General features: G+C 45.3%; 1 protein-coding gene across 1 annotated transcript; it reads right to left on the reverse strand.

Moving 5' to 3' along the window:
• Window positions 1–7,324: 7,324 nt before the first annotated feature.
• Window positions 7,325–50,430, reverse strand: LOC145351171 (endothelin-2). The gene is made up of 4 exons (XM_080200851.1): window positions 50,121–50,430; window positions 37,802–37,967; window positions 16,058–16,186; window positions 7,325–13,379 (listed from the first exon to the last, which is right to left on the reverse strand). The coding sequence occupies exons 1-4, from the start codon at window positions 50,179–50,181 to the stop codon at window positions 13,268–13,270; spliced, it is 468 nt and encodes a 155-aa protein (XP_080056977.1). The 5' UTR covers window positions 50,182–50,430; the 3' UTR covers window positions 7,325–13,267.
• Window positions 50,431–72,089: the final 21,659 nt, after the last annotated feature.

The raw sequence follows: 72,089 nt of genomic DNA on the forward strand, positions 1-72,089 counted from the left end.
AGCCAATTAGATGAAGAGTGTCCCTGGTCTGATTCTTGGGAACATGTTTGAGTTTAGAACCATAGAACCCTACAGTGCAGAAAGAGGCCCTTCGGCCCATCGAGTCTGCACTGAACATAATCCCACCCAGGCCCTATCCCCATATCCCTCCATATTATACCCACTAACCTACACATCCCTAGACACTAAGGGGAAATTTCTTAGCTTGGCCAATCAACCTAACCCGCACATCTTTGGACTGTGAGAGGAAACCAGAATACCCAGAGGAAACCCATGCAGACACGAGGAGAATGTGCAAACTCCACACAGACAGTGACCCGAGCTGGGAATCGAGCCCAGGACCCTGGAGCTGTGAAGCAGCAGTGCTAACCACTGTGCTACCGTGCCAATTTGTTGCGGTTGGTTACAGTGCTGGCAGTAAAAGTACAATTGGCTCTTGGATAAGGTGAGGGAAATCTGACCAGAATCGCTGCTTCTATTTGCCATCTAACGACTGTGTTTAATCTGTTGCTCAGAAACAGGCCAGCCAGTGCAACTTGTCTTTAACAGTGTTGACCCTTTCCATTGGTCTCCTCTTCACCTTGACCCAGGCACCCTCACCCCACTGCTACTTCCCATTCCCGCCTTACTCCAGGTCCTTGAGTTCCATTCCGGCTCGACGATGATTCAACTTTCCCATTGAGCGCAGCAATGTTAGCCAGCGTGTGCTGCTGCCGATTTTAGGGAAGGATTGGCTTGGATGTGGTGCTGGAACGATCTGCCAGCAGTGAATATTAAGGTTCATAATGCTTAATGGCAGTTCCCTGGAGTGGGTTGCAGGCTGGAATCCAATCGAGGATTTCAGCAAGCAATGAAGGGCATGACCAGTTTGGCAATTGGCTTGGAGTGCAGCTGAGCTGCACACCAATTGCACCCAGACACTGTGGTTTCAGAACCCTTGCTACCCTTATCCAACAAAAAATCTATTGACCCCAGTTTTGCGATTTCATTGCTTACAGTTCATAAGCTCTTTATTTTGAGTCTATAGTTTGTAAGGGCCAAACTCTGTCGTAACAACAGGATAGAGAGTGGCAGTTTGGTCAGAGTGAGAGTTAGGGGAAGGTAGGGAAGGAGGTGTCTTTCTCTTTTTTGGAACATAGAACATAGAACACTACAGCACAAACAGGCCCTTCGGCCCACGAGTTGCGCCGATCACATCAACACCTACCAATCCATAGACCTATCTGTAACCCCCAATCCCACTAAATCCCATATACTCATCCAGAAGTCTTTTAAAAGACCCCAGCGAGTTCGCCTCCACCACCACTGACGGCAGCCGATTCCATTCACTCACCACCCTCTGAGTGAAAAACTTACCCCTAACATCACTTCTGTACTTGCCTCCCCGCACCTTCAATCTGTGTCCTCTCGTAGCGACCATTTCAACCCGGGGAAATAGCCTCTGAGAATCCACCCTATCTATTCCTCTCAACATTTTATAAACTTCTATCAGGTCGCCTCTCAACCTTCGTCTCTCCAGGGAGAAGAGTCCCAGCTCCCTCAACCTATCTTCATAAGGCATGCCTCCCAATCCAGGCAACATCCTTGTAAATCTCCTTTGTACCCTTTCAATAGCTTCTACGTCTTTCCTATAGTGAGGCGACCAGAACTGCGCACAGTACTCCAAATGAGGCCTGACAAGGGTCTTATAAAGTTGCAGCATTACCTCCCGACTCCTAAACTCAATCCCTCGATTAATGAAGGCCAGTACACCATACGCCTTCTTGACCACATCCTCCACCTGCGAGGCCGATTTAAGAGTCTTGTGGACCCGGACCCCAAGATCCTTCTGCTCTTCAACACTACTAAGACTCCTGACCTTGATAGTGTACTCGTTCATCCCATTGGTCCTGCCAAAATGGACGACTACACATTTATCCGCATTGAAGTCCATCTGCCACTTCTCCGCCCAGTCCTGCATCCTATTTATGTCCTGCTGGAAGAAGGAAGAAGGGATTAACTGGAAAACGACACAAGTAAATGAAGTCAAGATCACTATAATAAAAATAATATCCATAAGCAAAGTCGGGCAAGAGAAATAAGTTAGTGTAAGGAAGGCAAGTTAGTAGTATTTTCATGTGAGCGTGTTTCTCTTGTTGAAAAAGAGGGTAAAGAAGGGGCTTAAGGGAAGTCAAGCCAGGAATGGTGGGGCAGCACGGTAGCACAGTGGTTAGCACTGCTGCCTCACAGTGCCAGGGGCCTGGGTTCGATTCCCGGCTTGGGTCACTGTCTGTGTGGAATCTGCACGTTCTCCCCGTGTCTGCATGGGTTTCCTCTGGGTGCTCAGGTTTCCTCCCACGGGCCAAAAGATGCGCTGATTAGGTGCATTGGCCATGCTAAATTCTCCCTCAGTGTATCCGAACAGGTGCCGGACTGTGGCGATAGGGGATTTTCACAGCAACTTCATTGCAGCGTTAATGTAAACCTACTTGTGACGCTAGTAAATAAATGTTAAACTTGAGAACTTGTACTCGGCATGTGCTCCTCCTGTGATATGTGGGAAATCATGGAAGCTTCAGTTATCCCTGGTACCACGTGTGGAGGAAGTGGTCCAGCTACTGGCTAACTGCATTTTGGAGCTGGAGCTGAGGGTGGGTTCACTGGGGAGCATCCGCAATGATGAGAAAGTCATGCATAGCACGTTCAGTGAGGGCGTCACACTGCAGGTGAAGGTTGAACGGGCAGAAAGGCCATGGGTGATGACCAGGCAATGTAGAGGAAGGCAGGTAGTGCAAGAGTCCCCTGTGGTTATTCCCCCTTTCTAACAGATATACCACTTTGGATACTGTTGGGGAGATGGCAGTAGAAGGGAAAGCAGTGGTACAGGAGGAGGAAGAACGTCAGGGCTATAGCAGTGGGAGATTCAGTTGTAATGGGAACAGACGATGCTGCAAATGAGACTCCAGGATGGTATGTTGCTCCCTAGTGCCAGTGTCAGGTATGTCACTGAACGGTTGCAGGAAAGCCTGAAATGGGAAGGCAAACGTACCGAGATCATGGTACATATCGGTGCCAACGATGTAGGTAGAAAAAGGGATGAGATCCTGCAAGCAGAATTTAGGGAGCTAGGAAATAGATTGAAATACCCAGAAGGTAGTAATTTTTGGATTACTTCCTGGGCAAGATACTAGTGAGTTTAGAAATAGGATATTAGCCCAGCTGTATGTGTGGCTGCAGAGAAGGTGCAGGAAGGAAGGCTCTCGATTTCTCGGACTTTGGGACCATTTTTGGAAACAGTGGGACCTGTAGGAGAGACTGAGTAGACTGGGCTTTCAACAAGGCCTTACATGGGAGACTGTTAGCAAAGGTAAGAGGACATGGGATCCAAGGAAATTTGGCAAATTAGATCTCAAATTCACTAAGTGGCAGGAAACAGAGAGTGATGGTCAAAGGATGTTTTTTCGGACTGGAAGGCTGTGTCCAGTGGGATCAGTGTAGGGGCCTTTGCTGTTTGTGGTTTATATAAATGATTTAGATTTGAATGTAGGAGCAGGTTGATCAGTAATTTCTTGGGTGTATAAAATCTGGTCAATAGTGAGGAGGATAGCCTTAGATTGCAGAATGATATAGATGGGCTGATCAGACCGGCTGATCAGTGGCAAATGGAATTCAATCCGGATAAGTGTGAGATGATGCACTTGAGCAGGACAAACAAGACAAGGAACGGCAGGACCCTTGGAAACGTCGAGGATCAGAGGGACCTTGATATGCATGTCCCTTAAGGTGGAAATGGATAAAGTGGTAAGAAGGCATATGATACATTTGCCTTTATATGAGCCGAGGCATAGAGTTTAAGAACAGTGAGGTTATGTTGGAACTGTATAAAATGTTGGTTACGCCACAACGAGAATATTGTGTGCAATTCTGGAATCCACATTTATAGGAGGAATGGAAAGTGTGCAGAGAAGAGTTACCAGGATGTTGCTGGAGGTTCATAGTAATAGGAATTGGATAGACTGGGGTTGTTTTCCTTGGAGCAGAGGAGACTGAGGGCAAACGTGGTTGAGATGTATAAAGTTATGATGGGCACAGATAGATAGAAAAAAACTTTTCCCCTTAGAGTAGGGGTTAATGATCAGTGCGCATAAGTTTAAGATAAGGGGTAGGGGGTTTAGAAGGGATGTGAGGAAAAACTTTTCATCCAGAGGGTGCTGGGAGTCTGGAACTCACTGGCTGGAAGTGTGGTGGAGGCAGAGACCCTCGTAACGTTTAAGAAATATTTAAATGTGCCCTTGTGATGCCAAGGCACACAAGGCTATGGACCAAGTGCTGGAAAATGGGATTAGAATAATTGGGTGGTTTCTCTTTACCAGCATGGGAAAAAGGGCCTTTCTCTGTGCTGTAGACCACAATGACTGTATAACTAATCCCGGGTCCCAAACCTTTTGGAGGGAGAAAGTTTAAGATTTCCTTTGTGTGAAGAAGTTCTCCATGACAGCCACCCCATCCTGTCCCCTCTACCCGCTCCCCCCCCCCCCCAACCAAGTTGAAGGAGTGGCAAGATGGCACAGTGGTTAGCCCTGCTACCTCACAGCGCCAAGGACCTGGATTTGATTCCGGCCTCAGGTCACTGCCTGTTTGGAGTTTGCACATTCTCCTCGTGTCTGCGTGGGTTTCCTCCGGGTGTTGCGGTTTCCTCCCCCAGTCCAAAGAGGTGCAAGTTAGGTTGACTGGCCATGCTAAATTCTCCCTTAATGTCAGGGGGATTAAATATGTGCGATTACAGGAATAGGATTAGGGTGGATTGGGGTCAGAGCAGGCTCGACGGGCCAAATGGCCTCCTTTTGCATTGTAGGTTTTCTATGATTCTGAATTCTAACACTGAAGTTCTTTCTCTTTTTTTCTGAGCTCTCGCAATGGAAAAGACAAAATAGTTTCTCATTCTCTACCTTTACAAATCCAAAATCATCTCTGCAACATCTCAATTAGATCACCTCTTAACCTTGTATGTACAAGAAAATATTGCCCTGCTCTGTGCCACACAGCCTTACGAGTTAACACTTCCAACTGGTCTATGCATAGGAGACACCGAAAGTGAGTTACAGACTGAAGTCTGATCGAGGGGTTCAGGTGGATTACAGAGAAAACACGAATATAGATGAAGTGTAAGGCTGGAATCCAGTCAACAGGCTCAGAAGGTTGATATATAGATTACTTGCAAATGAGATCATGAGCTTTGGCTCCCGTCCAAGCATAAACTCTGTGCAACCTATTGGTTAAAGTCAAATCTGAAGCGACATTTAAATGTAAACACATTCCTTGTACTCTTTCCATAAGAGTAATTGTGCAAATAGTGGATACCTGTGGATAAAAACAGGTCTCTCAGAGTGGAAGGCTCAGAATCTACACATGATAAGGTCCAAACAATTTACAAGTCTTATTACATTGTTAAAGTTTAATGATAATTACCTTGTTAAACAGGTGGTGGGTGTTTGTACACATATAAATGGGGATAGCTGGGACACTGGAGTTAGGGTAGAGGTAATGGCGCCAATTAAGGGAATGATAGTGTCTTAATTTTAACTTCACCAATAACCATAGAACCTGTCAACAGCAAAGACTGTGTAGTCAGTTTATCTGTCTCTGGCTGGCAATCCAGTTTGATCTTTGAACTGATAATGTGACCCAAAATAATGTATTTATTATGAGATCATCTTATGACCAAATCAAGGGCTGATTAGTGGAAGCTATCCGGTGCTGGAGCTAGCATACGTGCACTCCTGGGATGGGGGAGGTCAAACTCTGGGTACTAGTGAAGAGATGGGGGCCAAGGGTGAGTGTTCTGGCCCCAATCCCCCACACCACAGCAAGTGGTATCTTGGAAATGAGCTCCCAGACCAAGTAGTTCTTCCCATTACATCCTCACATGGCATTGTAGGAACGTGGGCCAGTTGAAGCATGATTCATAACTGCCAGGAGGTAGTGAGATCTTCACTGGAGTAACTGTTGATCCAGGGATCTGTTGTTGGAGAGCCCGATGGATTTTCAGCTCTTTTGGACTGTAGAAATGAAATTGAGATGGTTTCCCTTACAACAGGGCAATGCATTCTGCTCGAAACAATCCAACTATTCTGGACCCGTTTTCTAGCGCTTGGCCTTGTGTACCTTAGCATCACAAGCGCACATCTAAATACTTCTTAAATGCTATGAGGGTCTCTGCAGTGAGTTTCAGACTCCCAGCACCCCCTGGATGGAAAGATTTTCCTCACGTCCCCTCTAAGCCTCCTGCCCCTTATCTTAAATCTATGGCCCTACTCATTAATCCATCCATCAAGGGGAAAGTTTCCTTCTGGTTTACTCTATCCATTCTCCTCATAATTTTATACATCCAGAAAATGAGGTACCCAAGTCTCACACTTGTACTGAAGGCAGCTATTATTTTATCAGTCAAAGGACGTTGGCACTGTTGACAAGGCCAATGTTTAACTCCTTTGGGAAGGTAATGGGGAGCTGTCTCTTGACTAATGAGTGGTTTGCTAGGCCATTTCAGATAAGAGTCAACCATGTTGCTGTGGCTCTGGGAGCCCAGATACAGGCCAGGCCAGATTTGAAGAGTAGATTTCCTTCCCTGAAGATCATTAGTGAACCAGATGAATTTTTAAACAACAATTTGGTAGTTTCATGGTCACCTTTACTGAGATTGCTTGACTTTTTATTCCACATTGGTCTAAATAACTGAATTTAAATGTCCCAGCTATTGAGATGGGATTCGATCACTCATCAACAGATTATTGGTCCAAGTTTCTTGATTGGTAATCTAGGACCATAATCACCCATCATGTTTTGTATATTGCAAAGTCCCACAAACTGCAATGAGGTGAATAACCACATTGTCTACTTTGAATCATTAGCCACATGTAAAAGGTGCTGGAGGTAATAAGAAAGGAAGGTGTTGCATTTATATATCAACTTTCACATCCTCAACAAATAACCAAGTGATCAGAGCCAACAGCGCACTTTTGATGTGCAGAAGCCGTTGTTTTGTAGGTGGGTGCAGCGGCCAAATTATACTCAGCAGGATCCCAGCAAAATGTGATAAATGATCTGTTGACCACTATTGGTCCGGAGATAAATGTTGACAGGGAATCAAGGCTTCTGCTGCCCTTTCAGGAATAGTCACGGGATCTTGTACATCCAGCTGAGAACTTGTCCATAGCTTAATATCTGATCTGCAAACTGGCACCTCTGGCAATGTAGCACTCAGAATGAGTCACGCAAAATAAATGCCCAAAGATTTGAAAAAGGCCCTTTGCTTTGGTAGCTTTATCTGTATCAGAGAAATAAATCATCCCAAGGACAATTTATTTACGGACATAGATACTTTATTAACAACTTCAAATAGCAATTACAAATATCTATCTTAATAAAACAAGTACAACAGAAAAAAATAAGGATATGTACAAAAACGATAAGTTTGCACTATAAACAGTGGTTTCCATTGTGTTACTGACTTTCTCTTTAACCTGGGATATTGCTTCTGCTGGTGGCATTTAATTTGGAAAATTTGCATTGAGAAATGAAACTTGCCTCCTTGTGATTCTCTGACTGAGAATTCAGCCAGGCCCTTCCCACTGAGGAAGTCTTGAGAAACGGGAGGCCCTCGAGTGATCCATTCTCTGATCCTTGTCATTTCATGGGCAAAGCCCTCTTCCCCCCTCTCTCCCTCCCTCCCCTTCCCAGCTCAATGTCTCTCTGTCCAAGAAGGAGATCCAAGGGGCAGGTCAGCCAGCAGGAGTGGGCAGTGTGGGTGATGCAAGTCCTGTACTGATTGGCAAACATCTCCTCCACCAGACTCCAGCTCGTGGCCCTGACTACCTCACAGTATTCGGCTGCTTTGTTGAGTGATTGGGTTAGAATTGTCAATCAGAAGGTATGACAAGCACGCGAGATGTCATACTGGGTCAACCCCGCCATCATAAGGACCATACGTATTGGGGTTCTACCCAGTGTTAGCACATTTGAGCAGATGAGGATTTCATCAAGCAACATAACTAATGGAATTAGGGATTTAAAGAAAGGCTTAGACTTGTATAGTGCCTCTCACAACCCCAGGATATCCCAAAGTGTTTGAGAAAAAATGAAGTACTTTTCAAAACAGTAATTTAAGAAAACACTTTGCAGGTTTCCCCCATGTGGTTTCAGCTTCTGCTAAGTTCTCATTTATTTCCCGTCGGGGTATTATCAGTTTTCTTAGGGTGGCATGCACTTAACACTAAGGTTGTTTCCTTTCCACCATCTGAGTTTTTGGATTAATAGGCTGGTGATAATATCACCAGACCATCGCTTGCCCTGTTTCAATCGTTGCTTTCTTAATCTCAAAATGTCGCCCCCGTTACTTTAACTCCACTCCCGGAAATGGCTTCAAGTAATGCCGGGTTTCCAACTCTTTATGAATGAATGCCTGGAAATGCAGTCACATGATCCACCATCCGAGCTCCGCCCCCACACTCTTGCCATTGGCCACTGATTTAACTAACCTCATGGATCTCTACCCTCTCACAGCCAATCAGAAAAGGGTCAGACTCTTCATTATCCCATTGGATGAAACTTGTCTGTCCGTCAAACAGCCTTCAATATTTCAACAACTACCGAACTAAAATAGTCAAAGAAAATTTTGAACAACCGTCAGACAGCTCCACAAGCCAGAGAGAAAAGCGACCCACTCTAAATCTCCCATCAAAATATCTTGAGTCCCCCCCCAACATACTGTGCAGTTTTGGTTCCTTATCTGAGAAAGGATATCCTTGTTATAGAGGGAGTATAGTGAAAGTTTACCAGGCTGATTCCTGAGATGGCAGGTCTGTCACATGAGGAGAGATTAAGTCAGTTAGGATTGTACTCACTGAGTTTAGAAAAGTGAGAGGGGATCTCATAGAAACTTGTAAAGTTCTATCAGGGTTAGACAGGGTAGATTCAGAAAGAATGTTCCCGATGGTGGGGGAGTCCAGAACTAGGGGTCATAGTTTGGGGATAAGGGATAACTGAGGTGAGGAGAAATTTCTTCACCCAGAGGATGGTGAATGTGTGGAATTCACTACCACAGAATGTCGTTGAGGCCAAGACGTTGTCTGATTTCAAGAAGAAATTAGATGGAGCTCTCGGGGCTAAAGGGATCATGGGAGGAAAGGGGAGATCAGAATATTGAATTTGATGATCAGCCATGATCGAAATGAATGGTGGAGCAGTCTCGAAGGGCCAAATGGCCTCCTCCTGCTTCTGGTTTTTATGCTCCTTATAGAGGAGGCCCAACACACCACCCTCACCGTCCAACAGGTGTTGAGTGGAGACCAACAGACTTTTCAGTTGGGTAATTGCAAACTCAAAATCAAATGTCCTTGCCTGCCTTCCCATCGCCCAACAGCTAAATGTGGAAGTGTTCAACTGCCTCAATGATTCTTCTCCTGGGTGACATTCATCAGTGTCCGGAAGATTGTTCCTGGATGCTCCAAGATGGGGAACTTTGGTGAACACTAGTTCTGCAACAATTCATGTTTGAACCAGGTGGTCACTCACTCCTGGGATACAGGGCTGGTGGATAGATTCCTCAATTTGATGGATTTAATCTTTATGTATCTGGGATTCTGAATGTAAGCCGTTCTCTTCAGAGACACAGTCACCCATGCCCGGTAACACAACAGTGTTGGAGCCCTTGGCCAACACAACCGACCTTCATTTCTACTCAACAAGTCAGGCACTAACAGGGGAGGGGCAAAACAGTGGCAGAGATTTTCTTCAAGGATATAACATAGGAGGGAATTTTCCTGTGCGGGGTGGGAGGGGAGGCAAACAAAGCAAAGGTCCATTGACCTTGTGCAAGAGTTTCTGATTTTGGGATGAGAGTGGGTGGAAAATCCTGCCCGTAATCTTCCTTGCAAAAGCTTATGGCTTGTTACATTAGCATCATTCTACAGTGTGGCAATTTAGCCACAACATTTGTCAGAATATCTGCACCTATTTTACAAAACTGTGGCTCTGGAACTCCTCAATCTTTAGACTGAAAGATCTTGCAAGTTTCTGATGCAAGTGGAGTAACTGTGCACTTCTTCATGTGTGAAGCCTCACTATCACAGCCAGCCCAGGGTTCAGTGCTACCTTCCTGCAAAGTAGCTTCTTATAGAGCACATTACAGAGTGACAGGCAGATCTTAGTTACTCGCGGGTGAGCATTACCGTCAAGGTCAGCATTCATCCCTAATTATCCTTGAGAAGGTGGTCGCGAGCCACTATCTGCAGTCCATCTGGTGTAGGTATAACCACAATACTCTTACCAAGAGAGTTCCAGGTCATTGACTCAGTGTCAGTGAAGGACAGAGTCCTAAGTCAGGGTGGTGCGGGGCTCGAAGGGGAACTTGCTTGTTCTTCCGAGTGTGCTAGCAACAACTTCTAGATATGAAAATGCAAAGTAACATACATCGACGGTTTAAAGCGACATCGCTCCATCCTGCTATCAATTAATTGGACAAGCCGCGATAAAATGAGTTGACGCGATTATGGTGTTTTTGCGGGAACGCAGTGCGAAATATGACACGTGTGGACAAACATGGGTGAAGATGATCCTGTTTGGGATTCCTCACCATCATCACTGCTGTGTCATCAGTCTCAATCCGCCTTCTGTGGGAATACAACATTCGGAAAACAGGAACCTCCATGTGGGAAGGATGATGGGAAGTGAAAATCGGTGACACCAAAAATTACCGATCTGCACAACCGATTTGCCAAGGGGGGGATAATACCCAGTTAGAAATGAGCAGCAGAATTGAGACTCCAATTGTAAGGAAGGATAGATAATAATGACCACACCATTTTATGTAATGCCTTTAACTTAGTAAAATGGAGGTTTACAGGTGCGTGGTTGGACTAAATTTGACACCAGGACATGTCAAGTCATGAGAACAGGTAACTAAAAGGTTGGTGAAGAGGGAGGTTGATGGTTTACCAAAACAGGAGGGAGGGAAGGTGGGGAGTTTTAGAGAGGACTTCCAGAGATTAAGGCAGGTGAAGGCACGATCACCAAGGGGACAGCAGTGGGAGTCAGAGATGCACAAGGAGACAAAATGGAGAAGAGAGAGATACTTCAGAAGCTTGTAGGGCTGGAGGAAGATAGATGGAAGGGAGGCTGAGGTCATGGAGGGATTTGAAAACTTGAGTGGAAAGGTTCAGATGGATGCATTGTGGGACCAGGAGGCAATGTGGTTTGATTTGCCCAGGAGTGATGGATCAGAGTCTTGTGCAGCTGGATTTTATGCCCCCTCACCTGTAGAGTTTTGAAAGCAGTGTTCCTTCTGGTTAAATCCAGTAGCTGGCTTGCCCCATCCCCACCCCTAGCCCATCCCTCTGCCCCTGTTCCCACCAAAGAGGCATCAGGGAGAACTTAAGTAGGCAACGGATTCCTACTTGATGGTCCTATCTCTCTGCTGCCAATGTTTAACAGGGTCTGGGAGAGACCTTGGTCAGTAACCAGCCCAGCACATTTCCATGGACAGGCTGCTGGATGGTGGGGGAGGGAGGGAGGGAGAGGAGGAGGGGGGCATGCTTTAACAGAACTCCTGGACTCATAGGAGGGTCGCTCCTACGCCCAGGTTGCCATCCCTCACGGCCTCTCAAGCCTCAGACCCTCTCCCCACCCCACTTCCCGGGACCTGCCAGTTTGGCACCTGGCGAGAACACACCCACCCCTTCCCCACATCCTACCCCAACCGTACCCAAATGATCCAATGCCACATGCCCCCTGAGGCACTTGGAAATCCACCAGGCGCTGATGGGTTGGCAACTTTCCGAGAGGGGACATCCTGACCCAGAAGGGCAGAAATGCCCCTTTCAGCTAACTGTGGATTTGAGACAGTCCGCGTTCCCCTCAGTGCACCCTACCCCTGCACTCATTGCCCACCACTGATGTTTTTGGCAGCAGGGTGAGGGATTCAGTGCCTCATATAATTCAGCCCATGGGAAAGAGAAAACCGGTCATCATTTTCCATTGAAGATGGCTGGCACACTGGTTAACACTGCTACCTCACAGCGCCAGGGATCCCGGTTCGATTCCCGGCCTTGGGTCACCATCTCTGCGGAGTCTGCACATACTCCCCCGTGGCTGTGTGGGTTTCCTCTGGGTGCTCCAGTTTACACCCCGCAGTCCGAAAGATGTGCGGGTTAGGTGGATTGGCCATGCTAGACTGCCCCTTAGTTTGGGGGATTAGAAGGGTAAATAGGTGGGGTTGCGGGATAGGGCCCTGGTGGGATTGTTGTCAGTGCAGACTCGATGGGCCTAATGGCCTCCTGCACTGTAGGGATTCTATGAAAAAAAAGGTAATTGTGAAGATCTATAAATGATTCAATGGTGTGTGATCCCCTTTCCCTCCCATCCCATCTCTCAGTCCATTATGTGTGAGGTGGGTGTAGTTAGTAGACTGGCAGAGAAACCAGGGGTGGTGAATCTCTGGAATTCTCTGCCCGTTGAAGTGGTGGAGGCTACCTCGCTAAATATATTTAAGTCACAGGTAGATAGGTTTTTGATAGACAGGGGAATTAAAGGTTATGGGGAGAAAGCGGGAAAGTGGAACTGATCCACTTCAGATCAGCCATGATCTTATTGAATGGCGGGGCAGGCCCGAGGGGCTAGATGGCCTACTCCTGCTCCTATTTCTTATGTTCTTATTTTCCAATGGCCTTAAAGGGACACTGCGTTCATTGAAAGATCTGAGCAATTGTTTTTCCTTTGGTTTTTTTTCAATGGGGTGAGACGAGGAATGAGATTTGATGTGATTTACTTCAGTCACTGATTGCGTGCCTGTCCAAGATTCCAGCCTCACCGGGGGATGTTACACACCTGGAGTTTGTTAGCTTTAAACCACGCTGTGCAGATGGTGCTCATGTTGGGCTTTGAGGCCATCAGCTTGTCTGCGGAGTTCTACTGAGTTTGCTGCGTAGTCAGTTGGCAGAAGCCAAATCAAGCATCCAGTCATAACGCTCTGGTACTGAGTCACGAGTCTTTAATGCTTGGCCATTTTTTGTTTGGTAGTTCTTATTGCTGTGTCATCTCACCTTGCCAACCCTAAAATGCCACCCGCGTGGCAGTAAGAACGACGTGTCTGTCCAAAAGGGTGGGGCAGGAGGATGGGGGCGAGGGGTCTGCGATGCCTGAGGCCCATCCCTTGTTGCTGTTGGTGAAACGGCCCAGTCCCTCCCCAACCCCCGCTCCCCACTTCTTCCCACACGCCCACATTGCTTCCCCTCTAGCTTTCCGACTCCCACAAGGCACCTCTTTGGCCGTCCTCACTTGGCAATCTCTGCGTCCGCTTCCCTGCTCCTTTCCGGGACGTTCCGACGCTCGCATCTCCGACGCGTCTGCAACAACAACAACAACTTTGGCTGCTAAAGCGTTATATATAAATGCAATTTCTTAGCACTTTTTTTTTTTGGCTACGGTGCCATTGACGTAGAAAATGTCCCAAGGTGCAACACTGAGCTACATAAGGGGTCTTTAAAGAGGGGGACAGAGAGAGGGGGAGATGGAGAGGAGGGGAGGTATAGGGAGGGAATCCCTGTAGCTTTGGCTGTTTGAAGGCACGGCCACTAATGGCGAAGCAGTTAAAATTGGGAATGAGCACAAAGACCAGAACTGCCGGAGGGGGGGGGGGGGGGGGGTGCAAAGTTCTTGAAGGGTTGTAGGGCTGGGGACAGTTACAGAGATCGGGGATAATGAAACCCTGTAGGGATTGGGAAGCATGTCAATTTTCAGACTGAGGCTTTACCAGACCAGTGGCCAGTGCGGTGGGGCAGCACGGTGACACAGTGGTTAGCACTGCAGCCTCACAGCGCCAGGGACCCGGGCTCACTGTCTGTGCAGAGTCTGCACATTCTCCCCATGTCTGCGTGGGTTTCCTCCGGGTGCTCCAGTTCCCTCCGCAGTCCGAAAGACGTGCTGGTTAGGGTGCATTGGCCGTGCTAAATTCTCCCTCCGTGTACCCGAACAGGCGCCGGAGCGTGGCGACTAGGGGAATTTCCCAGTAACTTCATTGCAGCGTTAATGTAAGCCTACTTGTGACGCTAATAAATAAATAAAAACAGCACAGGTCAGCAGGCATTTGGGTGTTGGAGGACAGAACTTGGTGTGAGTTGTGATATGAACAGCACAGTTTTAGTGCCCTTATGTTAAAGTGGAATGAGAGAGAGATTGAGGAAAAGATTCAAGTGAGTGGATCTGGGAATGTGGAACTTCAATCCCAGATTGAAGGAATTCGCCTGGAGAACAGGAGGTCGAGAGGAGATTTGAAAGAGGTGTTCAAAGTTATGAGGGTTTTGGACAGAATAGATAGGGAGAAGCCGTTCCCATTGGTGGAAGGATCGAAAACCAATGGATACCGATTCAAGGTAATTGGCAAAAGGAGCGATGGCGACATGAGGGCAAAGTATTTTCACACAGCGAGGGGTTAGGATCCAGAATACGCTGCCTGAGGGGAGATGGGGTGGGGGGGTGGTGCATTTAAGTGGGAGTTGGATTATTATCTGAAAAGGAGTAAATTACAGGGATTCGAGGAGAAGGCAGGGGATTGCCACAAGCTGCTATCTCGTTCAGCACTGATGGGCAGAGTGGCCTCCTCTGTGCCGTGGCAGTGATTCTGTCAAGTTTACGAAACACGGACAGATGGAGGAATGCAGTGGAATATTCAAGTCGAGAGTTGACACTGGGTTCCTGGCTGATTATCCATGCGTGTCTCCAAAGACAGGACAAAGCATTGCCAGAATCCAGATGGCAAGGAGACTGGTACCACTGCATCTCCACATTTTTGTGGTAGAATGTGACTAATCTAGGATTCAAAGTAAAAGTTCTATCTTTTCCCCGGTGTCAGTAACAGGGAACTTATTTCTTGAATAACTTGCACCCGTTTGAGTAAATATTCCCACTGCTCCCCTCAGCGTGGTACCTTACCATCAGGGACCAGAGCACGGGGAATATTCCATTTGCCAAAAGTCAGAAGAGAAAGTGGCCTTCCAGAGTTTTGTAGCATTGCGAATGGGTTCGCTGAGGTAGATGTGGGGAATTGGGGGGGAGGGTGCGGAGAGGGGAGAGATGTTTCCACGCGTGAGACAGAAAACAGAACGAGGGTCCGTGAATATAAAGTCGCCAATAAATCGAATATAAAATGCAGGAGAAACGCCTACCCAAAGGGTGGCGCGAGTGAGTGGTTTGGAATATCCAGAGCAGGGTGGCACAATGGTTAGCACTGCTGCCTCACAGTGCCAGGGACCCAGGTTCGATTCCCGGTCTGGGTCACTGTCTGTGTGGAGATAGTACGTTCTCCCCGTGTCTGCGTGGGTTTCCTCCGGGTGCTCCAGTTTCCTCCCACACTCCAAAGATGTGTGGGTTAGGTGGATTGGCCCTGTTAAACTCCCCCTAGTGTCAGGGGGATTAGCTAGAGTAAATATGTGGGGTTTTGGGGGATAGGGCCTGATTGGGATTGTGGTCGATGCAGACCCGATGGGCTGAATGGTCTCCGTCTGTACTTAAGGATTCCGGAGGGCACAAACCTCAGGTTTGAGACACGGGGCGGGGTTTTTCCAGCCGTATTCATCCCAAAACCGGACAATCCCACCTGAGGTCAACTGACCTTTGTATGGTCATCGCCCCCCTCTCCCACCAACACACTATCCACCCCTCCCTTCTGTTACAATCCCTGTGCTGGGCAGGATGGAAAAATTCCACCCGAGGCATGCAACTAGGGAGCATTTATTCATTCAATAGTGGGGTGGAAATTTGGAACTCATTCCCCCCCACCCCCTGAACCCTCCCCCCGCTTCAACATTGAGAGTCAGCTGAATGGTGCAGGACATTAGAGGGGCTGAACGGCCTACTCTTGTTCTCAAGCTGCTGTCTGGACTTGCACGTCTATTACCAGCAAGTTCCCAGCAAACGTTGCCACGGTGAAGTGAGTGCATCAAGCTTGCGTAGTTTCAGGCAGTGTGCTCGGGGCAGAGCTGATCAGATCTGTACCAATCTGACTGGTCTGGCTTTTAAAACTTACCGGAGCGCTCTCGTCGGTGACTGGCAGAAGGTCCGGCAATGCCTGTCGCTGCTCCTGGTGCACGAACATCGAGCCAGCTCTCGTTTCCGGCGTTTCAGAGGGTTGCCCAGTCCATACGGGACCACCTGGCTGTGAGGGTGGAAGTTACAATGAAACATCTGTCCAGCAGCAGTCAATCACAGAGCATATCCAGACTCAAACTATTCCCTCTGGCAGGATTTCCCAAACGGGGTTCCAGGGAAGCCCCAGGAGTTCCGGGCTAAATCCAGACATTTTTGAAAAAGCTGCCCAATTCAAGGCAAGTTTTTCACCTTGTCGGCACACGTGGATAGCATGGTAGCACAGTGGTTAGCACTGCTGTCTCACTGTGCCAGGGACCCGGGTTCAATTCTGGCTTCGGCTCACTGTCTGTGCGGAGTCTGCATGTTCCCCCCATATCTGCCTGGGTTTCCTCCGGGTGCTCCAGTTTCCTCCCACACTCCAAAGGAGTGCAGATTGGGTTAATTGGTCATGCTAAATTGCCCTTAGTGTCAGGGTAAATATGTAAAGTTACGGGAATAGGGCCTAAGAGGGCTTGTTGGTCAGTGCAGACACGATGGGCTGAATGGCCTCTTTCTGCACTGTAGGGATTCTATGATTCTATGACCAGTCAGCCTATCAGCAGCCAGTGAACCAAGAAGCTGGCCTCTGATTGGACAAGCTGTAAAATGGCCTGTGTGTGTGTGTGTGTGTGTGTGTGTGTACGAGTGAGAGGTGAGTGTGTGAGACTGCGAGAGGTGAGTGTGTGAGACTGCGAGAGGTGAGTGTGTGAGACTGCGAGAGGTGAGTGTGTGAGACTGCGAGAGGTGAGTGTGTGAGACTGCGAGAGGTGAGTGTGTGAGACTGCGAGAGGTGAGTGTGTGAGACTGCGAGAGGTGAGTGTGTGAGACTGCGAGAGGTGAGTGTGTGAGACTGCGAGAGGTGAGTGTGTGAGACTGCGAGAGGTGAGTGTGTGAGACTGCGAGAGGTGAGTGTGTGAGACTGCGAGAGGTGAGTGTGTGAGACTGCGAGAGGTGAGTGTGTGAGACTGCGAGAGGTGAGTGTGTGAGACTGCGAGAGGTGAGTGTGTGAGACTGCGAGAGGTGAGTGTGTGAGACTGCGAGAGGTGAGTGTGTGAGACTGCGAGAGGTGAGTGTGTGAGACTGCGAGAGGTGAGTGTGTGAGACTGCGAGAGGTGAGTGTGTGAGACTGCGAGAGGTGAGTGTGTGAGACAGTGAGAGGTGAGTGTGTGAGACTGCGAGAGGTGAGTGTGTGAGACTGCGAGAGGTGAGTGTGTGAGACAGTGAGAGGTGAGTGTGTGAGACAGTGAGAGGTGAGTGTGTGAGACTGCGAGAGGTGAGTGTGTGAGACTGCGAGAGGTGAGTGTGTGAGACTGCGAGAGGTGAGTGTGTGAGACTGCGAGAGGTGAGTGTGTGAGACAGTGAGAGGTGAGTGTGTGAGACAGTGAGAGGTGAGTGTGTGAGACTGCGAGAGGTGAGTGTGTGAGACAGTGAGAGGTGAGTGTGTGAGACAGTGAGAGGTGAGTGTGTGAGACTGCGAGAGGTGAGTGTGTGAGACTGCGAGAGGTGAGTGTGTGAGACTGCGAGAGGTGAGTGTGTGAGACTGCGAGAGGTGAGTGTGTGAGACTGCGAGAGGTGAGTGTGTGAGACTGCGAGAGGTGAGTGTGTGAGACAGTGAGAGGTGAGTGTGTGAGACAGTGAGAGGTGAGTGTGTGAGACTGCGAGAGGTGAGTGTGTGAGACTGCGAGAGGTGAGTGTGTGAGACTGCGAGAGGTGAGTGTGTGAGACTGCGAGAGGTGAGTGTGTGAGACTGCGAGAGGTGAGTGTGTGAGACTGCGAGAGGTGAGTGTGTGAGACTGCGAGAGGTGAGTGAGACTGCGAGAGGTGAGTGTGTGAGACTGCGAGAGGTGAGTGTGTGAGACAGTGAGAGGTGAGTGTGTGAGACAGTGAGAGGTGAGTGTGTGAGACTGCAAGAGGTGAGTGTCTAGGTGTGTGAGTGTGAGGGATGTATGTATGTTTGTGAGAGAGAGAGAGAGATGAGTGTATGTGTGTACATGTGTGTTTGCGTGTGTGCGTTTGTGTGTACGTGTGTGTGTGTGAAATGAGAATCCAGCTCTTGAGCAGCATACAAATATTAAACGAATTTATCACTCTTTCCATCAAAAATGACAAAAATGTACACAAGGAACAGAAGCAGGACTGGCCACTAGGCCTCTCATGTCTTCCCTGTAATTAATACACTGATCTCTGTTGACCTCAGTTCCTTTTCTGGGCCATTTCCCCATAGCTCTCTATTCCTCGATCTGTCAAATATTTATCCAGCTCCACTTTAAATACTTCTAATGATCCAGCCTTCACCACGCTCCAGGGCAGAGAATTCCAGAGATTAACACCCTCTGAGTAGAAATTTCTACACATTTCAGTTTTAAATGACCGGTGCTTTATCTTGTAGCTGTGTCTCTGTGTTCAAGACTTTCCCACTCGTGAAAACATCTCACCATCTACCCTGTCAAGCCCCTTCAGGATCTTATATTTGAATAAGATCACCCCTCACTCTTGTATACTCCAAGTAATACACAGCCAGATTATTTTGTCTCTCTTGATATGACAACTGTCTCATCCCAGGAATTAGTCCAATGAATCTCCTTTGGACTGCCTCCAATGTCCTTTACACAATATCCTTTACACAACATTATCCAACATTACGCAACAATATCCGATATCCTTTACACAACATTCCACGTGAGACCTTGCCAACACCCTGTACAATTACAATAAAATCTTCCTATTTTTAAATGCCAACCTCTTTGCAATGAAGGCCAAAATGCCATTTGCCTTCTTAACCACTTGTTGGACCTGCCCATTAGTTTTGTGTAATTCATACACTAAAACACCCAGATCCCCCTGTACTCCACTCACCTGCAGTCTCTCTCCATTTAGATAATGATTTGCCTTTTGATTCCTATTATCAAGGTTCATGGCCTCACATTTCCCCACATCAAACTCCATTTGCCAGGTTTTCGCCCATCTATTTCTATCCCAATGTAGAATCATAGTATCCCCATCACACCCTGTCCTTCCACCTAGCTTTGGATCATCTGTAAATTAAATCTTGTACTGTTCTTTCTTCCAGGTCATTAATGTAAATAGTGAACAATTATGGACTAAGAACTAATCCACTTTCCACTCTGAAAAGAACCCATTTATTCCAACTCTCTGTTTTCTTTCTGACATGATGTGGGTATGCCGGCGTTGGACTGGGGTAAACACAGTAAAAAGTCTGACAACACCAGGTTTTAGTCCAACCGATTTATTTGATAATATACTCGCAAGCTTTCGGGTTAGCCCCTTCGTCAGGTGAAGACGAAGGGGCTAACCCGAAAGCTTGCGAGTATATTATCAAATAAATAGGTTGGACTAAAACCTGGTGTTGTCAGACTTTTTACTGTTCTTTCTGACAGCGAGATTTCAATCCGAACATACTTCCTCCAATTCTATGAGTTTTGTGGCACTTGTCAAATGCCTTTTGGAAATCTAAATTCATGACATTTATAGGTTTCTCTGTCTACATCAATGGGGACAAAATAGAAATGGTTCAGAGCTTCAAGTTTTTAGGTGTCCAAATCACCAACAACCTGGTCCCCCGTACCAACACTATAATTAAGAAAGTCCACCAACTATTTTCTCAGGAGATTAAGGAAATTTGGCATGTCCACTATGACTTCCATCAACTTTTACAGATGCACCGTAGAAAGCATTCTTTCTGCTTGTATCACAGCTTGGTATGGCTCCTGCTCTGCCCAAGACTTCAAAAAACTACAAAGGGTCATGAATGAAGCCCAGTCTATCACGCAAACCAGCCTCCCATCCATTGACTCTGTCTATACTTCCCGCTGCCTTGGAAAAGCAGCCAGCATAATCAAGGACCCCACGCACACGAGGATGCAATGGCCTAGTAGTATTATTGCTAGATTATTAATCCAGAAACTCAGCTAACATTCTGAGGATCCAGGTTTGAATCTCGCCACGGCAGATGGTGGAATTTAAATTCAAAAAAAAAATCTGGAATTAAGAATCTATTGATGACTATGAAACCATTATGGATTGTCAGACAAACCCATCTGGTTCACTAATATCCTTTAGGGAAGGAAATCTGCCATCCTTACCTGGTCTGGCCAACATGTGACCCCAGAGCCACAGCAATGTGGTTGACTCTCAACTGCCTTCCAAGGGCAACTAGGGATGGGCAATAAATGCCAGCCAGCCAGCGACACCCATGTCCCATGAATGAATAAAAAAAGAAATAATCTCTTCCACCTTCTTTCGTCGGGAAAATGGTACAAAAGTCTGAGATCATGTACTAACTGACTCAAAAACAGTTTCTTCCCTGCTGCCATTAGACTTTTGAATAGACCCACCTTGCATGAAGTTCTTTATACCCTAGTTACGACTGTAACACTGCATTCTGCACTCCTTTCCTTCTCTATGAATGGTACGCTTTGTATATAGCATGCAAGAAACAATACTTTTCACTGCATGCTAATATATGTGACAATAATAAATCGAATCCTCTCTGTCAACTCTCCCTGTTACATCCTCAAAGAATTTGAGCAAATCTATCAAACATGATTTACCTTTCATAAAACCTTAAATCTTGGAAATGCTTGTTTAACAGAAGAGAACTTTCTTGTTATGAGAAATCCATGCGCGTAAGAAATAGAAAACACTTTTATAAATTTATTTTTGTATCGATTACACAATAATGTTTTTCTGTGTGGTTTAACTCTTCAGTATAATAAGGATGTATTTTTGGGATTCCGTCAGTATTCTAGAAAGTCAACAGGGTTCCGTGGCTGAGAGTGTTCGGCAAGTCATTGCGTGACGTTCGATATATATTCTGTGATTGCGTCATTTTTCGTTATGCAACCCATTATACAACTAACCTTATGACTCACAAAATTGTGCAGTAATTTAACTTATTGAAATGACCCATGCCTTCAATCTTGAATGAAAACAAAATAAGAGTAATTTTAGGAGGGTGATTAGGTAAGTGGTTAGGTAAGGATGCTGAGCGATTGTCTGGAAATTAATTGAATCATTATTGGAGTATGTTGCATAAACAGATAAAATGGCTGCTGAGGGTATGTCCAAACAAAGAGGGGCCTTTATAAGTAAATGGTTGGATCGGGTGGCACAGCGGTTAGCACCACTGCCTCATAGCGCCAGGGTCCCAGGTTCAATCCTGGCCTCGGGGTCACTGTCTGTGTAGAGTTTGCACATTCTCCCCGTGTCTGCGTGGGTTTCCTCCGGGTGCTCCGGTTTCCTCCCACAGTCCAAAAACATGTGGGTTAGGTTGATTGGCCACGCTAAATTGACCCTAGTGTCAGGAGGATTAGTAGAGTAAATGGGGGGGGGCGGTTTACAGGAATAGGGTCTGGGTGGGATTGTGATGGTGCAGATTCAATGGGCTGAATGGCCTCTTTCTATACTGTAGGGTTTCTATGATTCTATGAACTGTGGTTCAGGATGGCAGCTGGCTACCACCTTAGTCCAAAGGGTCAGTGGGTTTGAGTCCCACTCCAGAGACTTGGGCACACTACCCAAGCTGACACTCCCAATGCAGGACTGAGGGAGTGCTGCACTGTTCAAGGAGCCGTCTTTCAGATGGGAACAAATCTGCCTGGGAGATACCATGACCATTATGTTGAAAAGCAGGAGAGTTCGGCCCAGTGACCTGGCCAATACATACTGGTCAACCCAACCAGATCACATTGGTGTTTGTGGGAGCTTGCTGTGCACAAAACTGGCTGCTGAATTTCCTACATTACAACCGTGACTACACTTCAGGGCTATGCTGTGTTGGCTTCACTGATTATAGAGACATTCTAAGGTCATTAAATACTCTCCGTAAATGCAAGCTTTTCAATTTTTTAGTAAGTATCTTTCATCAAGGTAATGCATGTTGCAACATGAAAGTATGTACGCCACGCATTGTGGTTTCGAAACTTCTGGGCTGGCAAAGCCTGTCGGTTGGGAAAGAAATTGGACCTCCACCAGTTTACTACCCAATGAGAAATATCCAATGAGATGGGGCGGTGCCTTGCATGCTCCTCCCCCCACATTAATGCCAGACAGAGAGGCAGAATTGGGCGGATCAGGTATCCGGAATTCTTTCACCTCCTCCTCAGTTAGCACTTGGCTGGGTTCAGAACACAATTGTTCAGATAATTCACAGGCTGAAGTGTCCAAGTTAGCAAGAGACAGAGTTGAAACTCATCCCCAATTGGAGGAGGCGAGGAAACGTGGGATTTCTAGATGTCAAAAAGATCTGAGGCAATTAGATTCACCATCCAGCAGATAGAACATAGAACACTACAGCACAAATAGGCCCTTCGGTCCACAAGTTGTGTCGATCATATCCATACCTACCAGGCCATAGAACTATCTGTAACTCCCAATCCCATTAAATCCCATGTACTCATCCAGAAGTCTTGAAAGACCCCAGCGAGTTTGTCTCTACCACCACCGACGGCAGCCGATTCCACTCACTCACCACCCTCTGAGTGAAAAACTTACCCTTGACATCTCCTCTGTACCTGCTCCCCAGCACCTTAAACCTGTGTCCTCTCGTAGCGACCATTTCAGCCCTGGGAAATAGCCTCCGAGAATCCACCCTATCTATACCTCTCAACATTTTATAAACCTCTATCAGGTCACCTCTCAACCTTTGTCTCTCCAGGGAGAAGAGACCGAGCTCCCTCAACCTATCTTCATAAGGCATGCCTCCCAATCTAGGCAACATCCTTGTAAATCTCCTCTGCACCCTTTCAATAGCTTCCACATCCTTCCTGTAGTGAGGGCAACCAGAACTGCGCACAGTACTCCAAGTGGGGTCTGACAAGGGTCTTATAAAGTTGCAGATATTCCAACAATAATGGAGTTGATCAATCTCTGTCAATGAGTTTGCAACACACTCGGACATGAGATGAGGAAAAATTTATTTATTAGTCACAAGAAAGGCTTATATTAACACAGCAATGAAGTTACCTTGAAATTCCCTTAGTCGCCACACTCCGGCACCTGTTTGGGTCAATGCACCTAACCAGCACATCTTACAGAATGTGGGAGGAAACCGCAGCACCCGGAGGAAACCCACGCAGACATGGGGAGAACGTGCAGACAGTGGAACTAAGCCAAGGAATCGAACCCGGGCCCCTGGTGCTGTGAGGCAGCAGTGCTAACCACTGTGCTGCCATGCCACCCCCCAGTGGGGGAGATATCTGAGTGGAATCTTACAGGAATTTGGCAGCATCAGTCCTGGAGCGAAAACTTGAATGGGACTCTCCAGCTCTGTGGCCAGTTTCACTCTAGATCATCTCCCTTTGACTGCCAAAAAGAGTGGGTGAGATTTTTGCCATCACTTTTGTGGGGCTGGGACTCTTAATGCCGGAACTTGGTTCCATTGAGATTGGGGGGTGGAGGGGGTGCATTTTAAATGAACGTCCCAATAACTGAGAGAAAAATCTCCCCCCCCCAATCCACCCTCTCACCTCAGAGGTATCTGTGGCTTTTCCCCCCGATTATCCGCAGAATCTGTCTCCCGCCCATCCCTCTCCCCCAGCCTAGGTCATCACTGTCTCCCCCCAACCCCCACATTAAACCCCTCCCCCAGCAACATCATCACTGGCAACTTCCCCACCCCACAACCCCACATCACTGCCAACATCCCCACCTGCCCCCTGTCATTGTCTCCTTCTCCCCCACGCCATCATTGCCAGCATTCCCACAGCACTGATCATCACCCAGGATCTCTCCCGTAATCATCAGTAGGAGTTCCCCATCCCGATCATTGCAATGCTCCCCCTCCCCCATTATTGTTGGCAACCCACCCTTCTCCCCTCTGATCAATGTTAGTATCCCCCACCCTCCCCCCTCCGCCTTTCTCTCCCCTGACCATCGTCAGCATCCATCGCCTCCTCAGTATTCATGAAGCAGAAGGGACTCTTCAGTTAGAGATAATAAAATAAAACAAAACTTATTCCAATAGATAAATCCAAAAAAAAAATTTAATAAAGAAACTTCATTACTCCAACACTTCAGGCCTCAACCTGGGCCATTCCAAGCTCCCCCACAATCCCAACAGGTGCTTTATACTGAGTCAGCTGGTCAGCTGATCATAATATCATTTTGTCATTGGTTGCATAGTTTGCTGGGTCAGCTGACCCTTACGTCTTGTTACCATTGGTCACACTGCAACAGATCCGATGTTATCATTGGTTACATTCTAACAGATTCCCTTTTCTTCCCAAAATAAGACAACCGTCCTCCAGTACTCTTAACAACTTTCCGGTTCCTGCACCCTTTTTTGGAAAACAGTTGAATAACTATCAATTTGCACCAAGCAAGTTAAATTTGGAAACTTCCTTGTTTTCCAGCGTTCGTTTAATGCTGACGATTCTCAGTTGCTTTTCTGTTACACTTTTTGTTGCCTGAAAATTGTCCCATAAAGACCGGTTGTCAACATAACACTCAACTGGTACTTTCCCACCCAATAAAACGTAACTCTGTTAATGTGTCGGACAAATATATCCCCATATCCACTGCCCCGGCTAACATTAGGGTTTTAGCTGCCAATGTACTTCTGACTACCCGTTTTATTTTCTCTGCTTCTCAGCCTAAGGGGCAACATTTTCCTTCCTTACCAACCAAGAATATTATGAATCCGGTGCCAGTCGAATCTATCTGGTAGACTGTAGCACCACTAAACACAGCTAACTTCATGTCTTCCGGTTCTCCTAAGGCTGGGAATTTAATGACACGTTCTTCTAAATTTAGCCTTTTTAAAGTTTTATTAGCCTGCAAGATCTCTCTGACTATGGCACAGTGGTTAGCACTGCTGCCTCACAGCGCCAGTTTCAATTCTCAACGTACAGCCTGATCCGCCAAAACTTTACGCAAGATGTCACCTATAACTGTGTGATTCCTTTCACAGAGGCCATTGCTGAATGGATTCTCTGCTGCAGTCTACATTATTATAATATTTAAATTTTCACGCATATCCTCAAACTCATCATTTGCGAATTCACTCCCATTGCCCGTCAATAATTTAGACAGCGCCTCCAACACTGTTCCAATCCAGTGAGTCATAATTTGACTTATAACGGTATTTTTGTCTTTGCCATAAATCACCGTGGATATGCTAAACTGGGTGGTCATGTCTACAAAGTGCAATAGATGGACACCTTTGCCCTCACCCCATCTATCACTGTATCGTTGAAATCTCATGCTAGTGGTAGACCCATGACTGGATGTGGGGATGTCCTTCTATATTTTATGCAAATTTCACACTTGGCTGATATCTGCTCTATGAGATTATTATATCCTCTGTCCAGCACACCTGCATCCTGCAGCAGTGCTCTCAGTCTCTGTGGTGCCGGACGACCAAATTCCTTTTCGAGTTTCAGAATAAACTTCTTGTTGTCTGTTAGCGATACTAATGCGTCATGAAGCCTTTGCTCTGATAATTTTGGTTTGCTTAAGGGAAGACAGTAATGGCCAGACCTTGTAAAGTGTAGATCCACAGTTTCCCAAATACCACGGCTTTATCTTGTTCTAAATCAACTGTCATCTGAGCTTTCTTCATCGCAGAGCTGCTTAATAACAAAGGTATATCACTGGAAACTAAGAATATAAGAAATAGGAGCAGGAGTAGGCCATCTAGCCCTTCGAGCCTGCCCCGCCATTCAATAAGATCATGGCTGATCTGTCGTGGCTCAGTTCTACTTTCCCACTTTCTCCCCATAACCCTTAATTCCCTTGTCTGTCAAAAACCTATCTACCCGTGAATTAAATATATTTAGCGAGGTAGCCTCCATCACTTCAACGGGCAGAGAATTCCAGAGATTCACCACCCTTTGAGTGGAGAAGCTCCTCCTCAACTCCGTACACCTGCATCCTACACCTGTACATCTACAACTACATCTGTACTTATGAGTAAACCGATTCCCACAAACCTATAGGAAGTATCACCCTTTTGGAGGATATTAGAGTATTGCCATCTCCAAATCTAAAGCAGGTGGAACTATCACGTTCTTTCACTTTCTTTATGATCAAGAGGCCCTAACTAACAATCTAGCCAATCTTGATCACAGACAGTGGATGTACATCCACTATCTAAAACAGCACAGTTGAAAGAGTCTATTATCAGGACGCTAATGGGACTCAACTTTTCTGCCACCAAAACAGTGCCTTCCTGGTCCTTATCCTCGCCACTGTTGGTTTCCACGTATTCTGTGTCACATATCATTTCAAGGACATGGATTTCTTCTTTTCAGGGAGTTTACTACACAGTGATATGGGGGATCACATTGGAAATGGTGATTCACAATCCTTTTAGCATTCCTTTGATGCAAAAGTATTTTATCAGTTTCCCATGTGCGTCTTCTTTCAAATCGGTTATATCGGTTTCAACACTAGGTCTGTTATTAATGTAACTGTCTCTGTTTCAGGCCCTTTGTGTACCATTTGGCACATGGCTGAGATACCAATGACTCCTCCATTCTGGGTGCTATGGTCTGCATTGAACAAAGTGGCAGGGAAGGGTTGTTTTCCGAAAAACTGCTTTAATGACACTGAGATCAAAGAGGGGCTCTGTTCCCTTTAATCGTGTTTAGTCATTCCTGAAAGAGTATCCATGTGCATCAGAAATGCACAGTCCAACAACCTAACAGCCCAATACTGCATCTGGAATCTCCAAACTAAATTTCATTAAACTGTTACAGCCCCTATCAAAATCCATAATGCACTCCTCCATGGACTGGTATCTTGATTTGATTTTGATTTATTATTGTCACATGTATTAGTATAGAGTGAAAAGTTTCTTGAGCGCTATACAGACAAAGCATCCTGTTCATAGAGGTGATATGGAGATGCCGGCGTTGGACTGGGGCGTGCATAGTAAGAAGTTACAGCTCAAAGTCCAACAAGTTTATTTGGAATCAGGAGCTTTTGGAGCATTGCTCCTTCATCAGCTGAGTGGCCAGCTGGGGCGGGTGGAGTGACCAGAACAGGGTGGGGTTGGGGTTGGGGTGTGGCAGGGGGTGATCAGTGTCTGTGGGGCTGGAAGATCCTGCTGGCGGGAACAGTCGGAGAATTCCAGCCAGTGATTTTAGTGACTCACTCACCGGAGTAACATTGCGCTGTAAAGAAGGTGGAACTGAGGACCTTGTGAACAGTGTAGACAATATCTATCCATCAATGCATTATTTCACCTAGATCGTAACTGCAGGACACCATTAACCAGCTTTAACTAACACTCAAGGTTGCACTAAATCTCTTCCAGGCCAGAGTGTTGTGGTTTCAGTTCCTCCTCTGTGAGTGTTTAGGTTCTACAATGTTCCGTGTGTCCAATGTTGGAACACTTAACTGGCATCAAACATTCTTATGATCTCTGCGAATCAAGATGGCGGGTATATTTTCTTCCATACATGTGGTGTTATTTTGACAGATTGGCCTGAATTTGCTTCCTGACTCTGTGCCCAGAGAACAAATCCATTTTCAAACACTCCCCGTTAACCCTGGGAAATTAAAGCCACATGTAACCACTGCACACAAGCTGATCAAGATTGCTTTGCTGCGATGCATATTCTGAGATGCTGAGTGTGGAACTGACACTTGGTTGTAGTCAGGAGGGGAAAAGTCAGAGCAATGTTTCTCTAACCTTACCCCATTGTGTGCTTGCTTTTTAAGAGTGACTATGTGGCATTATGTGTGTCCCCCAACCCCCACCCCACCCCTGCCATTCCCTAAAATTCCTACATTTCAACAGTGACCACAACTTCAGAAGTACTTCATTGGCTAGAAAGCACTTGGGATACCCTGAGGCTGGGGGAACACGATACAATTACAAGTCTTTACTTCATTCTCTCTTTAATAATCTTTTCCGCTCTCAAGTATGATGCACTGCACTTAAAGGCAACTGTGGGATTAGAACACCACTGCTGTTTTTGATAAAAAAAACCTCAACATTCTCACAACTCAATAAACAAAGTTCCTCCTCCCAACCTCTCCCTTCCTGGTTTTAATAATTTATAAATAGTTTACATTGATATCCCCTCGTTACTGATTCATTGATGACCTGGTGGCACAGTGAGTACCATCCTGGGATTCCAGACTAGAAATCTAGGATTCAAGTCCGACTCCAGGAGGTTTTGACCAAGGAAGGAATGTGGTGAAGCAGGTTGGGTTTCAAAGATCAATGGCAGGTGCTAAAAGTGGGAGAGAATTTGGGGCAGATTCCTGGGCAACCATGTGACGGACAGGATGTTGGAGCCTACACCATCAGTATCCAAAGCTCCAGACTGCAACATCCTGCGCATATTACCAAACAACTTGGACTCGCTGAGTGATCTATAACTCACCACCACCCGTTACTGATTCACCCACATTTTATCAGGCATCCTATGTACTGTTTTTGATTTCATTTTGATTTTATTTACCCTTGTCACATGTATTAACACAATGAAAAGTAATGTTTCTTAAGCGCTTTGCAGAAAGAGCACACCATTCATAGAGAAGGAAAGGAGAGAGTGCAGAATGTAGGTTTCAGTCATAGCTAAGGTGTAGAGGAAGATCAACTTAATGCGAGGTAGGTCCATTCAAAAGTCTGATGGCAGCAGGGAAGAAGCTGTTCTTGAGTTGGTTGGTACGTGACCTCAGACTTTTGTATCTTTTTCCCAATGGAAGAAGGTGGAAGAGAGAATGTCCGGGATGCGTGGGGTCTTTAATAATGTTGACTGCTTTGCCAAAGCAGCGGGAAGTGTGGACAGAGTCAGTGGATGGGAGGCTGGTTTGAGTGATGGACTGGGCTACATTCACGACCTTTTTGTAATTCCTTGTGGTCTTGGGCAGAGCAGGAACCATATCAAGCTGTGATACAACCAGAAAGAATGCTTTCTATGGAGAATCTGTAAAAGTTGGTGAGAGTTGTAGCTGACGTGCCAAATTGCCTTAGTTTTCTGAGAAAGTATAGGCATTGGTGGCCTTTCTTAATTATAGTGTTGGTATGGAGGGACCAGGACATCTTGTTGGTGATCTGAACATCTGAAAACGTGAAACTCTCGAACCTTTCCACTTCGTGATGTGTAGCAATAGCTGGCTTTAATTATTTAAAATGTTACATCAGCTTAACGAGTTCATAGAAACATCGAATCCCTGCACTGCAGAAGGAGGCCATTCGGCCCATCGAGCCTACACCAACAACAATCTCAAATAGGCACTATCCCCATAAGCCCACATAATTAACCCCACTAATCCATTGTACAGGGCAGTTGAGAGTCAACCACATTGCCGTGGGTCTGGAGTTACATGTAGGCAAGACCAGGTAAGGACAACAGATTTCCTTCCCGAAAGGACATTAGTGAACCAGATGGGTTTTTACAACAATCAGTCATGGTCACTATTAGCTCCAGATTTTTATTGGATTTAAATTTCACCGTCTGCCATGGTAGGATTTGAATCCAGGTCCCCAGATCTTGCTCTGGGTCTCTGGATTATTAGTCCAGTGACAGCACCACTACACCACTGCCTCCCCTAATTATTGGGCATTAGGCGGTGATCTAATTGAGGTCATTCAGTTGATGAAGTTTTTATTGCATCATTTGCTTATTTTGAACATAGGAACATGGAAAACAAGCCAGGAGTGGGCCAATCAACTTCTCGAACCTGCTCTGGCATTCAATTATATCATCGACTTCAATGCCATTTTCCGCAATATCCCATATTCCCTGATAACATTCCTAGTTAGAAACAGTTGAACTCTGTCTTGGACATACCCAATGACTGAGTGTCCACAGCCTCTCTGGGCTGGAGAATTCTAAAGCTTCACTTCCCCCTGAGTGAAGAATTTCCATCCCACCTCAGGACTAAATATCCTGCCATTTATCCTGAGAGTGTACCCCCTGGATCCAGACCCCAGCCAGAGGAAACATGGCTGGAGTCTGGATCCTGCATCTACCCGGTCGAGCCCGCCAAGAATTTTGTACATTTCAATGAGATTACTGCTCATTCTCCTTTACTCAAGACAAGACAGACCAAATCTCCTCAAACTCGTCATAGAGGACAATCCTGCCATCAGCCTGGTGAACTTTTGTCGCACTCCCTCTATGGCAAGACTCTCCTTCCTTAGGTAAGGAGTCCTAGAGTGTACACAATGCTCTAGGTGTAGTCTCGCCAAGGCTCTATACATTTGTAGCAAGACATCTTTAGTCCTGCATTCAAACCCACTTGGAATAAAGGCCAACAAATCATTTGTCTTCCTGATCACTTGTTGCTTGTTGGCTTTCAGTGACTCATGAGCAAGAACATCCAGCTCCCTCTGGATATCAAAACTTCCCTTTGTGTGTTTTTATCTACCAAAGTGGATAACTTCACGCCTTTCCACATTATATTCTGTCCACAATGTCCATGCCCACTCACTGAGTCTGTCTAAATCCCCTTGAAGTCTGGTTGCATCCTCCTCACAACTCACATTCTGACCTAGTTTTGTGTCAGTAACAAGCTTGAAAGGATTGCACATGTTCCCCACGTCTAGATCATTGACACAGATTGTGAATAGCTGGGGTCCAAGCTCTGATCCTTACTGCACCTCACCAATCACAGTCTGCTTGTCTGACAACAACTTGCTTATTTCTTCTTGAAATTCAATTTGTTTAGCCCTCAATCTTTCACACTTCAAGACGTACAAGATTCATCTATATTAAGGTTTATTTATTGGTGTCACAAGTAGGCTTACATTAACACTGCAATGAAGTTACTGTCAAAACCCCGTGGTTGCCACACTTTGATGTTTGTTCGGGTACCCTGAGGGAGAATTTAACGTGGCCCGTGCACCTAACCAGCACATCTTTCGGACTGTGGGAGGAAACTGGAGCAGCATGGGTGGCATGGTGACACAGTGGTTAGCCCCGCTGCCTCACAGCGTCAGAGAACCGGGTTTAATTCTGCGTGACTGTCTGTGTGGGGTTTTGCACGTTCTCCCTGTGTCTGTGCGCTCCGGTTTCCTCCCACACTCCAAAGGTGTGCGGGTTAGGTGGATTGGCCATGCTAAATTGCCCCTTAATGTCAGGGGAACAAGCTAGGGTAAATGCGTGAGATTATAGGGATGGGGCCTGGGTGGGGTTGTTGTCATGCAACTCGATGGGATGAATGGCCTCCTTCTGCACTGTAGGGTTTCTATGATTCTATGAGTCACCCAAAGGGGACCCACGCAGACATGGGAGAATGTGCAAACTCCGCACAGAAAGTGACCCAAGGCTGGAATCGAACCCAGGTCCCTGGCGCTGTGAGGCAGTAGTGCTAACCACTGTGCCACTGTGCCTCCATTCTCATAATCTGATGCTTTTATAAATAGGCAACTGACGAAATTTCTCCTGCGGTGCATCAAATTAATGATAAAATTTGGTTTCGGCGCTAATATATAATGGTATAAAAGTTCCTGGCGGGATATAATTATTTTTGTCAGGCAGCAGCCAATGTGGCTTTCAGCTCCTGCTCAAGGTACATAATTAACCTCAGATTTAATATCAGAAAATGTTGAAACAGTAACAGAAATGGAGGGATAAATTTCAGCTCCATTCGTGATTTGGCCATGGTCGCTGAGGCTTTGCGATTTTTCAACAACAGCCTGGAGACAATTGCGATTGAACTCTGCAGGAATGCACAAGGCCAGCAAGTTGTATGTCGAACTGTGGATTTCTGCAGCTGTGTAAACAGCTGTAGGGACACCACTGAATGGTGCAGCGATTGTTCTCTAGATGGACCTGGCCTGGCCTGCTGACACACTCCACACGCTAGCCCCACTTTAAGACTCTGTAGATTTTCACCACCATCGCCAAGGTCACCATCATTGCGATGGTCACCATTGTTGTGATGGTCACCATCGTTGCCAAGGCCACCAACATTGCTATGGTCACCATCGTTGCCATGGCCACCATCATTGTCATGGTCACCATCATTGTCATGGTCACCATCGTTGCCAAGGCCACCATACTTGCCATGGCCACCATCATTGTCATGGTCACCATCATTGCCAAGGCCACCATCATTACCATAGCCACCATCGTTGGCATGGCTACCATCATATAATACTGGGTCGCTCAGCAAATGTTGTCTTTTGATTAGCACTGGAAAATGATAGCAACAATGGTCTAAAGTATTGTAATTTGGGTCATAGAGGTTTACAGCATGGAAACAGGCCCTTTGGCCCAACTTGTCCATGCCGCCCTTTTTTTATTTAAACCCCTTAAGCTGGTCCCAATTGCGCACATTTGGCCCATACCCCTCCGTACCCGTCTTACCCATGTAACTGTCTAAATGCTTTTTAAAAGACGAAATTGTACCCGTCTCTAATATTCCCTCTGCGAGCTTGTTCCAGACACTCACCACCCTCTGTGTGAAAAAACTTCAAAGTTCATTTGTTTAAATGATTATTTATATCAATTAAGGAAATATCTTCCCTCTGTCAAAGACGTGTGCTCCTAAATCCATAAGTCTGTCTGCTTCTCTCAATATTCTACCTCCCAGTACACATTTGTTGTTCCTCTGTTACTTTCTTTAAATCCCATTGGTTATGGATCCAGTCAATCCAAGATCCCAGATGCTTCCTGGCTCCCATTATTAGCTTTCCCATTCAAGCAAAAATATTTGATTCTGAGCTAAAGTCTCTCCTTTTCCTTCCTGATAAAATCACCTCACTTTTCTTCACATTAAATGTTATCTGATAACTTAGTCGTTTCGGCATTTCCTTGTAGTTGCTTACAGTTCCCCTGATGGCCACCATCATTGTCTACTCCTGGGTCTTCTCCTAGTATTTCTCCCCCATTCCATTAGGAAGAGTGATGACCCCACAAATACTGAAAGTTTGGGTTGCTACAGTTCAGATTATCCTAGTCCCATCCATCCACAGCCAATCTCCATGTCATAATTCCAATAGATTTACGATGGATCTCCGATTGTTCCAAGGTCAGATATTGCTTTCAAACAGACGCTAAATCAAGGTTCCATCTACACTCACAGGTGGATATAAAAGATTCTCATGGCAAAGAAGAATGGGGAACATCTCTGCAGTATCCTGATCAATAATTATCCCTCAAACAACATCCCTGAAAAAAACTGATAATCTCATTAGTCACCCATCCTAACCCTGGGTGGGAGCTTGCAATGATCAATTTAGCACCTGCATTTACTGATGTAACAATGCTGATTGTACTTTTAAATGTATTCAATCAACTTTGGCATGTCCTGAGATTGTAAAATTCTCAATATAAATACAATCTCTTTGTTTTCAATCATTTCTATGGGAGGAAAATCTCTCCTGGCTTCACTCTCTCACTCAAACCAAATGACAATGATCAAAATTTTTCTCTGTGTAAGGCACTAACACTTGACAATGTGCTGGAACCTCGTGGATAGGCTAAATGAATGAATAATTTTGATTTGATTTATTATTGTCACGTGTATTAGTATAAATGAAAAGTATTGTTTCTTGCATGCTATGCACACAAAGCATACCATGCATAGATAAGGAAAGGAGAGGATACAGAAGGTAGTGTTATAGTGATGGTTAGAGTGTAGAGAAAGATCAACTTAATATGAGATAGGTCCATTCAAAAGTCTGACAGCAGCAGGGAAGAAGCTGTTCTTGAGTCGGTTGGTACGTGACCTCAGACTTTTGTATCTTTTTCCCAATGGAAAAAGATGGAAGAGAGGATGTCTGGGGTGCGTGGGGTTATGCTGGCAGCTTTTCCGAGGCAGTGGAAGTGTAGACATAGTCAACGAGTGAAGGAAGGAATAAGTGAATTTCTACCTACAGGATCCGTGCTCTCTCTTTCTCTGTCTCTTTACCAACCATACCGACACACTATACAACTTGTTTCTTGTGTCAATACTTGTGTGTTCATCCACAGATGCCTGACTGCTGAAAGGATATAATTATAGTACAGCAAAAAATACCTCAATATAATGAAAGCTGATCTATGATGTTAAATATAGTGCAGAGACAAAAAGACCCACCCTGCAAAATAGTTATTGTTGCAAGCAGCTCGGTCACGCTCTGGTATATGTGAGCGTCTGCATGTGTGTCTATTTGGATGTATTTTTGTAAATGTGTATCTGAGTCTAACCGCAAGAGGTAAGAAACTCAGCAGTGTTTATTAACCTATAAACCTTTATTGCCTCTCACTGAGCTTACTTGTAAAGAAAGATGGAATGTTCACTTCTGTCATACCTTTCACATAACTTGGAACATTCACAACCGGTGGAGTATTTCTGAAGTGCCCGTGGTAATGCAGAGAATGCAGCAAATAATTTGTGCACAGCCAGCCCCCACAAACAGCAACATGGTGATGAGATAATCTGTTCCGGTGATTTTGGTTGAGGGATAAGTATTAGCTAGGATGCTGGGGGGGTGGACTCGCCCTACCCCTCTTGCAAAGATCTCTTACAATGACTGACAGGGTCCTTGTTCCAGGATGAAGCTGAAGGCAAATGGCTCCGAGCAATACAAATGTTTCTCTGCAGCCGTTTAGATTTTATGCTGAAGCCTCTGGGGTAGGGAGTGAACCCTCAACATTCTGACGCAGAAGCAAAGTGTGTGTCACTCACTGGAAAAGCACGGCTGGCATGGAGAATGCCAGATTGCGAGGGAAGGAGTGAGAGGATGAAAGAGGAGGGGAGAAAGAGAGAGTGCGAAATGAAGAAGATCAGGTCAAGAGAGAGACTGGGCCAGTAGCACATCAAAAGAGAAAGAAAATTACAGCATAGGAACAGGCCCTTCAGCCCGCCAAGCCTGCACCGACCAGGATATCAGCTGCGATGGTGGTGTAGTAACACTACCAGTATTACAAAATGATGTTATCACGTTATGTATCAGCTCAACTGTCAATTATCTAATTTGGAGATTCGAGCTTCAGTTCCTGATATCATAGGTACTGGAATGAACTCCACTGGTTCTACACCTCCAGACTAAGCACAAAATATCGGGTTACCCCTAAGGAAAGGACTGTGCCCTACCGCACTGAATCACAGCATGCTTACAGTGCAGGAGAAGTCTATTCAGCCCATTGTGTCTGCACATAAGCAATTCACCGAATTCCATTCCCCTGCCTTCCCCTGTAAACCCTGCGCATTCTTCCTTTACTGATAACACTCTAATTTCCTTTTGAATACTTCAATTGAACCTGCCTTCACCACACACTCGAGTAGAACATTCCAGACCTTAACCACTCACTGCATGATAAAGATTATCCTTATTTTGCCTTGACTTCTTTTATTAATTACTTGAAATCTGTGCCCTCTCATTCCAGATTCCTCCATGACTCCTCAAGATTTTGAATATCTCTATCAGGTCTACCACTGTCAGTCCAAAGATGTGCAGGTTAGGTGGATTGGCCATGCTACATTGCCCCTTAGTGTTCAAAGATGTGCAGGTCATGGGGACTGGCCACCTTAAATTGCTCCTTAGAGTCCAAAGATGTGTGGGTTAGATGGATTGGCCATGCTAAATTGCCTCTTGTGTCCAAAGATGTGTAGGTTAGATGGATTGGCCATGCTAAATTGCCTCTTGTGTCCAAAGATGTGTGGGTTAGATGGATTGGCCATGCTAAATTGCCTCTTGTGTCCAAAGATGTGTAGGTTAGGTGGATTGGCCATGCTAAATTGCCTCTTGTGTCCAAAGATGTGTGGGTTAGATGGATTGGCCATGCTAAATTGCCTCTTGTGTCCAAAGATGTGTAGGTTAGGTGGATTGGCCATGCTAAATTGCCTCTTGTGTCCAAAGATGTGTGGGTTAGATGGATTGGCCATGCTAAATTGCCTCTTGTGTCCAAAGATATGTAGGTTAGGTGGATTAGTGAGATAAATACATGGGGTTATGTGGATTGTGCAGTGATGAGCCTGGGCGAAATGTCAAGTCGGTGCAGACTCAATGGACTGAATGGCCTCCTTCTTTACTGCAGCAATTCTATAATTTTACGATATGACCCCAACTTGGCCTTCTCTCCTCCAAGGAAAGCAGTCTCAACCATGCCGATCTATCTTTGCAACCCAAGTCCCTCGTCTCCAGAAACTTTCTCACGAATCCTTCCTGCACTTCACACCTTTTCTAAAGTTGGTGCCTCGAATGAGTGGGAGTAGCTCACTTCTACGCTAAAAGTGGGCTACCCACCATTCTGAGGTATTGGGCAGAATTTTCCCATCCCGCCTGCCGCAGCGGGCGTGACAAGGCCATGCAAAGGTCCCTTGGCCTCAGGCGGGAATTTTCCAGTCTTGGGGTTAGTGCGATCGGAAAGTCCCGTCCATTGAGTCTAATCCATTAGTAGACGGCAGCACTGTCCACAACTGCTCTGATGTGGTGAAAGGGATTGGTTAATGGACTGGGGGTGGTGGATTCACTCGACTCATCCTTGGCCAATGGCTATTTTTGGAATCCTGATGACATAGGTTCTGCTGGGTCCATTGGTTGCCTAATGGCTCGTTAGCTCACAAGGTAGCCACAAAGTTGTGCCAAGAGTCAATCGTGGTAAATCTGTTCAGGAATATCCTGAAGTTTTGAAAGGTGCTATACAAATGCAAGTTCTTCCTTTCCATCATTCTATCTTGATCCACTTTCTAAACAGGGGTCCATATCTATTCCATATCTGACCATTGTAAACTTTAATGCAACAATTTTTATACCACATTATTTAACAAAAATAAACTTCTTCACATTCAGCCCAAAGATTTATGAGATGATTTCAACATTGAAGCTGCAATCTTTCCTTTTTCAACACAGATTTTCTTCCCTAGTCTTCCTAACATGAACCAGGGCTGTGTGATACCCTGGAAATGCTACACCTAGAACTGTCACGCCTGGGAATATCATGCCCAGGAATGTCACGCCTGGGAATATTGCACTGAATATATCATTCTTGGAAATATCACGGCTGGAAATATCAACCATGCAAAGCCTGTGACTTGCAACTTTTAGATTCAAACATTTCATTCATAAAGTAGCACGATTCACAATCAAGCTGACATGGAGATGCCAATGAGGAAGTATCAACACTTTTTAAAATAGTTAAGATATAGGCAGAAGAGAAGGTGGCACGGTGGCACAGTGGTTAGCACTGCTGCTTCACAAGCCAGAGACCCGGGTTCAATTCCAGCCTTGGGTCACTGTCTGTGTGGAGTTTGCACATTCTCCCCATGTCTGCGTGGGTTTGCTCTGATTTCCTCCCAGAGTCCAAAGAGGTACAGGTTAGGTGGATTGGCCAGGCTAAATTGTCCTTTAATGTCCCGAGATGTGTAGGTTAGGGGGATTACTAGGGTAAATATTTGGATTATAGGGAGATGGTTGTGGGGGGGAGGGAGGGTGTCCTGGGTCAGTGCAGACTTGATGCACCAAATGGCCTCATTCTGCAGTATTGGGATCCTATGATTCGAAAAACTCTGGAAGATATCAAGCTTATGAAAGGTGGGAGATCAGAAGGGAAGGCATTGGGATATTCAAGTTAGCTGATCCCAAAACTTTCTGGGGTGGTTCAAACTTTTTGCAGTAGGTTAACTGCAGTGTTAATGTGAACCGAATTGTGATACCGATAAATAAACTAAAACTAACAACCTGACTAAAAAATAATTGTTGCTGAATGAATTGACTGCAGAGACCACTTACCCTGGTGTGTTGACCCAGACAATGCCCACATGGCAAAAGTAAACGCACTCTGTGTCTTGCATGTTACTGCAGGAGCAACGTTTCTCCCTGTGGTGGGGCGTGCGGACTTCCCCCACTCCCTGATGGCTGGCTGTCTCTGAATCTCCAGCAAGAGGCTTTGAAATCCCTGTGACAACGACAACAACAAGAATAAAGCACTGGGCAGTCAGGTTCAAACTCAGCTGGGTGCTTCCACTCCAATTCCTTTGCTATCCATCCACAGAACACCGACGCCAATGGCCAGGTAGCAGTTATGATTCATCCCAATGCAGCTAAATGGCCATTTCAGAGTCAACCACATTGCTGGGGGTCTGGAGTCACATACAGGCTAAAACAGGCAAGGCCAATGGACTTCCTTCCCTAACAAACATCAGTGAACCAGATGATTTTTTATGAACAACCCGATAGTTTTGTGGTCACCATTACTTAAGAAAGGAGAACATAGGAGCTAGGAACAGGAGTAGGCCATCCAGCCCCTCGAGCTTGCTCCGCCATTCAACAAGATCATGGCTGATCTTGTATGGGCCTCAACACCACTTTCCTGCCCCTTGTCCCTAACCCTTCAACCCATTACTGATTAAAACTATCACCTTCTTTAGATTTACTCAATGCTGTGGTATCCACCATATTTTGAGGTCATGAAGATTCACCACCCTTCGAGAGAAGTAGTTTCTCTTCACCTCTGTTTTAAATCCGTTACCCCCTGTGGGGTCTGCAACTATTGCCATCATAAAGTCTAGACCTTGTAAGGTGGCAGATATAACATTTGCTTTTTGTTCAGTCATGCAGTGTTGGCTGGCCAGCATTTATTGCCCATCCCTGAGTTGCCCTTGAAACTGAGTGGCTTGCTGAGCCATTTCAGAGGGCAGTTGAGAATCAACCACATTGGCTGTGACTCTGGAGTCACATGTAGGCCAGACCAGGTAAGGGCAGCAGATTTCCTTCCCTAAAGGACAGTAGTGAACCAAATGGGTTTTTCCAACAATCGACAATGGTTTCATGGCCATCAAGGAGATTCTTAATTCCAGATTGTTTTTATTGGATTCAAATTCCACTATCGGCCGTGGCGAGACTCGAACCCAGATCCCCCAAAGCATTAGCTGAGTTTCTGGATTATTCATCCAGTGATAATCCCACTAAACCATCCCCTTGAAATGGCTTTCAAACATTCAGAGGCATCATTGGATTGTGAAAGAACCCAAGTAAAAAGAACCCAAATTGAGCTTTGACCAAGGGTCATCTGGACCTGGAACATCAGTACGTTTCTCTCCTTGCAGCTGCTGCCAGACCTGCTGAGGTTTTCCAGCATTTTCTCTTTTGGTTTCAGATTCCAGCACCTGCGGTAATTTTGCTTTTATCCAAATAAAATCTTGTTTCCTTTTAACCAAAGAACGCCGCTTAATTTAAACATAGCACCCTTCTGAAGATTAGAAGCAAAGATTCCCAGCGTGACGCTCACAAAATTTCCCTCCAGTCTCAGGGCAACTTTATGAAAAGCCACGATGATCAGAGTGTCTTGTTGCCAAGATTGATGAGAGTGTGGACCTCAGTGCCACAGGAAGTGATTCAGACAGACTGGGGAAACCGGACAAATGTGTCAGTAAGAAGGAATAGAGAGTTACAATGGTAGATTTAGATGAGGGAAAGCAGGAGATTTGAATGGACTAGTTGGACTGATTAGTCAGTTTCAGTGGCATTTACTGTTTGTATGAGTCTCCCTGAGATCATTCTCTGAGTCATCGATCCTGCTGTTTTATGGAGTAAATTAATCTGTATCGGCCAGAAGCCAATTTAACCCTAATCCTGAAAGAACACTTGGGCATTGGGATGCCAAAGAATAAATGAAGCCTGAACGGTGGCACAGTGGTTAGCACTGCTGTTTCACAGCTCCAGGGTCCTGAGTTCGATTCTCGGCTCGGGTCACTGTCTGTGTGGAGTTTGCACATTCTCCCCATGTCTGCATGGGTTTCCTCTGGGTGCTCCAGTTTCCTCCCACAATCCAAAGGTGTGCGGGTTAGGTTGATTGGCCATGCTAAGAAATTGCCCCTTAGTGTCCAGAGATGCGTAGGTTAGAGGGATTAGTGGGTGTACTATGTAGGGATATGGGGGTAGGGCCTGGGTGGGATTGTGTTCGGTGCAGACTCGATGGGCCGAAGGGCCTCTTTCTGCACTGTAGTGTTCTATGATTCCTGCTAGGTAATCTGATGCAGGAACTTGTATTTAGCTGGACCTGGACAGGATTAAGTCCATTCTGGTGGGCTTAAAGGTATGGGTTGATAGTCAGAGACGTGTGACAACAATCCATCCCCTTCTATCATTGTGGACACTCAGGAATCTAATGGAAAATTCTTCGCCCACTCATTCAATTCCCAACCCACCTTCCCCAAAAACCACACAAAAATTGACTAGGTTTGTGTAAAGGTTGTGGTAACTCAGAAAACCCTCCCAGCAAATAGAAATAAACATTCTATTGGCTGGGTATAAAGATTACAAAACATTTTACAGTACACTAACAGGCCATTTGGCCCAACTGATCCCTGCCGGGGTTTGTACTCCTCACAAGCCACCTCCTGCCTTCAGCCTGATCAGTGTATCTTTCCATTTCTTTCTTCCCTCCAGCCCCCCTCACAAACCCCCCTCCCACCCCCAGATGCTGGATATAGCACTTGGGGTGAACGGGATCAAAGGTTGTGGGGAGAAATCAGGATAAAGCTATTAAAAGCAAATTGCTGCGAATCTGAAACCAAAAGGGAAAACGCTGGAAAATCTCGGCGGGTCTGGCAGCATCTGTAAGGGTCATCGAAACATCAGCTCTTTTCTCTTCTTAGGGATGCTGCCAGACCTGTTGAGATTTTCCAGCATTTCCTCTTTCAGTTCCTCCAAAATGCTGTTAAGTTGGACAATCAGCCATGATCGCGATGAGCAGTGGGGCAGGCTCAAAAGGGCCGAATGGCCTCCTCCCACTCCTACCTTCTACGTTTCTACGCCCTTGCCTCGCTCTCCCTTCAGTGGATTTGCTACTGTTCGTCTCTGGGTATGACCACGGGCTGTCTTTGCAAAAGAGGAATGTCCCAGAGCTGGAATGTCCAAGGCCTGGAGATTGTGGTTAGGTGGTTATGGCGGTGGAAGGAATGTTTGTGTTGCAGCCTCTCTGTCTGCGAATCTCCGGGGAAAGAGAGCAAAGGTACAGGAATAACAGTCGCCGTCTGGGGAGGGAGGTTAAACTGAAACTATTCTATCATCTTCTGAATTTGACCCTCCTTCCCCCCGCCCCGGTCCCTGTCTCTTTCTCTGGAAAAGCTGTAATTATGTCAAATCCTTGGCAGTTATTTGATCCAGTTAGAGAGTGAAACATGGCGTCTAAGCGCACACGTTGCCTGGGCTTTCTCCTGTTTCTGTCTGAGACACAGTCATGCTTCTATCATTCTGGAGCAACTAGCCCTGTCACTCTGCCACTCAACTACCCAGTAGTGACCTAACACAACAAAGAAAATACATCAAACTGTCCAGTGTGAAAACTGATACAACACACAGTGCTCTCAGTTGCCCTCAACAAATTCCTTACATTAAACTCCCTCAATAAAACTCCGCAGGATCCGTGTTGGTAAGGTTGCTTATGGCACTCCTGCAGACACACTGGGACAAGAAAGGGACTTGTATTTATATAGGCCCTTTTGTAACCTCAGGACGTCCCAGAGGGCTCTTATAGCCAGTGTGAAGTGCCATCCCGATCCTAAAGTCGTGGAAGCCAAGTCTTGCAAAGCAAGCGACCACAAACAGCAACGTGATAACCACAGTTTGTTTCAAGTGATGATGGCTGAGGGTTAAGTAGTGGGGAAGGCACCGTGGAGAACACTGCGGATGCTGGAAATCGGAAACAAAAATGGAATATGCCGGATGCACTCAGCAGATCCGGCAGCATCTGTGGAGAGAGAAACACAGCTAACGTTCTGAGTTGGCAAGTGCGAGGTGGTCCACTTTGGTAGGAATAATGGTAGGAAGGATTATTACTTACGTGGCGAAAAACTGCAGCAGGCGACGGTGCAGAGGGACCTCGGGGTCCTTGTGCATGAGTCGCAAAAACCCAGCTTGCAGGTGCAGCAGGTGGTCAGGAAGGCGAATGGGATGCTGGCCTTCATTGCGAGGATGATTGAATATAAAAGTAGGGAGGTCTTGCTGCAGCTGTATAGGGCATTGGTGAGGCCGCAGCTGGAGTACTGTGTGCAGTTTTGGGCGCCGTACTTACGCAAGGATATTTTGGCCTTGGAGGGAGTGCAGAGGAGGTTTACTAGGCTGATGCCGGAGTTGAGGGGGTTGAGCTATGAGGAGAGGCTGAATAAACTAGGCTTGTACTCGTTAGAGTTCAGAAGAATGAGGGGAGATCTCATTGAGACGTATAAGATGATGAATGGGATGGATAGGATAGAGGTGGAGAGACTCTTACCGCTCAGAAAGGACAGTAGGACTAGGGGGCACAGCCTCAAGATAAAGGGGGGGCGGTTTAGAACGGAGTTGAGGAAGAATTTCTTTACTCAAAGGGTGGTGAATCCCTGGAATTCTCTGCCCGTTGAAGTGGTGGAGGCTGCCTCGCTAAATATTTTTAAGACGCGGGTTGATGGGTTTTTGATAAGCGAGGGGATTAAGGGTTATGGGGAGAGGGCGGGAATGTGGAACTGAGCCACGACAGATCAGCCATGATCTTATTGAATGGCGGGGCAGGCTCGAAGGGCTAGATGGCCTACTCCTGCTCCTATTTCTTATGTTCTTATGAGTCTAAATGGGCCTTTCGCAAGCCCTTCTGTCGAAAGTTCATTTAGATCCAAAGTGTTAACTCTGTTTCTCTCTCCACAGACCTGCTGAGTTTATTCAGCATTTCCTGTCTTCATATCATGGAGAGCTCCCCTGATCTGCATCGCTGGGGCAGCACAGTGATTAGCGTTGCTGCCTCACAGCGCCAGGGACCCAGTTTCGACTCCCAGCTTGGTCACTGTCTGTGTGAAGACTGCACATTCTCCCCATGTCTGCGTGGGTTTCCTCTGGATTCTCCGGTTTCCTTCCACAGTCCGAAAGACACCTTGGTTAGGTGCATTGGCCATGCTAAATTCTCCCTCAGTATACACGAAGACTTGGGGATTTTGATAGTAACTTCATTGCAGTGTTAATGTAAGTCTGTTTGTGACACTACGAAATAAACGTTAGTGTCTTATGTTGGAATTTCACAGACCCTCCCACCGGCAGGATTTTCCAGTCCTGCTGAAATCAAATGAATTCTTGAACAGTTTGCTCTGACATATTGTAAAAATTAAGAGTTTTTTACATCCAGTTAAGGGATTTGGGGATCAGGTTGGAAGGCAGATTTGAGGATTATTTCACCAGGTCAGTCCTGATCCCAGTAAAGGAAGATTCAATGGGCTGAATGACCCAGTTCTGCTGCTATGATCTTATATTTTAGTATCTTTTTTTGCAAGATTGCATCTCCAACAATGCAGCGATCCCTTGGTGCTGCATCAAGTGTCAATGTGATTGCATGTTGAGTCTTGGGCCACTGAACCTCTGAGTCAGAGGTCAAACTATTGCCAACTGAGCCAACGCCTTAGAGGTTCTGCTGGAGTTTTTATGTCCTCCTGGCATTAATTTACACTGAAATCCCAGAGTAACAACATTAGACATCTTCTCTCCAGCACACCTCTCACTGTACACACTGCATTATTACCAATGCTTAATTCACGTTGATCTTAATTAATCTTGCCAGATATTTTATTTAAAACCGCTGGATATATTGACCAAAACAGGTGCAGAGATACCTGTGAAACGTAATCACTATTCCCAAGCTGCTGATGTTGCAGCGGATCACAGTGTCAGAATGACAGTGGGCTGTAAAGAATGTTGCAGATGGACACGTTCAAGGACTACGTGCTGAGGGACTAAAGCACAGAGCAGCCACTGCAGAGGCCCAATGGGGGAAAGTCTGCCTAAGACCTTTCAGCCATAGCACACAAAGGGGAGAGGAATTGTACACAATCGTGGAATTCCTACAGTGCAGAAGAAGGCCATTCGGCCCGTCAAGTCCACACCGACCACAATCCCACCCAGGCCCTACCCCTGTATCCCCATACATTTATCCTGCTAATCCCCCCGACTCTAGGGTCAATTTAGCACGGCCAATCCGCCTAACCTGCACACGTTTGGATTGTGGGAGGAAACTGGAGCACCCGGAGGAAGCCCACACAGACATGGGGGAGATTCCGCACAGAAAGTGACCCAAGGTCGAGGATTGAACCTGGGTCCCTGACGCTGTGAGGCAGCAGTGCTAACCATTGTGCCACAAAGAGCTTCTTCACCCTATGGATTGTGAAAATCTACAATCCTCTCCATCAAAAGCTGTGGGCGCTGGGGCCAATCGGAGCCTCAACAAGTGTTTGTTAGTTAAGGGTGTGGAGAATTATGGAGCTAAGGTGCGTAGAATGAAATTGAAAATCAGTCATAATGTAACCACAACAACCTGGAGTGAACAGAAAAGCCTCCTCCTGTCCCTGTGTCTTTTTGTCTCTGATATTCAATCTGATATTCAGAACTGTAGTGAAGAAACAATATCTAACATCCTCCGTGCAACATCGAACATACAAATATGGTTCACTAGAGTCCTCACCTGCTCTGGCCATTCCAGATCCACAGCTATGTGTTTGACTCTCAACTGCCCTCAGAAATGGCCTCGCAAGCCATTCAGTTCAAGGGCAACTAGGGAAGGGCAATAAATGCTGGCCAGCCAGTATTGTCCACGTCCCGCGAATGAATAAAAAGAAATACAGTCCCTTTTGTAAGAAAGAACAAGCATTTATAAAGTATCTGTCACAACCTCAGTGCACCCTAAATGTTTACAATGAAATGTAGTTATCATTACAAGGTAAGAACAGGTAAACATTAAAATATCCTGACTTGTACTCCAAAGCTGGACAAGTTGTTCCAATACAACTACATCACTGGCATCTATCAACAATGTGGAAAATTCTTGTCCATAAAAAAAAAACACAAGAAATCCAATCTAGTATATTACCACCCTATCAGTTCATACTCAATCACCATCAAAGTGATGGAAGCTGTCATCAGCAGTGTTACCAACTGGCAGTTACTCAGCAACAACCTGCTTAGTAATGCTCAGTTTGCTTCTGTCAGTTACAATCAGCTCCTGATCTCATTCCAGCCAGTGGAAACCAGGGGGAACTCTCCGCTGCTTGGAATCATACTTAATGTGCGACACGTTGGCACAGTGGTTAGCACTGCTACTTCACAGCGCCAGGGACCCTGATTCGATTCCCGGCTTGGATCTATGTGAAGTTTGCACATTTATAACATACTGGTTAGGTTGATTGGCCATGTTAAATTCTCCCTCGGTGTACCAAACAGGAACCGGAGTGTGGTAACTATGGGGTTTTTCTCACTAACTTCACTGCAGTGTTAACCTACTAGTAACTAATAAATAATCTTCACTTTACATAACATAAGAACATAAGAAATAGGAGCAGGAGTAGGCCATCTGGCCCTTCGAGCCTGCCCCGCCATTCAATAAGATCATGGCTGATCTGTCGTGGCTCAGTTCCACATTCCCGCTTTCTCCCCATAACCCTTAATCCCCTTGCTTATCAAAAACCCATCAACCCGCGTCTTAAAAATATTTAACAAGGCAGCCTCCACCACTTCAATGGGCAGAGAATTCCAGAGATTCACCACCCTTTGAGTGAAGAAGTTCCTCGTCAACTCCATTCTAAACCGCACCCCCCTTTATCCTGAGGCTGTGCCCCCTAGTCCTACTGTCCTTTCTGAGCGGGAAGAGTCTCTCCACCTCTATCCTATCCATCCCATTCAACATCTTATACATCTCAATGAGATCTCCCCTCGTTCTTCTAATTTACTTTAGCATAGGGGAAGGTTGTTGTGGTGGTTGGAGGTCAACTATCTCAGTCCCAGGACATCACTGCAGGTGTTCCTCATGCCTATCTGCCCCAACCATCTTTAGCTGCTTCATCAAATGTCCTTCCCTCTGTTATAAGCTCTGAAGTGAAGACATTCAGAGATAATTGCACAATGTACAACACCATTTGTGACTCCTCAGATTCTGAAGCAGTCCATGTTCAAATGCAACAAGATTTGGACAATATCCAGGCTTGGGTTAAGAAATGGTAAGTAACATTTGTGACACACAAGTGCCAGACAATGACCATCTCTGCGAGACAGAATTTAACCATTTGCCTTGGCATTGAATGACATTACTGTCACTGAATCCCGCACTACCAATATCTTGGGGTTATCATTGACCAGAAACTGAACTGGACTAGCCATATAAATACTGCAACTTCAAGAGCAGGACAGAAGCTAATGACTCTTTAAGTTCAAGCTTAAGTTAAAATTTATTGTCACAAGTAGGCTTACATTAACACTGCAATGAAGTTACTGTGAAAATCCCCTCATCACCACACTCTGACGCCTGTTCGGGTACACTGAGGGAGAATTTAGCATAGCCAATGCACCTAGCCAGCATGTCTTTCGGACTGTGGGAGGAAACCGGAACACCCAGAGGAAACCCCCTCAGACACTGGGAGAATGTGCGCACCCTGCAGACAATGACCTAAGCTGGGAATCGAACCCTCATTCCTGGCATTGTGAGGCAGCAGTGCTAACTACTCTGCCACTATGCAGAGAGTAACTCATCTCCTGTCTCCTCAAAGTCAGTCCATCGTCTACAAGGCGCAAGCCAGGAGTGTGACGGAATCCTCTCCACTTGCCTGAATGAGTGCGGCTCCAACAACGCTTAAGAAGATCGACAGCATTTTCCAAATCTGCAAACTCTACCTCATAAAGGTGCAAGGGTAGCAGACACATGGGAATGATACCAGCTGAAAGTTTCACTCCAAGCTACACGCAATCCTGACTTGGAAATATTCTTTCAACTGGGATGTGGCTGTCCATTTTGAATGGAGTGGCTGGCTAGGACATTTCAGTTATGAGTCAACCACGTAGCTGTGAGTTTGGAGTCACGAGTTGGCCAGACCTGGTAAGTACGGAAGATTTCCTTCCCTAGAGGGGCATTAGTGAATCAAATGGTGTTTTTTTACAGTAGCTGATAATGGTTGTCGTGGTCACCATTACTTGGATACAGTGAGAAGTCTCACAACACTGGGTTAAAGTCCAACAGGTTTATTTGGAATCACAAACTTTCGGAGCGCTGCTCCTTCACCAGCTGAGTGGCTCGCTCACCTGAGGAAGGAGCTGCACTCCGAAAGCTCGTGATTCCAAATAAACCTGCTGAACTTTAAGCTGGTGCTGTGAGACTCCTTACTGTACTCATCCCAGCCCAAAATCGGCATCTCCACATCATGGCTACCATTACTTAGGTTTATCACTGTTGCTTCAGTCGCTAGGACAAAATCCCACCACTCCCTCCTTAACAGACTTACACCACTAGGACGGCAATGATTCAAGAAGGCAGCTCACCACCACCTTCTCAAGGGCAATTAGGGATGGGCACTAATTTCTGGATCTTACCAGTGAAGCCCACATCCCATGAAGGGATGATATAGAGTTACCAGTGTTGGACTCAAGGAGGGATTTCTTCTCTCAGAGAGTCGTGAATTTCTTGAATTCTCTGCCCATTGAAGCAGTGAAGGCTACCTCGTTAAATATGTTTAAGTCACAGGTAGATAGATTTCTGATCAATAAGGGAATTAAGGGTTATGGGGAGCAGGCGGGTCAGTGGAACCGAACCACTATCAGCTCAGCCATGAACTTATTGAATGGCGGGGCAGGCTCGAGGGGCTAGATAGCCTACTCCTGCTCCTATTTCTTATATTCTTATGGACTAGGGTGGGCACAATAAGTAGTCTCACAACACCAGTTTAAGGTCCAATAGGTCTATTTGGTAGCACAAGCTTTCTCCTTCATCAAGACGCACATTCCAACCATCATCTTGTAATTGAGTTGGTGTCCATGTATGCCTTGTTTGTGAAACAAATCCTGCATTCAGTTATAAGAACATACGAAATTGGAGCAGGAGTAGACCATCTAGCCCTTCGAGCCTGCCCCGCCATTCAATAAGATCATGGCTGATCTGAAGTGGATCAGTTCCACTTTCCTGCTTTCTCCCCATAACCCTTAATTCCCTTGTCTATCAAAAACCTATCTACCCGTGACTTAAATATATTCAGCGAGGTAGCCTCCACCACTTCAACGGGCAGAGAATTCCAGAAATTCACCACCCTTTGAGTGGAGAAGTTCCTCCTCAACTCTGTTCTAAACCGCCCCCCCCTCCCACTCCCCCCACCTTATTTTGAGGCTGTGCCCTTTAGTCCCGCTATCCTTTCTAAGCGGGAAGAACCTTGATGAAGGAGCGGTGTTGCGAAAGCTCGTGCTACCAAACAAACCTGTTGGACTTTAACGTGGCGTTGTGACACTGTGCCCTCATCAGGTGAGTGAAGGGTTAGAAAGAGCTGTGTGGCCCACGGCAGTGCGCCCTCGATAGGGGCACAGCAGTCCAGCACTCCCCTCTCGAGCGCACAGAATGCTCCCAGCCCCTCTTTTGTGGCGAGCTATTTTTGTCCTCACTGGGACAGTCACAGAGAGTTGTGCGGGGGGTGGGGGGGGGGTACTGGGATGCCTGCGCTGACCCAGCCAGCCGCAGTGCATGACTAGGAGAAGTTTCTCCCAGCCACATTCCTGACGTGTTGTGGAATGGAAATGAAGGAGGTTCACCTGTCGCAGAAACACGATCATCTTTTCATCTGGGATGTGACGGCTTTGAAGGCTCCCCCCGCGGCTGCTGCAGGCTCAGATATATCTTGTTCCAGTGGGGGCGTGGGGAAGGGAGAAATCTTTATTCCTCCGTTGAAGGCAGCCACAGGGCAAAGCAAAACACACCAAGTAATCCAAAGTTACTGCGGAGTGCAGCCCCATCTGAAAGGGACTCGGAGAATCAGGTTTGAAAGGGGGTTGCTTTAAAAAGCTCCACCTGAACTCGGATCCGCACACACAGGGTTACGCTGCAAAATAAAGTGGATTCCAATCCAACTCCATCCAATCCAACTTGGATTGTTTTAGATATCGAAATAAGATTGTTTTAATGAAGATTGTGAAACCACACATTAGACAAAGGTGTGGAATTCATGGTGAGCAAAGCATTTGTATAACTCTGATTTGAGGCATTAAAAAAACTCTAAATTAATGGTGATCATGACCATTTCCCTCACCCTCACACACACGTTCACACTCAAAATCACACACAGACACACACATGCCCAGACACACATACACCCATACCCAAGCTCACCCCCCCCACACACACACACCCCCCCAAACACACACCCACACACAGACCTACATACACACCCACTGACACCGTCAAACACATCCCCCCACACACACCCCTACATACACACCCACTGACACCCCCAAACACACACCCACACACAGACCTACATACACACCCACTGACACCCCCAAACACACACCCACACACAGACCTACATACACACCCACTGACACCGTCAAACACATCCCCCCACACACAGACCTACATACACACCCACTGACACCCCCAAACACACACCCACACACAGACCTACATACACACCCACTGACACCGTCAAACACATCCCCCCACACACACCCCTACACACACACCCACTGACACCCCCAAACACACACCCACACACAGACCTACATACACACCCACTGACACCCTCAAACACCCCCCCCACACACCCAAACACACACCCACACACAGACCTACATACACACCCACTGACACCCTCAAACACACCTCCACACCCCCACACCCAAACACACACCACCCCCCCCCACACACACAGACCTACATACACACCCACTGACACCCTCAAACAGCCCCCCCCCACACAGACACACACACAGACCTAGATACACACCCACTGACACCCTCAAACAGCCCCCCCCCACACAGACCCCCACACACGCATACCCAAACACACACCCCCCCCCACACACACACATACCCACATACACACCCACACACACGTGGATACACATATCCACATACACACCTACACACACATACCCAAACATGCACACACAAACAGACACATCCACCCACACACACCCAAACACGCTCCCTCTCACATACGCACACATGCAGAAATACATACACACACACACACGTATCCACATACATGCACGCACACACAAACATACACTCTCACACATACACCCCACCACCTTTCTGGGATTGTAGAAAGCAAGACTGTGTAGTACTCACCTTCTGGAGTCAGATGTGAGGTGAGAGATAGAACCAGAATGCAGTGGATGAAGGAATTCATCTCCACAAGTTGACCGGTGTGTGTTCCCAGGACACAGGGGAAATGGTTGTCTTTGTAGAAGATTCCTTCACTTATCACATCTGCATCTTCTGCACGAATGTAGACTCCAGTGGACTCTCGATGCAGGCAAATTCACACAAACAGGAAACTCTCTCTCTCTCTCTCGCTCTCTCTCTCTCTCTCACTTGCAGTCCCTCCCTCTCTGTAGTAACCCTATCTGGAAATATCTCTCTCACCCTCCCACAGTGAAAGCTGCAATCCCTCACATTGTCAGTCACCTGCCAGTGTCAGGTTAAACCTCGTCAGGGGAGAGCTGGTGGTGGGGGTGGGGTGGGGTGGGGTGGGGGGGGTGTAGGTCCGTTGGGGGGGAATGTGAGGAAGCCTTACCCGTGTGTATGTGGAATGGGGGTTGGGGGGGGGGGGGGGGGGGGTTCTCTGGCTGATTAGAACATTGCTATCGCCGGCAGGGTCTCTGCTTTCAGTGATGTGGAACAAGTAGGGAAACTGCGGTCAACTTTTAATATCCTGCTTCACCAATCCCAGCTTTATTTATGGACCTTTCCAGTTCAATAACTGAACCTTCAATCCATCTGTGGTCAACAATACACCCCCTTCCCTTCTGATAGCCCAGAAATTATTTGTTACCAGTTTATTAAACGCTTTTACAGAATTCCCCCTTGGGGGAGTATTTGGAGAGCATTTGTGTGTGTGTGTGTGTGTGTGAGAGAGAGAGAGAGAGACAGATTCTGGTCTTATTTATTGTTTTTGAATAGAAACACAACCTGGAGGGAGAGGTGGGGAGGGAGAGAGAGGGAGAAAGGAAGAGGGAAAGAGAGAGCGAGATAGAAACAGCCAAGAAACGGAGAGGGAAGGAATAAAGGGAGAAACATAATTTTGCAAAGAGAATTATCAGTCACATTCCTGTTTAGAATATGCCTGGGGGTAGCACAGTGGCACCAGGGGTCAGCACTCTGTGTCACAGCACCAGGGACCCGGCTACAGTTGCCAGCCTCAGGGTCATTGGCTGAGCAGAGTCTGCACATTCTCTCCATGTCTGCGTGGGTTTCCTCTGGCTGCTCCGGTTTCCTCCCACAGTCCAAAAGACATGCCCTTTAGTTGATTGGCCGCGCTAAATTCTCCCTCAGCGTACCCGAACAGGCGCCGGAATGTGGCGACTCGGGGGTTATCGCAGTAACTTCATTGCAGTGTTAATGTAAGCCGACTTGTGACACGAATAAAAATAAAAGATAATAACCATCAGATCTTACAGGTGAGACTGTGGGGCTGTGGGAATATCAGTGGATTAGTAACCAAAAGGCACTCATGATGCTCTGGGGGTCACGGCTGGTGGAATTTAAATTCGATGAGTATTAAAATCTGGAAATCATTACACCGTCTGGTTCACTTTAAGGGAAAGAAATCTGCCATCCTTACCTGGTCTGGCCGATATGTCTTAACAGTCCTCTGAAACAACCCAGCAAAGGGCATTAGGGGTGAAAGAAATGCTGCCCTGGTCAATGATGCCCACATCCATATCAGAGAATTTAAAACGGAGGCCATTCAGCCCACCCACGCCAGCTCTTTGAAGTTAGTTCTATTAACTGCAATGTCCTGCAGATTTTCCATTTTTAAGAGATCGATATATCATTCAGCTCCTCGGACCTGCTCTGCCATTCAATAAGTTCATGGCTGTCATCCCCACATTACATGATGCACTGCAGCAATTCACCAAAGATCCTTAGACAGCACCTTCCAAACCCACAATCACTTCTGTCTAGAAGGACAGAGACAGCAGATAAATGGGAAGAAAAGAAACTGTGGAAGCTCGGGTGACAGGGATTTCAGTTTGGACCTACAGGTTTGCGTTTTTAGTTTCAGAAGGGACAGCAAGCTAAAGAGAAGTGTTTTCCCTCTCTCCCTGTTGTTTTGAAAATTCTATTTGTTAGCTGAAAACAAGATCTTGTCTTCCTGAAAGGTGAAAATCTGCTGTTGTTGGGGATTGGACTAGAGTCTCTCTGGTATTTTGAGAAGCTGTTTTGTCGTCAAACTGTTCTGACTCGCAAGAGTATTTGACTGAAGAATTCAGCTAACTGCCTCAATCCTAGTATCACGTGAGCATTTGTCCATGCTGTGTAAACTTGTGAGAACCTGGAAGTTCCTCTCCAAGCCACTCACCATCCTGACTTGGAAATATATCGCCGTTCCTTCGTAGTCGCTGGGTCAAAATCCTGGAATTCCCTCTCTAATGGCATTGTGGGTCAACCCACAGCACAGGGACTGCAGCGATTCAAGAGGGCAGCTTCTCAAGGACAACTAGGGATGGGCAATAAACACTGCCCAGCCACAGAAGCCCATGTCCCAGGAATGAAAACAAAACCATGGATTCCTTTGCTTAACAAAAATCTATCTACCTCCGCCTTAAAAATATGCAGCAACTCAGCTTCCACTGCGTTATAAGTCCATAAGATATAGGAGCAGAAGTAGGCCATTCGGCCCATTGAGTCTGCTTCACCATTCGATCATGGCTGATATGCTCCTCATCCCCATTTTCCTGCCTTCTCCCCATAACCCTTCAACCCATTCCCAATTAAAAATCTGTCTAACTCTTCCTTAAATTTACTCACTGTCCCAGCATCCACTGCACTTTGGGGGAATGAATTCCACAGATTCACAACCCTTTGGAAGAAATAGCTTCTCCTCAACTCTGTTTTAAATTTGTTGCCCCTTATCCTAAGATTATGACCTCTCGTCCTAGAATGCCCCACAAGAGGAAGCATCCGCTCCACGTCTACTTTATCCATACCTTTTATCGTCTTGAATACCTCAATTTGATCTCCCCTCATTCTTCTAAAGTCCAGAGAGTCTAGGCCTTCTTAGGCCGAGTTATAAAGGCAACTCCCAAATTTAAAACAATGCCCTCTAGTTCTGGACTCACCTACAAGCAGAAGCATTCTTCCCACTTCCACCTTGTCTAAGACCGTTCAGGATCTTGTACACTTCAATCGAATCACCCCTTACTCTTCTAAACTCCAGTGCAAACAAACCCAGTCTGTCCAAAGTTTTGTCATAAGACAACCCACTCATTCCAGGTATCAATCTAGTAAATCTCCTATAATATTTACATCTTTTCCTAAACAAGACCAAAATATTTGCGATGTGGCCTCATCAATACCCTGTATAACTGAAGCACGACATCATAATTTTATGTTCAATTCCTCCCATAATAAAGTTTAAAATTTATTTAGTAGAGTCACAAGTAGGCTTGCATTAACACTGCAATGAAGTTACTGTGTTTGATTGTGCACTGTATTTGCATACTAGCTCATGCGCCAAAACACCCAGATCCCTCTGTACTTTAGAATTCTACAGTTTTCCATTTAAGAAGATTCCTTTATTTTTATTTTGTTAAGAGCACGGCTGAGAGCAAATGTCAAGTTGTTCAAACCCCAGAAAGGGAACTTGAACCAACTGATTGGTGATGTGTATGTATAAGGGGAGATTTGAAAACCAGAGATTGATATCCATAATGATTTGTGATAATATTAATGAAGTGATGTATTAAGAAATGTAAGAGAAATCTGAAATACATGTATACCTAACTTCAACAATTGATGGGATTTTACGGCTTCCCTCGGGCGAGATTGGAAATTCCCACCCGCGATGATGGAGTGATATAGTCATAGAAGTGTACAGCATGGAAACAGGCCCTGTGGCCCAACTTGTCCCTTTTGTTTAAACCACTAAGCCAGCCCCAATTACCCGCATTGGGTCCATATCCCTCTATATCCATCTTACCCATGTAATGTCTAAATGCTTTTTAAAACACAAAATTGTATCTACCTCTACTGCTATTTCTGGCAATTTGCTCCAGACACTCACCACCCTCTGTGAGAAAAAATGCCCCTCTGGACACTTTTGTCTCTCCCTCACACATTACCCACTGGTTTTAGGCTCCTTTACCTTTGGGAAAAGATATTGATTATCTAACTGAACTATGTCCCTCATTATTTTGTAGACCTCTACAAGTTCATCCCTAAGCTTCCTACGCTCCAGAGAAAAAAGTCTCAGTCTATCCAACCTCTCCTTATAACTCAAACAATCAAGTTCCAGTAGCATCCTAGATCTTTCCTGCACTCATTCCAGTTTAATAATATCCTTTCTATAATAGGGTAATCAGAACTGTACGCAGTATTCCAAGTGTAACTTTACCAATGTCTTGTACAGCTTCAACAAGACGTCCCAACTCCTGTATTCAATGTTCTGACCAATGAAGCCAAGCATTGGCTATAACTCTCCCCAACACGCTACCGTTAACTGAGTAAGTCCTGCCCGGTTCGATCTACCAAAATGCATCACCTCGTATTTGTTAAATTAAACTCCTTCTGCCATTAGTCAGCCCATTGGCCCAATTAATCAAGATCCCATTGCATTCCTAGATAACCTTCTTCATTGTCCACCATTCCAAGACCAATGGAGGTTTCTATTGGCAGATCTTGCCAGCACCAATTTCCTGGGGGGCTAGGTGGTAAAGTTCCAACCAATGGTTTTATACAGTATTTCTGTTTTAAACAGTTCCAAATAATCTTAACTTATCTATCTTTGGAGCTAACTCTCCCCAATCTGTTCCATCACATCTTATGCTTTTTAAGAGACAGAAAAACCCGAGAAATGTTGTGATATTAGTGTAGCTTTCAGAGTTTATTTTTAATTTATGCTCACAGCCTTAGGTGACATCATTGTTGGGAAGAAAAGAAACTGTCGAATCTTAGGTGACAGGGATTTCAGTTTGGACCTATAGGTTGCATTTTTAGTTTCAGAAGGGACAGCAAGCTAAAAAGAAGTGTTTTCCCTCTCTCCCTGTTGTTTTGAAAATTCTATTGGTTAGCTGAAAACAAAATCTTGTCTTCCTGAAAGGTGAAAATCTGCTGTTGTTGGGGACTGGACTAGAGTCTCTCTGGTATTTTGAGAAGCTGTCTTGTCTTTAAACTGTTCTGATTCACAAGAGTATTTGACTGCAGAATTCAGCTAACTGCCTCAATCCTAGTATCACGTGAGCATTTGTCTGTGCTGTGTTAAACTTGTGAAAAGTATCTTTTGTCTATGGAGGTTTTGGTTTTGATTGAGACAGTTTATATATATTCACAAGGATTTTGCATTTTCATGGTTATTTGTTTCTTGTTTGTAATTAATAACAGTTCTTGTAATTTTCTTACTATACATGTTAACTATATTCCTAAATAAACTTTGTTTAATAAAAGCTCCCTAGTAGATCACTTGAATCATGCCTGAAGTGAAACATCTTATGCTTACCCTATCCAAATTCAAAAAGCAAAACTTATTCAATCACAAATGGATATGGCTAAGGTATTGAATAACTTTTTTGTTTCTGTCTTCACGGAGGAGGACGTGAATAATTTGCCGGGTGTTAGCGATAGAAAGGTGGTAGGACTGGAGGGTCTTAATGACATTACTGTTACTAGAAAGGCGGTGCTCGACAGACTGGAGGGGCTGATTGTGGACAAGTCCCCAGGACCGGATGGAATGCATCCGAGGGTTCTGAAAGAAATGGCAGAGGTGATAGTGGATGCCTTGGTGGTTATTTTCCAAACGTCGCTGGATTCCGGGGAAGTGCCGGATGATTGGAAAACGGCTAATGTTACGCCGTTGTTTAAGAAGGGTGCCAGGCAAAAGGCGGGGAATTATAGGCCGGTTAGTTTAACGTCTGTGGTAGGTAAAATGTTGGAATCTGTCATTAAGGAGGAAATTGCGAGGCATCTTGAAGGGAATTGCTTGATAGAGCAGACACAGCACGGTTTCATTAAAGGGAAGTCGTGTCTGACAAATTTACTGGAGTTCTATGAGGATGTGTCGAGGGCGGTGGATAGAGGTGAGCCGGTGGATGTGGTCTTTCTAGATTTTCAGAAGGCGTTTGACAAAGTGCCTCACAAGAGGTTATTGCAGAAGGTCGAGGGACATGGAGTTGGGGGTAGGGTGTTAGCGTGGATAGAGGATTGGTTGTCAAATAGGAGGCAGAGAGTGGGGGTCAACGGGTGCTATTTGGATTGGCGGATGGTGACTAGTGGAGTGCCCCAGGGGTCGGTGCTGGGGCCTCAGCTTTTTACCATTTATATAGATGATCTGGAGGAGGGAACCGAGTGTAGGGTGTCGAAATTTGCTGATGACACCAAGATTGGGGGAACGGCAAATTGTGCGGAGGGTGTGGAGAGTCTGCAGAAGGATCTAGATAGGTTGGGCAAATGGGCCAGGAAATGGCAAATGGAATTTAATGTTGGCAAGTGTGAGGTGGTCCACTTTGGTAGGAAAAATGGTAGGAAGGACTATTACTTACGGGGCGAAAAACTGCAGCAGGCGACGGTGCAGAGGGACCTCGGGGTCCTTGTGCATGAGTCGCAAAAACCCAGCTTGCAGGTGCAGCAGGTGGTCAGGAAGGCGAATGGGATGCTGGCCTTCATAGCGAAGGGGATTGAATATAAAAGTAGGGAGGTCTTGCTGCAGCTGTATAGGGCATTGGTGAGGCCGCAACTGGAGTACTGTGTGCAGTTTTGGGCGCCGCACCTGCGCAAAGATATTTTGGCCTTGGAGGGAGTGCAGAGGAGGTTTACTAGGCTGATACAGGAGTTGAGGGGGTTGAGCTATGAGGAGAGGCTGAATAAACTAGGCTTGTACTCGTTAGAGTTTAGAAGAATGAGAGGAGATCTCATTGAGACGTATAAGATGATGAATGGGATGGATAGGATAGAGGTGGAAAGACTCTTCCCGCTCAAAAAAGACAATAGGACTAGGGGGCACAGCCTCAAGATAAAAGGGGGGCGGTTTAGAACGGAGTTGAGGAGGAACTTCTTCACTCAAAGGGTGGTGAATCTCTGGAATTCTCTGCCCGTTGAAGTGGTGGAGGCTGCCTCGCTAAATATTTTTAAGACGCGGGTTGATGGGTTTTTGATAGGAGAGGGGATTAAGGGTTATGGGGAGAGGGCGGGAAAGTGGAACTGAGCAGCGACAGATCAGCCATGATCTTATTGAATGGCGGGGCAGGCTCGAAGGGCTGGATGGCCTACTCCTGCTCCTATTTCTTATGTTCTTATGTTCTTGAGGGGGTTGAGCTATGAGGAGAGGCTGAATAAACTAGGCTTGTACTCATTAGAGTTTAGAAGAATGAGGGGAGATCTCATTGAGACGTATAAGATGATGAATGGGATGGATAGGATAGAGGTGGAGAGACTCTTCCCGCTCAAAAAAGACAGTAGGACTAGGGGGCACAGCCTCAAGATAAAGGGGGGGCGTTTTAGAACGGAGTTGAGGAGGAACTTCTTCACTCAAAGTGTGGTGAATCTCTGGAATTCTCTACCCGTTGAAGTGGTGGAGGCTGCCTCGCTAAATATTTTCAAGAAGCGTGTTGATGGGTTTTTGATAAGAGAGGAGATTAAGGGTTATGGGGAGAGGGCCGGAAAGTGGAACTGAGCCACGACAGATCAGCCATGATCTTATTGAATGGCGGGGCAGGCTCGAAGGGCCAGATGGCCTACTCCTGCTCCTATTTCTTATGTTCTTATGTTCTTATGAAAGAGCTTGAACATGAAAAAGAATTAAAGCAGCTTGCAATCAAAATATAGGAGAGAGAGAGAGAAGGTAGCAGGACAAAAAAAAACAAAGAAAGGAAGGCAATTGCAGCAGGAAGAAAAAAACGGAAGGGAGGAACAAAAAGGAAAAATAAACAAAACAGCTTGATTTACAAATCAGGGAAAAATAAATGAAAGGTTAGCCCTAGCCAGAAAAAAAAAGGAACGAATTAGAAATTCAGGAACTGGAAAGACAATTTGAACTTGAAATCTTAGAAGTGCAAATGTATAAAACTGTGAGATTAGCAGCAGAAATGGCAGATGATTATGAATCAGTTCATCAATCAAAGTTTGATTTTTGACATCAGTTCCAGCCTGTAAGGGATAGAAAGAGGGGAAAAGAGAAGTACTCAGGTGGTAAAAGTAAAGAAGATCTTGTGGGAGATAATCAAGACAGGACACCTCCGGTTAAAAAGGAAATGCAGGAGGGTGGATGAAAAGCTTCAGATGTTTTCACTGTAATAAATTAGGCCATACAAAGTCACAGTGTTGGCGGTTTACGAAAAGCACTGGGAAGATTAATGTGCTAAAACAGGATAAGCCAGTGGGGTTTGTTCAAGTGATAAAGAAAAGCCCAGTTGAAGCAAAAGAGGTGCAAAAGAATGCACAACCTAGTCAGGAGTTGATTGTTAAGGTGCCAGATCTCTTTAAAGAATGTTCTTCTGTGGATAAAGTTTACTTATGTGTACCAGGAGGAGTAGGTAAAGAAGTTAAATTTTTAAGAGATAGAGGAGCAAATCAATCTTTGATTGTAAGAAATGAGGAGTTATGTAGTCTGGAATGAGTATTGCCAGAAAAGGTGTGGAACTTAGGGCAAGAAGAGTAGTGATCCATTATATAGTGGATTTTCACAGTAATTTCACTGCAGTGTTAATGTAAGCCTATTTGTGACTAATAGATAAACTTTAGCTTTAAGGTGAGATTGGAGAATCCGGTGAAGAGTGGCGAAATAATAGAGAAATTGTCATACCCAGGGATATCATTCCTCTTGTGTAACGATACAGCTGGATCAGAGGTGGGAGTGACGCCTACTGTGGTTGAAAAGCCAATGGAGAATCAAAAAACTGAGTTGTTGAAGGACGCATGTCCTGGGATTTTTCCTGATTGTGTCCTAACAAAGTCACAGGTTAAGACAAGAAGAGAAATCAAAAAAGGGGAATATGAAAGTCGAAGTCCAGTTATCAGAAATTATTTTTGGACAAGGTGGATATTTTTAGTTCAGGAAAATTGGCAGAGTTACAACAAAAAAATATAGAAATAAAACAGTTAGGTTGATTGGCCGTGCTAAGAAATTGCCCCTTGTTGTCCAGGGATGCGTAGGTTAGAGGGATTAGTGGGTATAATATGTAGGGGATATGGGGGTAGGGCCTCATTTACAAAGATATTAATTCATTGCGTAGGATCCCTCCTTAAAACAAAAAGTGGGAATCAATATCTATTGACTATAATGGATGTGTCTATTAGGCTTCCAGAGGTCATTCCATTACACAATATTACAGCTAAAAGGATTGCAGGGGAATTACATCAATTTTTGACTGGATATGGACTACCCACAGAAATAAAATCAGACCAAGGATCAAATCTTACTTCAAGGTTATTCAAGGAATTATGGATAATTTAGGAATAGAACAATTTTAATCAGCTGCGCACCATCCAGGATCCAGGGAGCGTTAGAACAGTGGCATTAAACTTGAAAGACAATGTTGAGGGCTTATTGTCAAGATTATCCAGAGGATTGTGATAAAGGAATTCCATTTGTATTCTTTGTAATTAGGGATGCACCTAATGGGTCAACCAAATTCAATCCTTTTGAAATGATTTTTGGCCATATAGTACGTGGACCATTGAAATTGACTAAGCAGAAATTGGTGAGTGAGCGTTTGGTGATTACATTATTAGACTACGTGTCAAAGTTTAGAGAAAGGTTGAATAGAGCAGGTGAATTGGCTAGGCAATATTTAAAAGTGGCACCGTATGTGATGAAACTGGAAGCAGAGAAGAAATGAAAAATTTGTAGTTTTGCTACTGGGGATAAAGTTTTGGTATTGCTGAACCTTTAAAAGCAAGGTTTAGTGGGTCTCGTCAAATTGAAAGGAAATTGAGTGAGGTGAACTATATGATGAGAACACCAGATAGAAGGAAAACTCAGCGTATGTCATGTCAATATGCTTAAAAGTTATTTTGACAGGGAAGGAAAGCAGAAGGAGGATGCTTTGGTAGTTATAACTCGGAGTGGAGAACCAAATCTAGGTGACCCTGAATTTGATATTTCTCCTATTAAATTGGATAACGAGGACATTATTAAACATTGGGATAAATTAGTGAGTTACCTTCCAGAGGAAAATCAAAGTGACCTGAAAGAGTTATTATTATCACATGGACAAGTATGTGGGAATAAGTTGGGAATTACTAGAATGGTTATACATGATATAGTTGTAGAAAGTGTTAAACACCTTCCTTGCAAACATGACCTTTTCAAGTTGGCACAGGTTCAGGTGGAAAAGTTCAGGTCTGAGTTGCAGCAACCAAAGTCTCAGGCAAAACTGGTGGAGGTGGAGAAGGAGAACCAGTTAATGGACGATAATGTGAATAAAGAAAATGAGACGGATACAAGTCAAACTGACTGTTTTGGAATTTGTTCCTGAGTTGTCCAAATTGCCTGAACATAAACTGCAGAACCATCAAAAACAACTCATGATGTATGCAAAGGAAAGTGAAGATGAATCAACAGTCACATGTCATCTCAAAAAGAAGATTGAAGAGTGGGACTATTGTAATGTGGATCAAAGGACAGGGTAACAACGTGGAATCAGACTGCTTGCCAAAATTGTACTAACATCTAATACGAATTGCTGGCATAATGATTCTGTACAGTGTGCAGAGTTGTGGATGCCTTATGAAATCATACTGTACATAATTGGTGTTCAAGTGAATTCCAGTGGTTTTTGCGGCAGTATAACTGCCAAAATTATTTTTGGAACCATGGTCAAAATAGATTCTGACACCAAGAAAGACAATCTGCCATGGTTCTTTGCCAAGAGTGTGCAGGACGTGATGGTGCAGATCGAGAGCAAACAAAGGAGTTAAATTGCTTGGCCGAGGAGGAGCTAAGGCCAATGAACAAGGAAAGGGACAGAGATGTAACGACCTTTCTGAATGGCCCTGACCACACACATGTAGTGTGTTATCTTGCTGATCCCGCCTAGTTCCGTGGGGACATTACCGGAGCTAATTTACCAACACAAACACAAACTGAGTTTGAACTTGGAATCAATGAAGGATTAAAGGAGAATTTTGGAGAAATTTAAGACTAAAAAATGCCAGACTGTTTTGATGGAGTCTTTTAATGCAGCCATTTAATTTAAAAATTACACATGTGGCAGGAGAAGAAAATGTAATTGTCCATGCTTTGTCAGGAATGTGATAAACAGGAAGGAGTGTTTAAAGGGGGAAGACAAAGACTGAAATGAATATTACTGTTACATTTGCATATTTTGATTTTGTTAAATGTATGTGCATTTATTGTAGAGTACTACGAGTGTGAAACTGAAAGGGTTTGAAAAACGAAACCACCTTCAAATGTTGATGGTTCATTTTTGTTTCTTAAGGGGGGAGGTGTGATGTTAGTGTACCTTTAAGAGTTGTCTTCAATTCATGCTCACAGTCTTGGGTGATGTCATTGTTGGGAGGAGGAAAAAACTGCGGGCAGCTGAGGTGACAGGGATTTCATTTTCAGTTTCAGTTTGGAGCTGCAGGGTTGAGTTTTTAGTTTTAGAAGGGACAGCAAGCTAAAAAGAAATGTTTTCCTTCTCTCTCTGTTGTTTCAAAAGGTTTTGTTTATTTATTTATTAGTCACAAGTAGGCTTACATTAACAATGCAATGAAATTACGGTGAAAATCCCCTAGTCGCCACATTCTGGTGCCTGTCCGGGGACACTGAGGGCAAATTTAGCATGGCCATTTCACCTAACCTCTGCATGTTTGGACTGTGAGAGGAAACCAGAGTGTCCAGAGGAAACCCACTCAGACACAGGGAATTTGTGCCAACTCCACACAGACAGTGACCCAAGCCAGGAATCAAACATGGATCCCTGGCATTGTGAGGCAACAGTGCTAACCGCTGTGCCACCGTGTCCATTGGTTAGCTAAAAACAAGACCTTGTTTCCCTGAAGGGTGAAAATCTGCTGTTCTTGGGGGCTGGACCAGAGTCTTTCTGATGTTTTGGGAAGCTGTCTTGTCTTTAGACTATTCTGAGTTGCAAGAGCATTGACTGTAGAATTCAACCAACTGCCTCAATCCCAGTATCACGTGAGTATTAGTCTGTGCTGTGTTAAACCTGTGAAAACACTTCTTTGGAAGTTGGTTTTGATTGGGACAGTTTATATATATTCATTAAGAGTTGTACATCACCATGATTGCTAACTCGCTCTATCCGTCTTTCTTCACACTTTCCTTTGAATCCTTCGCAACCTATCCTTGTTCTGTATCCATTGGTTCTACATTGCCTGAGGTAAACATCTGTATACAGTGTAATAGAGTCATAGAGGCTTACAGCATGAAAACAGGCCCTGTGGCCCGACTTGTCGATGCCACACTTTCTTTTTACCGCTAAGCTAGTCCCAACTGCCTGTGTTTGGCCCATATCCCTCTATACCCATCCTACCCATGTAACTGTCTAAACGCTTCTTAAAAGATAAAATTATACCTGCCTCTACTACTACCTCTGGCAGCTTGTTCCAGATACTCAACACCCTCTGTGTGAAAAAATTGCCCTTCTGAACCCTATTGTTTCTCTTCCCTCTCACCTTAAACCTGTGCCCTCTAGTTTTAGACTCCCCTCCCTTTGGGTAAAGATTGACTATCCAGCTGATCTATGTCTCTCATTATTTTATAGACCTCTATAAGGTCACCTCAGTTGCTAGGCTAATTGACATAACAAATGCACTCATTCTTTTCACACAGCCACACTGTACCTGCCTTAATTATTCACAGATATTCACAGTTAAAAATATCTAACCAGAATATAACCCATGGGTCATATTCCAATTTCTTGGTTTTCTCCAATATTTTCATCACATCTTCCCCTTTTTTTGAAAAAATGAATCATCATAATTACATTTTTTCAACCATTTCCTGCTACAACCTTCTGATTTTTACCATATTTATCATTATATATTATTATTCAGGACATAAGCATTAACATAGAAATATCCCCCAAAGCTTCATGAAAAATAAAGTCCATGTCAGTCATATTCCATAGGTTTCAACTATCCAATCTTCTTCACAACTCAAATCATAGAAACCCTACAGTGCAAGAGGAGGTCATTCAGCCCATCGAGCCTGCACCGACAACACTCCCATCCCACATATTTATAAGAACATAAGAAATAGGAGCAGGAGTAGGCCATCTGGCCCTTCGAGCCTGCCCCGCCATTCAATAAGATCATGGCTGATCTGTCGTGGCTCAGTTCCACTTTCCCGCCCTCTCCCCATAACCCTTAATCCCCTCTCTTATCAAAAACCCATCAACCCGTGTCTTAAAAATATTTAGCAAGGCAGCCTCCACCACTTCAACGGGCAGAGAATTCCAGAGATTCACCACCCTTTGAGTGAAGAAGTTCCTCCTCAACGCCGTTCTAAACCGCCCCCCCTTTATCTTGAGGCTGTGCCCCCTAGTCCTACTGTCTTTTTTGAGCGGGAAGAGTCTCTCCACCTCTATCCTATCCATCCCATTCATCATCTTATACATCTCAATGAGATCTCCCCTCATTCTTCTAAACTCTAACGAGTACAAGCCTAGTTTATTCAGCCTCTCCTCATAGCTCAACCCCCTCAACTCCGGTATCAGCCTAGTAAACCTCCTCTGCACTCCCTCCAAGGCCAAAATATCCTTGCAGCCACATGTATCTTTTTACAGTTAAGTTGTTGTAAGACTAGACTCCATTGAAGAAATCTAACATTCCAATCTCAGAACTTTTCCCAACAGTTGCACAGTATTGCGGCTCATCTTGATAATTGGCCCCGATCGCTCGTTGGCAACACAAAGTTCAAAATATTGCAGTGCCAGAATTCCTTCCCAATGGCAGAATATTTCTACATTTGAATATTTAGCTCTCTCGAAAAATATTCCACGGGATTTTCGAAACCTGTGTCATTTTAGAGTCATAGAGGTTTACAGCTTGGAAACAGGCCCTTCGGACTAACTTGTCAATACCACACTTTCTTTTTACTGCTAAGCCAGTTCCAATTGCCTGTGTTTGACCCATATCCCTCTATACCCATCCTACCCATGTAACTGTCTAAACGCTATTTAAAAGACAAAATTGTACCCGCCTCTACTACTACCTCTGGCAGCTTGTTCCAGACACTCACCACCCTCTGAGTGAAAAAATTGCCCCTCTGAACCCTTTTGTATCTCTCCGCCTCTCACCTTAAACCTATATTTCCAGTTTTAGACTCCCCTACCTCTGAGAAAAGATGTTGACTATCTAGCTGATCCCTCATAATTTTGTAGACCTCTATAAGATCACCCCTCAGCCTCCTATGCTCCAGGGAGAAAAGTCCCAGTCTATCCAGCCTCTCCTTATAACTCAAACCATTAAGCTCCCGTGGCATCCTGGTAAATCTTTTCTGCACTCTTTCTAGTTTAATAATATCTTTTTGGAGTAACACAGCACCAATGCCAAACCACTTACATCAATCGCCAGCTTAAGCTGTTTGGCCTAATTCAGTGTCACCTAAACTGGTGCTGTTGTCACAATGTTTAGACCTTTCTGGAGGCATGTTGACACTCTGCTGTCCAGTTAACCTGGCCATTCTTTTTTAAGGGTTCAGTTAATGGACCGACCATAAATTTGCTGATGACACCAAGATTGGGGGAAAGGCAAATTGTGCGGAGGGTGTGGAGAGTCTGCAGAAGGATCCAGATAGGCTGGGCGAATGGGCCAGGAAATGGCAAATGGAATTTAATGTTGGCAAGTGTGAGGTGGTCCACTTTGGTAGGAAGAATGGTAGGAAGGACTATTACTTACGTGGCGAAAAACTGCAGCAGGCGACGGTGCAGAGGGACCTCGGGGTCCTTGTGCATGAGTCGCAAAAACCCAGCTTGCAGGTGCAGCAGGTGGTCAGGAAGGCGAATGGGATGCTGGCCTTCATAGCGAGGGGGATTGAATATAAAAGTAGGGAGGTCTTGCTGCAGCTGTATAGGGCATTGGTGAGGCCGCAGCTGGAGTACTGTGTGCAGTTTTGGGCGCCGCACCTGCGCAAGGATATTTTGGCCTTGGAGGGAGTGCAGAGGAGGTTTACTAGGCTGATACCGGAGTTGAGGGGGTTGAGCTATGAGGAGAGGCTGAATAAACTAGGCTTGTACTCGTTAGAGTTTAGAAGAATGAGGGGAGATCTCATTGAGACGTATAAGATGATGAATGGGATGGATAGGATAGAGGTGGAAAGACTCTTCCCGCTCAAAAAAGACAGTAGGACTAGGGGGCATAGCCTCAAGATAAAGGGGGGGCGGTTCAGAACGGAGTTGAGGAGGAACTTCTTCACTCAAAGGGTGGTGAATCTCTGGAATTCTCTGCCCGTTGAAGTGGTGGAGGCTGCCTCGCTAAATATTTTTAAGAAGCGGGTTGATGGGTTTTTGATAAGAGAAGGGATTAAGGGTTATGGGGAGAGGGCGGGAAAGTGGAACTGAGCCACGACAGATCAGCCATGATCTTATTGAATGGCGGGGCAGGCTCGAAGGGCCAGATGGCCTACTTCTGCTCCTATTTCTTATGTTCTTATGTTCTTATTCTGCTAATGTTGGGCACAAACTTCCTGTGAAATCTATTCATGCCCGAAATTGGGGAACTTTCCTCTTTGTTGAAAGCTCCAGGAACTCTGTTATTTTCACATCTCATGGGGTCATCTGACCATTTCCAACAGCATGGCCTTAATTTGTGACTTGTGCTTTTGCAACCTCACTTTTAGCCAAGTTCCAGACCAAATTAGCTTCTTGTAAGCGATGGAGTAGTTCTTTCAGATGCTGTAAAAGTTCCTCCCAACTCTGACCGCAAAGCATCAATATATCCAGCACAGTGACTTAGCCCATTAATAATCCTATTGATCAGTATCCAGAAAGTTGCTGGTGCATTTTTCATTCCAAAGAGTGTGACTTTGAACAGATAAAGTCTATTTAGTGTTACAAAAGCTAAAACCGCCTTTATCCATTTTAAGAGAAGTGCTCTTTGATTTGATTTGATTGATTATTATCACATGTATTAGTATACAGGTTTTGCAAGTCAAGAACAAAGAACAACACAGCACGGGAAACAGGCCCTTCGGCCCAACGAGCCAGCGCCGCCATTTTAACTTTATGAGTGCCCTCTTCTACCTATGGCCTTTGTCTACGCCTATTGGGGAAGATTGAGGGAAGACTAATTTAGGGACAAAAGTCAGGTCGGACACTTCAAGGTGTTCTATGAAGCTCGCCTGACCTTGAATGTTTTTCGTTGAATTTGGCTAGGATGAGCATGGGAGGCTTCACTCCTGGAGTGAAACTGACCCACGAGAAGCTTTTACCAAAAGCAAATGAGCAATATTGTTGACATCTATACTAAGACAATTAGCAAGAACTTTTAACAATTACAAGCCAGAAACACAAGTCACAATAATATGTAACCCTTAAGGAAGTATCTCTAATGTGTTCCAACCCAAGCCAACATCCAATACACAAAACCCTCTAAATAAGCACAGTACAGCATAGGTTAATGTGCACTTGTTACAAGAATCTAGACTCCTGGGCTGAATGCTGAAAATCCCTTGTGAATAAACTCAGAAGAGGTTGTAGTTGAATCTGTTTCCCAAAACACAGCTTCTTAAAGAGAACGAGGGGTCGGGGAGAGAGAGAGAGAGACACTGCTTCTTAGCTTGCTGCTAAACTGGTTCCAACACACTCCCCAAAGTGAAACTGAAAGCCCAAAGGAAAAAACCTGACAGCCACAAATAAAACTGAAACCCCTATCACCTGCATGCCACTCCCAATGACATCGCTCAAGCTGTAAGCTTGATTTTTATTAAAAACCTTTCTTTAAGGTACATTCACATGACACTAGTGAAAAGTATTGTTTCTTGCGCGCTACACAAACAAAGCACGTTGTTCATAGAGAAGGAAATGAGAGAGTGCAGAATGTAGTGTTAAAGTCATAGCCAAGGTGTAGAGAAAGGTCAACTTAATGTGAAGTAGGTCCATTCAAAAATCTGATGGCAGCTTTTGTAGCTTTGTCCCAACAGAAGATGGAAGAGAGAATGTCTGGGTTGCATGGGGTTCTTGATTATTCTGGCTGCTTTGCCAAGACAGTGGGAAGTGTAGACAGAGTTAATGAATGGGAGGTTGGTTTGTGTGATGGATTGGACAGCATTCATGACCTTTTGTAGTTCCTTGTGGTCTTGGGCAGAGCAGGACCCATTTGAAGCTGTAATACAACCCTGTCAATATTGATTTAGCGAGTTAGTTTTTGTAATGAACTTTGACTGTTCCATTCTCTCAGTGCAATCTTTAAGCCAGAGAATTGGTACCGGGTCAGTTTTAGTCACTGTATTCATCTTCCACTTATCCATACACAAGGGCAAATTTTCCTGTCCTGTCCGCCATGGGAATCATAGCAGGCGAAAGGCTGACCGTGGAAAGGTCTACTGACCCTGGTTGGGATTTTCCGGTTGTGGGGCAAACGCGGCTAGAAAATCTCACCCTCAGTCTTTAAATTCCATCAGGCTTCAATACCATCACAATCACTTAACTCCAGTCACTCCAACACAATTTAATAATGTCATTTTTGAGCACTACTTCAAATTTATTTTTGCACCTGTGATAATCTTACTGGATTCAACGTGCAAAGATGTTGCTTTATTGAAACAGAATTTCCCACATCTACATCATAAATTGTTTTTTTTTCCCAATTCATCCCCACAGATTTTCCTACAAGACTCTCTAAACTCACTTTGATTCTCAGCTGGAAGGGAACGCAGACATTCATTCAAATTTTTAAGGACTCCCTCATTATCCAATTGAATTTGGTGAAAATAACTTTTAGAATCTTTTATCTTTTCTTCCTTTTCCTGATTCACCATTATCGATATCTCTTGGGGTTTTTTGGGTTTCCTCAAGAATTCCACTTACTTAAACATCTTCCTGCAACACCCCCTCCGGATAACAAATATCCTCACCCCACAACTTCTCAGGATCGATCACTCCACTAACACTAAAGATGCGAACATCCTTGCCACTTCCACCTTGTACATATCAAAAGAGTTTCACTTACAGATAAAGGTCGGAAATTTACCATCCCGGCTGCCACGGGAGCAGGCAAGGGATGGACCACAGAAATTTCCATTGACCTTGACAGGATTTTACAGTTTCGGGGTGAGCGCAGCTGTAAAATCAGGTCCAAAATCTTTGAACATATTTGCGACCTGTCGCTCAACACAACTTTGAATAGGCTGCCCACAGATTTTCATAGCTTCGCTTGCTTCTCTCTTTGAATTAAATCCTGTCGGCTAATAAAAACATGGAAAATAGAAGCAGGAGAAGGCCACTTGGCTCTTCAAGCCTGCTCAGCCATTTATTGTGATCGTCCAACTCAATAGCCTGATCCTGCCTCCCCCCATCTCCTTTGATCCTCTCCACCCCAAGAGCTATACCTAAGTCCTTCTTGAAAACATGCAATGTTTTGGTCTCAACTCTTTTCTGTGGTGGTGAATTCTGGGTGAAGAAATTTCTCCTCATCTCTATCCTAATCTACAGGCCAGCTCGTAATCATCCGCCAGCTCTGCTGCCTGCCTCGCAGTTTTAACCCTTTGTTCCTTTGCATGAGTTCTTGTCACTGAAGGCAGTGAAACTTTATTTTTTTCCAAAATAATTACTTTTCAATGGCTCCCCAATATTTTAATGTCCTTTTACATCTGTCAAAATTACTTTGCATTTAAGCCTTACAATATTCAATATAAGTTTGTCCAGGCTGTTTCCTTTTGCCTCCACATCGCTGATATTAAATCAAATGTACTGAGGATAGCTTTCTTTGCTGCTTCATATTCCCCAGAAATTTCTTCTGAAAGAGGTATCCAGGGAATATTCATTCGTGGGATTTGGCTGTCAGCATTCTTTGCCCATCCCTGAGTTGCCCTTGAACTGCGTTGCTTGCTGGGCCATTTCAGAGGGCAGTTAAGATTCAAGCACATTGCTGTGGACCTGGAGTCACATGTAGGCCAGACCAGGTGAGGATGGTGGATTTCCTTCCCTAAAGGACATTAGTGAACCAGATGGGTTTTTCTGACAATCGACAATAGTTTCATTAGATGCTTTATTCCAGATTTTTAAAAATTGAATTCAAACTCCACCATCTGCTGTGCTGGAATTCAAACCCGGGTCCCCAGAACATTAGCTGAGTTTCTGCATTAATAGTTTATCGATGATACCACGAGGTCATCACCTCCCCTTTTACCCCACTAGCCCTACCTACTAATCTACTCTGTCGAAGTAGTGCGTCTAGATTTCTTTTTGCCTTTTTACCTGTTTAGCTACTTTCTCGAATGAATTAAGAATGGTTCAGTATCTTTTTGTTCAAACTTTGGAAAAGGCTGCATAAAATTAAGCATCTCCTCACTGGGTTCTATTTTCCGAGTAAGTTCTTCCTCTCCAGCCTGGGGTTTCTCCTTGAATTGTCAATATTTATAAGGTAACATCCTCTACCTTTCTCTCTCCCCTTTTCTCTTTCCTTTTTCTAACCTAGCCATTTCTAATTCCCTTTCCTGTAATCTTTCTTCTTATCCTCTGACCCTCCCTCTCTCTCTTGTGCCATTCTGCCCGCGCTCCCTGAAATTCCTGTTCTCTTTCCTATTTCCTCCAGCACAAGGATTTTCCTCCGCGATTGGATTTGAACCCCTTTCCCTGGTGGGGACTTGGTAGGAAGTATCCCTTCCAATTGCAACTGCTTACTATGCCATCAATTATGTCTGCTTTCATTGCACTTGAATATAATGAAATTGTAATTTATTAATCAATTCCATTAATTTAGCTTTAGTTACCTTTTTCAGATCCTCCAAGGCTGTGTATTCTCCTCTTTCATAGTAAAAGCCACTAGCTTTCAGAGCACTGCCCCTTCGTCAGATAAGTGGAAGTTCTGTTCACAAACAGGGCATATAAAGCCACAAACCCAATTTACAAAATAATGGTTGGAATGTGAGTCTTTGCAGGTAATCAAGTCTTAAAGGTACAGACATCAAGTTTCTACACTGTACCTTTAAGAATTTATTATCTGTAAAGACTCGCGTTCCAACCATTATTTTGTAAATTGGGTTTGTGTCTTTATGTGCCCTGTTTGTGAACAGAACTCCCACTTATCTGACGAAGGGGCAGCGCTCCGAAGGCTAATGGCTTTTGCTACCAAATAAACCTGTTGGACTTTAACCTGGTGTGGTGAGACTTCTTACTGTGTTTACCCCAGTCCAATGCTGGCATCTCCTGTTGGACAAGCCTGAGCGATTGCCAAAGCCATTTAGAATCTCACACTACCACCCCCGATTCAATCCTTTCTCCACTTTCATTGCCTTGGATTCACCAATTCCAAGCTACCCAAGGAATTCTTTTAATGTGCTACAAAGAGATACTAGCTTTGTTATGGGCACAGATAATGGAAAATGCCGGGTTGTGACCCTTCACCAGATTTCCCTCTGTTCTCTCTTCACTAATGCTGTCAGACCTGTTAAGGGTTTTTTATTTAGCGTTTTCTGTTTTTGTTTCAGACTCCTGCATCTGCAGTAATTTGCTGTATATTTTAGCTTGCTTTTCAAATCAGGCTTCCTCCACCCGCACTGTTTGCCTGAAGGTAAACAATTATCCCTGCTGTTAGCTGGTATCGAAAAGCAGCTCGCCTGTAGGGACTTCAGTATCCCCTTAAATACATTCTTTCTTTTGATTCCTCCTCATCTGACCTAGGTTCTTTAGAGCCCACTCTCTCCCAGAAGTAATTGTCCCTTACTCTCTAAGTGAGCACACTATCCATCTTGCCTATCGCTGCTTTCCTTCACATCGTGTATCTCTTCCTTTGACTCCTGGATCCCTGATTAAACATCTCTGCCTCTATACGCCTCTGCCCTCTTTGGAAGACATTCCATGAAACCTCCTGTTGTGAAATACCTTTAAAGGGATATCAACACAACAGCATCAGAAAGGAAATGTATCAGGTGAATCATAGAATCCCTACTGTGTACAAGGAGGCTGTTCAGCCCATCAGAACTGTACTGACCACATTCCCACCCAGGCCCTGTTCCCATAACCCTACACATTTACCCTCTAATCCCCCTGACACTAGGGTCAATTTAGCAGACCAATCAACCTAACCCACACATCTTTGGAACATAAGAACATAAGAAATAGGAGCAGGAGTAGGCCATCTAGCCCTTCTAGCCTGCCCCGCCATTCAATAAGATCATGGCTGATCTGAAGTGGATCAGTTCCACTTTCCCACTTTCTCCCCATAACCCTTAATTCCCTTGTCTATCAGAAACCTATCTACCCGTGACTTAAATATATTTAGCAAGGCAGCCTCCACCACTTCAACGGGCAGAGAATTCCAGAGACTCACCACCCTTTGAGTGAAGAAGTTCCTCCTCAACTCCGATCTAAACTGCTCCCCCCTTATTTTGAGGCTGTGCCCTCTAGTCCTGCTATCCTTTCTAAGCGAGAAGAATCTCTCTACCTCTACCCTATGCGTCCCTTTCATTATTTTATACATCTCTATAAGATCCCCTCTAAGCCTTCTAAACTCCAACGAGCACAGGCCCAGTCTATTCAGTCTCTCTTCATAGGCCAAACCCCCTCATCTCCGATATCAGCCCAGTGAACCTTCTCTGCACTCCCTCTAAGGCCAATATATCCTTCCGCAAGTGCGGTGACCAAAACTGCACACAGTACTCCAGCTGCAGCCTCACCAGTGCCCTGTACAGTTGCAGCAAGACCTCCCTGCTTTTATATTCTATCCCCCTCGCTATAAAGGCCAACATTCCATTCGCCTTCTTGGAGTGTGGGAGGAAACCGGAACACCTGGAGGAAAGCCACTCAAACATGGGGAGAAAGTGTCAACTCCACGCAGACAGTGACCCGAGGCCAGAATTGAACCTGGCTGCCTGACCAGTGCTAACCACTGTGCCACCATGCCACCCAATCTAGTCTTAGCGATCGCATCTTGGTTTCACTGTTTGCTGTGAGCGGGCACACACACACAGCTCTGATA

This window comes from Carcharhinus amblyrhynchos, chromosome 12 (genome assembly GCF_965287045.1).
Source record: "Carcharhinus amblyrhynchos chromosome 12, sCarAmb.v2.hapA, whole genome shotgun sequence".
In the NCBI taxonomy this organism is placed as follows: domain Eukaryota; kingdom Metazoa; phylum Chordata; class Chondrichthyes; order Carcharhiniformes; family Carcharhinidae; genus Carcharhinus; species Carcharhinus amblyrhynchos.

Coding starts and splice junctions, on each gene's coding strand:
- LOC145351171 (XM_080200851.1), bottom strand. CDS start 50,181: ATGAATTCCTTCATCCACTGCATTCTGGTTCTATCTCTCACCTCACAT. Junction 16,187..37,801: donor GTCTGGGTCAACACACCAGG/GTAAGTGGTCTC, acceptor CCACCCTCACAG/CCAGGTGGTCCCGTATGGAC. Junction 13,380..16,057: donor TCACCGACGAGAGCGCTCCG/GTAAGTTTTAAA, acceptor TTGTTGTTGCAG/ACGCGTCGGAGATGCGAGCG.